Raw genomic sequence first — 72,089 nt, forward strand, 5'->3', positions numbered from 1 at the left:
CCTTTGAACTTGGGAATCTTTAAAGTAGCAAGTTGTGTTAGAAAGAATATAATTGTTAGGGTCTGGACTGAAGGACAAGAGGACACAATTGAAATAAAGTGAAGCAAAGCTTTATTCCATCACCAACAGTTCCAAACTGGCCAGTGTCACCTCCCAAATTGGCGACCCTGTCCGGGGTCACAAGCAAGTTTATATAAGATTTTTCACAAGAAAGTTCACATTGGGGGAAATGGAAACTTATCTTTAGATAATATGATCAGATGCCTTGGGCGACTTCTTGTGGTTTATAACTGGATCTTGTATTATACCATAGAGAAGTGGGACTTACTTTCAAGAACAGAGAACACATTCTGCATAAAGCAGAATTCACCAAAATGCCCTTTCTCTGGTTCAGAACCCAGGACAACCGACTCAGGATCCTTTACAATAATGTTAATTCAGGACCAATACAATGTCGTAGAAATATTTTCTTTTTTGTTTTTCCTTCATAGTTAAAAAATAGAAGCTTGGGAATTAAAGACAGACAACATAAACATTACCGTAAAAATTAAAAACAAAAATACAATCTATAATTTTATGGCCAGATACTTTAAAAATTCCTAACTCTAAATAACACTGTTAATTGTGAAATTTTAATTCCTCAGAAAACAAGAATAATTATAAAATTAATCTGCATATATTTACATGTCAACCTGTGTTCAATACCAGAAATCCCATATGGTCCCAAGTCCACCAGGAGTGCTTCTTTATATATATATATATATATATATATATATAAATTCTTTAATTGAATCATGGTGAGATACACAGTTACAAAGTTGTTCATGATTGAATTTCAGTCATAAAATGTACAACACTCTTCACCAGTACGCATTTCTTGCCACCAATGCCCCCAGTTTCCCTTACCACTTCCCCCTGCCATCTCCCCTGCCTGCCTGTATGTCGGACATTTTTCTTTTCTCTCTCTCTCTCTCTTTTCTTTTCACTCTCTCTTTTCTTTTCACTCTCTCTTTTCTTTTCTCTCTCTCTCTTTTCTTTTCTCTCTCTCTCTCTCTCTCTCTCTCTCTCTCTCTCTCTCTCTCTCTCTCTCTCTCTCTCTCTCTCTCTCTCTCTCTCTCTCTCCCTCCCTCTCCCTCCCTCCCTCCTGACTATATCAGTGTTTCCCAAAGCAGGCCCTGGGGAGTGCTGGAAAGATGGGTGGCGGTGGTGGTGGTAGTATTCTTGGGTGAAGATTTCTGTTTGTTCACTAAATGAAGTAATATTTCAGGGTTGTTCTGACTGATGACCTTTCTAAAAAGCAGGTATTTGGCCAAATAAGTTTGGAAACCTCTAGATTTAGAGCCTGTGTTAGATTAATAGTCAGAGAGAAAAATTGTCTATTATGACACCTAAAACAAGAAATGTTTCTCAACATATTTCCTCTCTGTGAGTCTTATTCCAATCTTTCAAATTCAGATCTAAGATTGGTATGAAGGAAAGCTTTCCCTCTGAAGTCACTTTCTTCATGAGTAAGTGCATCATCCATATTTTAATAGTTTGAGTACAGTGGGATTGGGTTTACTAAGTGCTTCTTGTGACATGCAGGGCTACTAATGTACTCTAAATGGGATCAAAACAAAATATTCCTTTTACTGAGATGTTGAGAGGACTGTCTAGTGACAGTATTTTATAGACTTTAATAAAGCAGAATAAAGCTTTGCATTGATTTTTTTTTTGGTGGTTATTTGCTTTGTTTTGGGCCACACCTGGTGATGCTCAGGGGTTACTCCTGGCTCTATGCTCAGAAATTACTCCTGACAGGCTCAGGGGACCAGATGGAATGACGAGGATTGAACCATGTGCAAGGCAAACACCCTACCTACTGTACTATTATTTTGGACCCATTTACTGATATTATAGGTGAATATTTGTTTGCACATAATAGTAAAGATTACTTTAGAGGGGAATTTTCTCATCTCTTATGAGGGTTTACAGGCTAAAGAAGGAGTATTTTAAGGTTAAGGAATGTTAAGGTATGATTAGGCATCAAACCAACGAAAACCAAGACTAACCAGACTAGGTTGGCTTACTATCAAAACTGAGATTTTCAACAAGGATACTACTGGAATTTTGAGTTGAGTGGTTCTTTCTTGTCTGGACTTTCCTCTGCATTGTAAATGCCTCACAGCATTCTTGGACTCTATTCACTGAATTATAGTAGTTTTTGCATAGTTGTGACAATAAAAAAATATCACCAAATGACCTCTCAAAAACAAAATAACCCCAAGCAGGGAGCAAAACTCATACGAAGTTGAAAATTTATTTAGCAAAATCATTAATTTAATTTATTGCACACAAATGCTATTCTGGTTCTGAAAATTTGTTCTTGCAATGAAATAATTAGCAACTTATAATTCTCATTAATTACACTAAACACAACTTTTAATGAACCTGCAATCTACAAAATACTTTTCTATAGAATATTATGGAAGTGAAGTGAAATAAGGAATTTGCTATTGTTACATACTCTCTGCTAAAGGATTTTAAATATATTCTTTCACTTAAATCTTGGAGTATTGCTATATGAGAGCCCCTACCTTCTTTTTTATCTTTGGTCCCCGATCAGCTATTCTCTGGGGTTAATCCTGGCTCTAAACTCAGGAATCACTCCTGGTAGGCTCAGGGAACCATATGAGATGCTGGGTATCAATCCAGTTTGTTCATATGAAAAGCAAGTATCCTAACCACTGTGTTATCATTTCAGTCCCAAGAGTTTTTTAGTTCTTTATTTTTTTTCAATTGAGAAAACAAACTTTAGAATGTTAAGTAGTTTTTCCAAGAAGGAACTAATTTTCTAACTTTAAGCTTTACTACTCTTTGTCCTGCATTATAGCAGCCAGTGAAACACTGATCTTTTAAACTTGAAGGTAAAATAGCAATTATAATTTATGTGTCAGAATTTTTACCTTCACTTGAAGGTAAAAAAATAGCAATTATAATTTATGTGTCAGGGTTATACCTTCACTTGAAGGTAGAAATAGCAATTATAATTTATGTGTCAGAATTAGCTATCTTGTGTAAGAGACCCAAGACATTTTTATGGGGATATCATATTTCTATTTTGCAATTAAGAGGCTGGCACCAAGTTACCATGATTTAGGCATCTTTCATCATTATAAAAGGACCATGAAGATAGCTCAAAGGACTGGAGCACAGGCTTTGCATATGAGGGGCCCTAGGTTTAATCTGTGAATGATCCCTTGAACACCAGTGGGGCACCAGTGGAATGATGGGTGGTGGTGGTGGTGGTGGTGGTAGTTGTAGTATTCTTGGGTGAAGATTTCTGTTTGTTCACCCCAATCACTAAACACTGCTGGTTGTGTTTCAAAACCAAAAAGAATTAAATCCAATGTTCTGTAACAGACATGATAAAATGACAAAATCAACCTTACCTCTCTGGTCAGTGAGTTACAGTATCCTTCCATATGGCTGGTATGTAATATAATAGAGCAAATGAGTAGCAGGGTAGCGGGGTAGCAAGTGTTACAGGGAATTTGGTTCAAGGAGGGGCTTTCATTGCAACCAATGCATTATCTGAAATTAAATATCTGAAAATTAAAATTAAATATCTGAAAACCCTTTTATTATTAAAAGCTTATTGGCCACTGAATTCATAGAACATATACCATTCTTTTTGAATGAACAAATACATAGCCTAGTAAACAAACAGGCTCTTTACTACTACCAGAGTTTTATTCATCATCTCTCTCAAACAAACTATACATCGCTTCAACTTTACCTCTTCCTTTAAACAGATTCTCTTTATTTACCAGACTGAGGAATTTGTTCTCTACCTTCTTCCTCAAGCTGGGTCGCATCTGCATAGTCAAAGATACAATTGCTTTGCTGAACACATCTCCTTAGGAGCTCACCCATACTCAGCCCTGAAGAACAGAAAGAATGTCTACACTGAGCTGTCTGTCCCTCTGTCCCCACCCACTCTCATTTCCCTCCTCCCACACTCTGTAATAGGAGGGCTAAACACTTTTCTTTGCCCTTTAATAATAATTATCTACCTACACTATTCTATACACATCTTAAATGCAACATCTTTATATATATATGTGTGTGTGTGTGTGTGTGTGTGTGTGTGTGTGTGTGTGTGTGTGTTTATAGACTATGCACAAGAAACAGGATATCATGTCCCTGTTCCAAACTAATAAGTGTAATGTCAATTAATTTGTATGTGCAACTTATAACCAAGAGCATTAGAGTAACTAAGTTGGTTTGTGAATAAATTCAATCAGAAGTTCATACAACAGATCTTTGCTTGTATTATTTCTATACTTGTTATTGAGAATGTAGTAATAATATTTTATTAATATAGTAGTTCAGGAAGGCAGAGAAGACTTATAGTTTCAATTGTGGTATTTCTCTGAGCCTGTAGTCTTCCCTCAGGATGTTCATGCCTAGTAATCCAAGAAACCTCAGTTTTCTTTGGAACTCCATGAGTATTAGCTATACTGAGAAAAAAATGATTTCTTGTATTATATTCACATTGATTACAAATAAAACTTTTTTTCTCCCAGGATCCATAATACTGCCAGTTCATATGATAATTGTTCACATTTAGGACACTAAGCCATAGCATTTTCTATTCCAGTGGTTCTTGTCTGTGACAGTGCGTTATAATTCTATGAAAAATTTATTGAAGCAAAATTTACAAAAAAGCAACAGGAAATAAAAATAAAACCATATGCCCACCCTACACTAATGAGTCACCCGCAATAACACTTTACTTTCAAAGTTCCAGATGTTTCTTTAGGATTGAAGAGTGTCAGTCTTTTATCTTTTACAAATCCCTTCCCTTTCAGTTATAGCAGTTACTCCTATTATGTTCTCAGAGGGATTGAAATATAGCCCAATCTTGATTCCCTAACAATCTTTGAAACAAATCATAGAGCATCTATTTTTTAAGCCAACGAACTATTCTTGAATTGTTAGAAACTGGCTAAGCAACTCTATGATCTTCCAATCTCCTTACATTGAACACGAATTGTCTAGTCAAAGGAATCCATTGTGAATTCATGTTTCTCTAACATTAAAGTGTCCCTTTATCTGTCCTGTTCTGTACAAGATCTACTGGAGCAGAGCTGGGAAGCAAGCCTCTCTCTGAAAGCAATTTTAGGAGCAATAGTCAGCAGCCCCATTCTGATAGCTTGTGAGCTACAATGGTAAAGTACAGGCAGATTGAGATTATTGTCTGCTCAAGGTGGCTTCAGGGGAAGGAAGTTTTCCTGAAGTTGAGTTGCGATTGAATTCAGAAACAGCCATCCTGGAAGAGTTTTCTGAAGTCTCCGTTTCCTTTCCATCATGTGTCTGCTTTCTTTGCCTCTCTTTCTGCCAGAAGGAAGTATTGTGTCCCAAGAGATCTTCCTGGAAATGTCCGCTTTCCTCCACCACTTGGAAGATGCAGCAAATACCAAATGGGCAAAGACTGGAAAGATAATTACCACGACAACTTGTCACTAGGCCTGGGGCTAGTAGCTCTGAAATGAGCCCTTGATTTCTATTATACCCATATATTCTAAAAAAAGATAATTAGAAAATAACCTTACTTTCTGCTTTTTTCTTTACAGACTGATTCTTTATATATATATATATATATATATATATATATATATATATATATATATATATATATATATATATATATATGAATAGTTTTACCTTCCATCACAGAGTGAATGGAGTTTGCAAACCTGCATGATGAGACATTTTATATTTCTTAAACTATGTTGATTTTCCATATCTCACCCTCTAAAAAATTTTGTGGATACTTTTCAGGTGCCTGGTACATTTAGATCAAATCTAGATACCAGTGTCTTCCTATTCTAACTGACCAAGCCTGTTCTTCAGTGCCTCACATAAAGACAGTCACTGTTTTCTACTCCAGATTCTATCTTAAGAAACAACTGCCTGAAGTTGTAAGAATTCCATCACATTTCACAAAGACCTCTTTGTGAAATGTGGTGAGTTTGTCTTTAGTTATTCCTAAATACATAATTTTATTTTAAGAATAAATTTATTTAAACATCATGGTTTATAAAGTTTAAACTGTATGAAGTGTTCAAAATACAGTTATCTCTAGCATTCAATGTTCCACCAACAATCCCATCAAATTGTTACAACTAAATGGTACTTGAATTATTAAATCTTTATTAAAAATAGTTTTGAAAATTGTCATATTTGGCAATGAGGTCATTATGTCATTGTCTGAAGCTTTTTTGAGTTGTCTGCTTACTAGTTGAGCATTCTGTTATTGGTTTTGTTTGCTGAGCTTAGATGGCTGTTATGATAATTTCATGTCAAATTTAGTGTGTTCCTGCTGGTATATCAGTATTAAAAATATGAAGGTGTCATGTGGTTATGTATGTGGTTGTATACTCCAAGACTTTGAGGATCTGTGGAACTGGGTCAATGAGCTAGCATGGTGGTGGACATGGATTGTGGGAAGACTTGCTGGGATTTCTGGAAGTACAGAGGCACTGGGCAAGGTCCACTGATCTGACTCTGAGATCTCAGCTACCAGCATACCTGGAGCTTTGGGTAGTTAGGAGTCCCTACAGAGATTAGATGAAAAGCGGTGAAGTTGGGCCTTGGTGTGGCAGGTGTGTGTGTGTGTGTGTGTGTGTGTGTGTGTGTGTGTGTGTGTGTGTGTGTGTGTGTGTGTGTGTGCAGCTGCTGAGGTTTCAGCAGGGTGAGGAACTTGCCTTTCCCCTTCCAGGGAGGTCCCATTGAATACATAATTTTAATTTGTGAAATTTGCCTTCCAAAACCGATGCCTTAATTGAGTTTGATTATGACAGTTGGTATTTGGACACTTTGAAAAGAAGTTATATGAGCATATTTTGGAGACTTCTTTGATGGTTCCATAAGGATTCTACAAGAAAAGAAAGGAACCCTGCATATGAGAGAGAGAGAGAGAGAGAGAGAGAGAGAGAGAGATAGAGAGAGAAAAGAGGGTTAATTATATCTCATGGAATTTAGACTATAGTGCCCTAACTGAACTACAGCTATATCTGACAAGGTTGAAGCTCTAAAACAGGTGTTCACAAACATTTTAAATGGGGCCAAATTCACTGTCTTAGACCATTGGAGGGCTAGTCTATAGTTTAAAAACAAATTATGAACAATAGTGGCCCAAGGGACCCTTAGTTTGAGGACCCCTGCACAAGGAAGGCTGTGAGGAGGAGTCAAGACAGAAAGGGGAACTCAGAAAATGTGGCACACATTCCATACACGCACAGTCCTAATCAGGATAGACAGCAGTGGTAAAAAACACCTGGCGGGCTGAATAAATGTCCTTGGCAGGCCAGATGTGGCTCATGGGCTGAAGTTTAAGGACCCTTATTCTAAAGCATAACATTAAATTAAATGTCATTTGCCAAAGGACTTATGTAGTTTGATAAAATTGCAAATTAAGAAGTTCTGAGGGATTAGTTCAGTGGCAAAATATTGCCAGCATGAGACCATAAACTCAATCCACAGTGCCATTTGTGTGCTGCTGAGCACAGTGCCAGCAGTTCTGTTACTTGGCGCTGCAGTGCTGTATCAAAGTATGTGATTTCCCACACCACAATCTTCAGACTGCACCATATTAAAACTGTGTACAAAACCCATTGATCACCATCCACCACCACCACCACACAAATCACTAAATTAAACTCTGTAAACCAGGCATAAGGATAATAAGAGATAAAATATAATGCCATGAAATTATCATAGCAGCCACCTAACCTCAACAAACAAAACCAGTAACATTATGCTCAACTAGTAAACAGACAGCTCTAAAACGCTTCAACCCATTGCCAAATATGACAATTTTCACAAACTTTTTAAAAATAAAGTTTTGTTTCATAAAAGGCGACTCTTTTAGGGGCCAAAGAGATAGTACAGTGGGTGTCCTGAGCACAACTGCATGTGGCTCAAAAAACAAAAGCAAGGGCCAGAGTGATAGCACAGCAGTAGGGCATTTGCCTTGCACGTGGATAACCCAGAACAGACCACAGTTCGATCCCCGGCATTCCCTATGGTCCCCCAAGCCAGGAGTGATTTCTGAGCACATATCCAGGAGCCAGGAGTAACCCCAGAGCGTCACCGGGTGTGGCCCTCCCCGCCCCCCAAAAAACAAAAAACAAAACAAACAAATAAAACAAAAAAGAGGAGAGTCTCCTGGCTTATGTAACAAGAAGATTTATGACTATCTGTCTGAGAGTTTTGATCAGTCCAGAACATCAAGTGGTGGTGTTGGGAACTCTCTGTCTCTAGATATTGGCTTACAGCTTTGTTCTTTCTAAGGGTTATTATTTATAATAGCTACAGGACTCCCTTGAGCTGCAGGCCTTTGTTCTAATATTGCACCATCTCTTGTAAAATGGACTTTTCTCTTCTGACAGTTTGAGTTAAAGCCCTAGAATTTCATTCCACTGACTCGTGTGCCTGTAAGTGATCAACTTCACGGGTGTGAAGTAGCTAGGATTGATTAGGAGCCATTACCTGGAAGTGGTGAGACAGGAAATCAACTTTTCGCAAATGACATTAAAGAAGTAATTTCTCAAGGAAATTAGAAAAATGCTAAAAAGAAAGAGAAATATATTTAGGATAACAAGGAACAACAGATATTCAGTAATAATGTCACTTCCATAAAAAAAAAATTGCCTGTGTGTTAGGATTTGTGCAAAAACCAAGATCTCTAATCCCAGAGGTCTGACTTTGACAACAGCGATAGAACAGAACTTCTGGAACCATAAGGAAAGACTCTATTCTAGGTTCTATCCTAGGATCTGCTTAAAAACCAAAATCACTAATTACAGAAGAATGACTACAACAATGACACAGCAGTAGTGTTTGTCTTGCACATAGCTGACCCAAGACGGACCTGGGTTTAATCCCTGGAGTCCTATATGGTCTCCCAAGCCAGAAGCAATTTCTGAGCGCATAGCCAGGAGTAACCCCTAAGCGTCATGGGTGTGACCCAACAACCAAAAATAAATAAATAAATAAATAAATAAATAAATAAATAAATAAATAAATAAATAAATAAATAAAGAAGATATAAGAATAGCATAAAGAGAAGTAGGGAGAATTGTCATAGCAATAAAAAAGAAGCTATCAAGTGTTCATATTGAGTCCAGTTTATCAACCAGGAAACTCTTATCCGAAGAATTAGGACATAGGCTTGCTTTGAAGCTGAAATAGTGGAAGTGACAGATACAGAGCCAGGCTGTTCTAAGAATTATTTCAGAACCAGAGGAAAAGGATACTGAGCCCTAAGGCAAGACCGACTGGCAGGAATAAAACAGGAAGCAGGATCTAGCTAGCTGGCTTAAACCTAAAATGTATAGACACCCAATACTAAAAATCAGAGTCCATGATGTTGGTATAAGAAAGTCAGAGAGGATCCCAGACCTGGCATGTTGTATATTTGCCAAGACCTCTTGCTATATGGAACTATGGAAGCACTTAGTATTAGCACCCTTAGGTGAGATCAGCAGAGCAACAAACTCAGGTGCTGCTGGAGAGGCTCATTGTTTGGTCAGAGGAGGGAGAGGGAAGCCAGCTTGTTTCTAAAATGTGGATTCATTTATTTGACAATGGAAGTGGTCTGAGAATAACGTAGAATATCCTTTCTGATTATAGCCATGTGTATCAAGGACTGTGAATAGTGCATTATAAACCACGTCACTAAGATGCCTATATATCAATGAAAGAAATTCTCTGAAATTTGAATTTTTAACACAATAGATTAATTTTGAAACTCAATGTATATAGCTCTTTGTGTATATTTGAGGGCCAGGAATTCCAAGATTCAAAAAGTGTTTAAAACACTTGTAGGAAGAGGAAAATAAAATACTCTATCCTTGCTAAGTCACTGAATAAAACCCTCAAGCCTATAAATTATGTATGGAGAAGCTGCTTATGAATTGTTATAGAAAAGTAACATATAGGCTGGGAATAAAGACCAGAATTTAAAATACCACCAAACCAACAGGATTTGCCTTATGCACCCCACACGCACTATGAAACATTCTGGCACCATCAGCCCAGTGCACTGAGGCAGGCAGTGGAGTACAATCAAAGCTTCAGAAGGATCAGCCCCTTGTAGTCATTTCAGGAATGCAAAATAGACTTTCTAAGCTCAGAGTGTAGAAGTCTAGATCCTCTTCTTTCCACTCCCTTTCCCCTCCTTCCTTTCCACTCCTCTCCTCTCAACCCTTCTGTTTCTTTTCTTTCCTTTGTCTTCCTGTGCCCCTGACTTCAAAAGAGTAGACAGTGGTAATAATAACCTAAGGCAGACAAAACTCCTTGGGAGAAAACCCTTCTCTGATTAATGGAGATGAGAAGTGGTTTCAAGATATAGAAGTCAATTATTTATTTTTAGTTTTCTATCCTTCTACCTAAAAAAAATTCTTTATTTAAATAACTGTGACAATGTTCTGGACCTGAATCTACACTGTTAAAAGCCTGCTCAGATTGGCCAGATTCAGAGAGGAAGTCTATTATAGTATAACCTTTGAACCTTTGCTTGTTGTGATTGGCTCACTGTGGCTCACTGTGGTACATACAGTTGCAGCACAGGAACGCTCTGTCTGATACAGCGAATATAGGCCTAAATCTATGTTTTAACTGCAAAATTAGGGGGTCGTCTTATACACCGGAAAATACAGTATGTCCTTTCACCTTTATATCATACAAATGGGCTAAGCTATAAACCAAAGCCCTGAGTTTTTAAATTTTTTAATTATTCACCAGGAAATTATAAAGTTATTCATAATTGGGTTTCAGACATATAATGCTTCAATATTAATTCCTTCACTACTGTTCACTTCTTTCCATCAATGTCTCCAGTTTCATATTTTCACCAGTGTCCACTTCCCTCCCTCCATCAATGCTCCTGTCCCATCCCTCAATTTGACTCCTGCTTATCAATCTGAAAAGTCCTGGTTTTCTGTCTGGAGGACAGAGAAGAACATATGTGAGAAATCAGTAAGTATTATGCAGATTACCAAGAGGGAGGACTTGGGAAAATGCTATACCACTGGACTAACACCCAAGCTCACATAATTAGATCTGATTTAGTTCAACATACTAAAAATTGAAAAATAAGTAAAACAAATACAACATAACCCATGCACCTCATTGATCACTGGGAGGTCTACACATTGGAAGGTTCAAACTACCCTGCAATTGCTCTGAAAATCAAAGTGACATTAGGGAGAAAAAAGGTTGGAACTACCTTTTTTTGCCTTGGAAACAAATCAGATTCTTTGCTAAAGAAAAAACTCAACAGTTGCCATTGGTTTTAAACAAAACTCTTCCATTACTGTAATTTTTAAGATGTACAGAGCATAATCCCAAATCACTCTTATAAGGAAATGGAAAATTCTAGAAAAATGTGGAAAATTTCAACCCAGAAAGACAATGAGATACAATGAATTATTATAGGGGTCAAATAAACATGCTCTGCATGTGTGGGAACCCCTGGGTTGGATTCCTAAGTTTCATGGATCTCAAACTGCTGAGTAACTATAAAGGTTCCTGAGTATGTTGGATACCATTATTGAATTATCACATTAATGTTCGCAGAGTATTATGAGTGTCCCCTGTCCCTCTTGAGTGCCTCTTGGAACTCCATCTCCACAATTAAAAATATGATGACTAAATTGTAATTTGCAGATGATGGATTTTCAAATTATTTTAAAAGGGCTTTAAAATAACTATTTATCTTGGGTTGAAGAACTTTATTTTATAGAGTTACCACAATTTGTGATATCGTTAATTATGGTTTCTCTAGTACATATTCCAACACATCCTTCACCAGTGAACCCAAAGATGTGCCTCCTTTTCACTTACGTACCTCCCAAACTTAGTCTTTAGACTTTTCTGTGTTGTCTTTGGCCTTTTGATATGACCTCGTAAAGCACCTATTAAAAAATGCTCCTGGGGGAAAGTTAGAGATTAAGGCTCTTTGAGTGTGTTTGACCCTACTTAAGGTCCTCAACTCTGTATACAATCCTGTCTCCTGTCAGCACTTAAGAGCTGATACAGATCTCGCACTTTTACTCCTCTTTATTTCAAATGCCAGTCATGATTTGTGGGAACCAACTTACTTACTCTTCTATTCTTCTATTTGACTTGTCTACAAGTTGAGAGTTCTCATGAGAGGCTGCCAGGGTGCCACTCCCCATCCCCACTGTCCCACTTAATTCAGGTATGGTATTTTGCAAAAAAATTGTTACAAAACTCAGAGAAATATCTTTTTGTTTTTGTTTTTGTTTTTTGTTTTTTGTTTTTTTTTGGTTTTTGAGCCACATCTGGTGGTGCTCAGGTGTTACTCCTGGCTATGCGCTCAGAAATCGTTCCTGGCTTGGGGGACCATATGGGACACAGGGGGATCAAACTTCAGTCCATCCTAGGTACCCTACCACTTGTGCCACCACTCTGGCCCCATACACTCACAGATTTATTATAAAAGATCCCTATGGTCAGATAACAAGAGATAAGGCAAAGTCTGGAAGGACTTTCCATTCATGGAGCTGGGGGAGGCATCACCCACATAGCATGTGGAAACCATCAGAATCCCATTTAGGGATTTTTAAAAGCAAATCTTTATCACAAGGTGTGATGTATTCTTTGCTCTTGGGAACTTCCCTCAAAGTTTCAAGCCCTTGATCATGTCTTGGCTTTCTAATAACTCTTTCTATTCTAGTGTGACCCTTACGCTTCAGTTGCCTCATTAGAATTGCCTTATCAGAAGAAAGGCACACTCCCATCACCAAATAATTCCAAAAGGTTTTACTTAGTTTTGAGTAAATTTTCCCACCACTCCCAAACTTGGAAAAATAGGACTTCTCTATTGGGAGCTGGGATGGCCAGGGGAAGATGACAAATAGCTTACTTTGTTACTCAAACTTAAAAATATTTTTAATAAGACACTGGAATTTAAAAAGTTATTCATAATTGAGTTGTTTCAGGTAGCACGTAATTTTTCCAATATATTTACCTGAGGATATGCATTAAAAAGATTAGTGACATCACTTAACAATGATGTAGCAAAGTCAAGCCTAGAAGTCACTTTACAGAATAACAGAATTTACAATGGTGTTGCAACTTGGTGATTTTGCTGTCAGATATATCTATATATTTTTATATAAGTATATATATTATATTTTAGATTCTCATACTATATTAATACATAAATAATTATATGATAAAACATACTTCCTTTGAACAGTTTTCCACTGAGATCTTTTTAGCTTATTGCTTGAGGGCTTAAGGTGTCTAAGTTATTAATTAGTGAACATGACTACTGTCTTATATTTATTCACTCAATATTTATTTCAAGAAAAACCTAGTGTCCCTCTATCCACAGTCACCCCACCCACTGATTAAATAAAAAGCACTTTGAAAGCAAAGTATCATCATCAACATAAAATATCAAATCAGTTCTAATTGGTAAAAAAAAATGACAACTTAGCATTTAAATAGAACATTTTCAATTAATCAGTGTTATTCACTGAAGTAAGTTTATCTTATTTTAAGACTTCGTTGTGATTGAGAGCTAACTAGAAAATAGCCATGAGGAAAATATGCTTTTCTAGGTCTAACTAAAGTCTATGTCTTTAAAAAAAATAAGGGCCAATCTTTGGGAGTTTGGGGGTACTTGCAGTGAAGCCCAACAGTGAAGGCTTGCTAAGTTCAGTATTTGGGCTTGGCTATATTTGGGGTTACTAGGCTACTTTCAGGGTGCTGGGTGTCAAATGATATTGATTGAACTCTGCCTTGTGCATGCTAGCCTTATACTCTTTAACCTCAGTTACTTTCTGGTCCTGAAATGTGTGTCTTTATGGAAGTATATCCATAGATCTAGGTTCAATTCCCATCTCCTAAATTATGATCTAGTGTATATCAGTTCAACTCTATGAGACTCCATTTGAATTCCTTAGTCAGAAGCATTAACTTTGTGGCTTCCTATGGGTTTGGATGAATAGCACCACAATGTACCTACCTGTTCTCAGATTGAATTACACTGCCCTAACACAAGCTGTTTGAGCCAAAGTCTGAAGACTAAACTGGCTATTTCAGGTCTTCATATTAATACTACTTATTACTAGAACTGCAAGGGGAAGAAGGGCACAGCAAATCATAGGATCTTAATCTTTCTCCCATAGCTCCCAAATTCCAGGGTCTTATCAAAACAACAATGTCATGAACTTGAATACAAACCAAAGGGCCTGTGCTTAGCAATTAAGGCAGTGAGAGAGGTGAAAAGGTGCTGGGAAATTTTCAGAAGTAAATGGAACAGAGGCAGGTGGGTTGTAGAATCATGCTGCTATGGTTCTTCTCACAAGTAGCACCTGAATTCCATTCACAAGAGGCTTCTTGTTAGACTTGGACATTAACAGCCATACACAAGCCATGAGTCACAAAACTCGTGCTGGTACTTGTCAGAGCATGTAAGTTCTCATGTTTGTTTTGTTTGTTTTTCTGGGTCACACTCAGTAGTTCTTAGTGTTTACTCCTGACTCTGAACTCAGAATCACTCCTGGCAGTGCTTGGGACCTTATGCGATGCTGGAGATATAATCCAGGTTTGTTTTTGTGCATGGAAAGCACCTTACTTGCTGTACAAACTCTTGGGCCCAGCATGTGAAATATTCTGAAAGCAATATTTCTATTCTTTTCATCACCTAATACTGAAACAACAAGATGTAGAAAAGTTCATCACTTCATTTGTTTACTTTTCTCACTTGTTGTACCTTTCTACAAACATTGATGTGGGTCCTTTTTAAAAATCACTGACTCAGGGTGCCTTCAAGTGGTTTCTTAATTTCTGTTTCTCTTTTAATCCTGTGCTTGCCCAAAGATCATCCCATACTTAAAGTCTTAAGAATGTAGCTTTGGGGTTAGAAAGAATATATGCTTGTATACTCAGGTCTTGGTGAATCCTCAGTATGGCATAGTCCAAGCCCCAAAGCCAAAACCAACACAAGATATTGCTTTTGATATTATCTATGTTCTAACATTTGGATATGAAAAAAGTAATGCTCTGATGAATAAGAAATTGTCTGAAGTCTAAGAAAGAATGATTCCTTTCTTCAGGGAATAGTTATTATGCTGAACCAAATACTGGTTAGGATTCCAAACTCTCTGAATTGAGTTTTGGTGTCCTGTTATATGTCATGAACTATTTTTGTGCCCATTGACCTACTCAAATCTTCCCATCATTTCCTGTGAGGTCACTGTGCTTTTATTCCTTCCCTTTCCATGATATTTCTTATACATCATCAGGTTAAACTAGCTTAAAGGTAATATTTTACATATCATCCTGATGCCTTCCTTTATACCTAATATGTTATTTGAAAACTTGACACCATTTCATTATAGTTCTCTAAATTACACCATCTGTTCAAATATTACTTTCTTCTTGAGGTTTTTTTTTCTAGTAGCCTCTCGTGTTAATGGCCAATCACTATTATCTGGTTTTGAAGTGTTTATTGTCTATTTCATTTACTGGACACAGAAAATTACTGTCTTGTCTCTCTACATACAGATGCTTACCTTCTTTCTAGCTGTGCTTGGTAAAAGTTGAGAGTTACTGAGAATTGTTTTGATAGATTTAGGAGACATACCAATTTATGAAAAAAAAAACAATAAATAGACCATATAGTTCTAAAATTCTGAAGTTAATTAAGCGTCCAACATTTTTTTTTTAGCAACTACTCTATGCTTACTATTGTATTGGATTTCAGAGGCAGACTGAGCAGGACATTAATGCTTTCAAGAAGAACATAATTTGGAATGGGGAACAAACAGCTAGATAAACAATTAAGATATTGTGGAATATACTATCAGAATATGCAAAAGGTACATGGAATGCTGACCTAGCAGGCCAGAGAAATCGTCCCAGGAAAAAGAGCCCAAAAGCTTAGACACAGAGGATAAGTGGGAATCATCTAAGTAAAAGTAAGCATTTGAGTAGAGTATTCATGCAGAAGAAAATATGTGCAATGTTCTGGAGGCAAGAAAAACATGTTTTAAAGATAACCTAACAGGCTAACGATCAGGACAGAACACCGGGTACAAGGCATAAGAGTGAGAAATGAGATAAGAGGGATAATCAGGCCTATAAGTTAAGAGTACTTCTCTGGATAGTGAACCATCTAAGGAAGTCAGAAGTCAGAAGGACTCAATTAGATTTGCATTTCAGGAATACCCACTTTGGATCTAGTGAAAGGATAATCTGAGGGGAGAGGGGAACAGAGGCAGGAAGGCCAAGTTGGGCAGCAGATGTGGTTGATAATCCAGAAAAATGATAATATTCTGACCAGATCTATGATGGTAGAGATGAAAAAAGTGGATACATTTCAGGGATGTGCAAATGGTATATAGTTCTCATTTCAGTGAGAAGTAAGTGTTTAGATGTGGGAATAAGCATTAAAGAGTCTAATGAATGGTAAAGTCATTTAGGAGAAAGAACCAAAGAGAAAAAGGAAATCCAGAGGAGAATATAATGAATTCAGTGTCACTCATATTTTACTTGGTGCTCTATCTGGGCACCCAGAAGTGTTGTTAGGGCAGTTGATGTGGTGGGTTTCAGAAGAGAAATCTTGGCCAGAGACGCCATTCTGGGACTCCTACAGTGGGATGAGGAAGCCATATTAATCCAAGAACACAAAACTGTATATATGCATACAGTAAGAACATAAAAACAGGCTGAAGGCCCAGTAATGGAAAGGAAAGATAAATCAAGGGTGTGTATGAAAAGATAGCACAGAGGTAAGGCATTTCCTTGCATGTGGCCAACTCAGGACTGACCCGGTTCAATTCCTGGCATCCATGTGGTCCTCCGAGCTTGCCAGGATCGATTTCTGAGCACAGAGCCAGGAGTATCCCCTAAGCATCCCCGGGTGTGGTCCAAAAACCAATGAATTAATAAGTAAATTAAAAAAAGATAAATAGGGGACTAGTTATAAACCTGGGTGAAGAAGTGGAAAGAAATCTAATTTTAAAATATTTTATCTTGATATGAAAAAAATGTCTAAAATTTAAATACTTTTTAGTTGTACAAATTATCATATATTCATGCTTAAAAATCATAAAATTTTAGGGATTTTTTTTTTTTGGCCACACACCTGGGTGCTCTGGAGATGCCTGGAGGATTCCATGTTGTGCTGGTATAGATCCAGGGAGTCCTGCGTGCAAGGCAGATGCTCAGCCTATTTGATTTGTCTCTGACAAAATAATTTATGTATTTTATTATATATTTATTTAATTAATTATTGGGTCATGCTTGGGGGATATTCCTGGTTTTGCACTCAAGAATTGCTTCTGGCAGTACTAGGGGACACTATGAGATACTGGATACCGAATCTGGGTCAGCCACATGAAAGGCAAATACCCAACCTACTCTAGCCCCTGAAATAACTATTTTTTATAATACCTAAAAAATTTTAATTTTAGGAAAAAGTATAAGGGAAGAAAAGTAACAGCCATTTTGCAAAGTTTTCTTAATTTTATTTTATTGAGACAATTGTGATCAACAGAATCCTTCATAGTTGAATTTGAAATATACAATGAGAAGAAATGACTATTTTTTAAAACAAAAATTAGACAGGACAGTGGCTTTAATTTTCATTTTTATGCATTAGTGTCAGGCTTAATACAAAGCAGCTGAATTATCATAACTGATTCTTTCATAAGTCTGCCTTGTTTGTGTAGCCTCTAAAACAGGGGTCTTCAAACTACGGCCTGCGGGCCACATATTGTATTTATTCCCATTTTGTTTCTTCACTTTTAAATAAGATATATGCAGTGTGCATAGAAATTTGTTCATAATTTTTGTTTTTACTATAATCTGGCCTTCCAACAGTCTGAAGGACAGTGAACTGGCCCCCTGTTTAAAAAGTTTGAGGACCCCTGCTCTAAAACCCCAGTGTGGTTTCAGAGAAGAGCATGAATGAACAAAAATAATTAACAACTTAAATAATTATAATCACAGTTTTATCTTACAGACCTCTGAAATAGACTCGAAGATTACACTCCTCTAAGACTCATCACTCCTGAGTCTGAGAATTTGTCAGTACTATGAATCTCACAACTATGCTCTTGATGCATGCAATAAATCAAAAGTTGCTGAAATAGATTTGTCTGAAGGATTTTATGAGAGGTTGAGATGATTTGGTTTGATATCACCTTCCCAAATAAGCAATGGTGTTCAATACCTTCAACAAACAGCACATGTTATGATGCTAGGAACTATTTTAGACAAAGATAAGCTGAAGGAGACAAAGCAAAACAAACTTTTGACTTCATAAAAATTCTAATTTGGGGGTTGGAGTTGATAGTACAGTGAATAGGGCATTTACTTTGTATGCAGCCAACCTACATTCGATCCTGGCATCCTGTATGGTTCCCCAAGCTCTCCACAAGTGATCCAAGTGCTGATCCCTGAGCACTGAAGTATATGGACCAAAAACAAAACCCAAACCAACAGACAAAATTGGGTGTGGGCAAAAATTCTAATTTTTTGGAAGGAGCATTACAATTTTATAAATATATATCTTATACATAATATATTGTATAAACTTATATATTTGTATAATCTAGATAGATAGATAGATAATACAAACACATATACTTCTTTTTTGTGTAGATAGATAGATAGATAGATAGATAGATAGATAGATAGATAGATAGATAGATAATACAAACACATATACTTCTTTTTTGGGGATGGTGATGTTTGGGCCACACCCAGTGACGCTCAAGGGTTACTCTTGCTTTGGGCTCAGAAATCGCTCCAGGCTTGGGGAACCATATGGGACACCAGGGATGATCCATCCTAGGTCAGCCAAGTGTAAGGCAAGCGCCCTACCCCTGTGCCACCACTCCAGCCCCATACAAACACATATAAATTATACAAACATATAAATTATATACACTTTAGGTATAATTATTATAAATTAGCACCGTTTAGCCTATATTATGTTCACCATATCTTTTCCTAACCATAAAATTGAGCTTTTATTGTGTGGGGTAAGGTGCAAACAATTTCTAACAACCATCAAAATGAACTGAACTATTTTGCTTGATTTGTTTACCTTTACCTGCATATCCCCTTCTTCTGGTAACCACTAATTTGGTTAAAGTTTATTTTTGCTTTATTGCTTAATTTGTCTTCTCTATGAAGCACAAGTATGTAACACATATGGATCTTTGGCAACTACACGGTGAATGAATCAATCAATTATAAAGTATGTTCTATAAGATATATAATTATATATATATGCATTATAATTATTCTATGAAAATTAATTTTGAGTGTCTGTTAGTAACAAGCACCATGCTAGGTAAAGTGAGGAGAGAGAGAGAGAGAGAGAGAGAGAGAGAGAGAGAGAGAGAGAGAGAGAGAGAGAGAGAGAGAGAGATCTGGTACTTTCTGAAAGAGGCAAAGCATAGGCAAACAATTCCTGCAGTTGTGTAACAGCTCTGATGAGCAGGTATAGTTGGTTTGAACTTGCACCATCAGAGTTCTGACTCAGCTAATTGGAACTTCACTTTTAAGAGAAACTTACTTCTAAAGAGTTCTCTTAGTGTAAAAAAGAATATGCTAGGAATAAAACCAGGGTCATGTCTTTCATTGAGCATTTGAGTAAGCACGGTGCATGTCATAACTTACTTTTATTGGGTGGTGCTTGGGGAACCATATGGGATCCTGTGTGTGAGACAGACACCCTTCCCACTGTCCTTACTGCTGAGGCCCAGAAGAGCATAACACTTTTAAGTATGTGGTATTATTATAAGCAATATTATGGCCTCTGTGAGATAAAATAGGCTCAGAAGGTAACAGAAGGCAGTTAGACATCTGTAATGCAATGTGGTGGAGTAAGGACCACAAACATTACCTTCAACTCTATCTTCAAATCCTCTGCTTTCCCTCTACGACACAGCTGCTAAAGTACAGAACGGTACAAAAACCTGATTCATTTCTGTCCCAAGCATGAGCCCAAAAATTGTTAGGATAGAATTGGGAAGAAGAGCCAGAGGCTGGGGGCGGGGGAACCAAATAAAACTCTGAGCTCTCCCATCTGCGCTTGCGCACGGGAGGACACGACTTCCGGAAAGACGTGCGCGTCTCAGTTGTGCGCAGGCGCAGAGCTTCCTCCGGGCGGAAGTGGGGCGGTACGGCTTCCCGCAGCCCAAACAAGTCGGGAGTCGGGAGAAGGTGGCAGCGGCGGCTGCGACGCGCTGCGCATGCGCGGGTCGCCGAGTCTGGGGTTAAGGGTCGAGGCAAGCCACAGCGGGGCGGCCAGCTGGGCGGCGGCGAGCGGAGCGGAGCGGAGCGGGGTCAGGATGGACGAGGACGTGTTGACCACCCTCAAGATCCTCATCATCGGCGAGAGTGGCGTGGGGAAGTCGAGGTGAGGCGGGCCCGCGGGCCCTGATGACCGAGGCCGGGCTCCTGGCCTCGGTGGACGCTGACAGTCGGGTCGGGCAACGGCGGAGGCCTGACAGGGCCCAGGCCTGGGTGGGCCCCGCGTCCGTCCGCCCCTGGCTCCAAGCGACGGAAACAAACAAACAAACAAGCAAACAGGCGAATAGACAAAAGCCAATAGAAGCCCAGAGTCCCTGCCACGGCCCCCCGGCCGCCCCCGATCTTAGGGCGTGGCGGGCGCGTTGGGGCCTGTGTCCCCAGGACGCCTGTCATCCTGCAAGTCAGGAGTGGCAGCTTCTTCGTGGCTCTGCGATTTCGCTTTTCTTAAATGAGTCAGCTGTGAAAAAGCTTCTTGGATCTTTGTGCTTTGATTCATGAGCGAAGAATAATAGCGCTTCTGTCCTGGATGGTCTTTGCAAATACTGTGATTGTTGCATCCTGCCTTTGATGTAGATGCATGACTGATGAAAAGTTGTGTGTGTGTGTGTGTGTGTGTGCGTGTGTGAGCATTCTTGTGAGAAAAGAGTGCATTGGAGTTTTGAGTTATAAGGGCAAGAGTTGGGATTGGGCGTATGTATATACATGACAGGTGAAAAGTTGTGTGTGTGTGTGTGTGCGTGCGCATTTCTTGTGAGAAAATAATACAGTGGAGTTGAGTGATAAGGGCAAGAGTTGAGACTGGGGGGTGTCAAAAGGTTTTGCTTTCACCTAGGCCTTGGGACAAAGTTCTCCAGCTGAAGTTATCTGTGCCCTCTTTCTCATGATGTGTTTGGTTATTGGCTCCTATGCAAGTTCCAGCATAAGTTAACAGTTTCCTGTTTGTTATTCCGCTTGGTATGTTGCCCTAAAAGGAAGAATTTTTTTGATGTTTACAAATCAATTGGTTGTACTCAGAAATACTTTGGAAACTTTTATTTTATTTTATTTGGTTTTTGGGTCACACCCAGCAACGCTCAGGGGTTCCTACTGGCTCTAAGCCCAGAAATCGCTCCTGGCAGGCTCAGGGGACCATATGGGATGCCTGGATTCGAACCACCGTCCTTCTGCATGCAAGGCAAACACCTTACCTCCATGCTATCTCTCCAGCCCCAGAAACTTTTATTTTTAAAGTATGACCATCAGTCTTCAGAGTGTGGCACATTTAATATACTCTGTATATTGAAGTGAAGTATACTTAACAAAGAATAGATGAGTGAAGCATTGTGGTTTGGGTAAAGATGGTGTTATGTGTGTGTCAAAGAGCTAAGTAAAATATATGCTTTTTGGTTTGGGGGCCACACCTGGCAATGCTTAGGGGGTTACTTCTGGCTCTGCACTCAGGACTCCTGGTGAGCTTGGGAACCATATGTGATGTCAGGGAAGGAGTCTGGGTCAGCTGTGTACAAGGGAAATGCCATCCATACTTATTGTGCTTTCTCTTAGGCCCCTAAGAAAAATCTTTGTATTGATTATAATCATACTTATATACTGACAGTTGTAATACTAGAGTTCCATAGCCTTATGACTGTTTCCCTTGAGATATGACTCAAGTAGGTTAAAACTCAAGTAGGTTAGAATCACTTGTTTTGATGTGAAAACTATTGCTGTCATTATTTCATTTAGTGTAACTCTCTTCAGATTTGGTTACTCCCTTCACACCTTTAAGAACTTCTGTACAAGAGGATTTTGTATTTGGTGAAAATTATTTTTCTAACAAGTTATACATTATTGATAGAGATAGTTTTCTATGGAAAATAGCCTCAAACACATTCTGAACAGATGAGAACTTTAAATGGTTCTAAAATAATCTATGTGTTTAAAGGTGAGTTAGTATAAAAACATGTCATGGATATAGTCTGAAAGGGTAATTCTAACTGCTTATTTATTTCTATTTCTTTTTTGATTCAGAGTTAAATGTAAGTTAGACTTGTGTTTGTTGAGAAGTTGCATAACAGATGACATCTTCACTAATTCAAATTGTGGTGTTTTTTTTTTAATGTGTTTCAAACTATTGGGAAAATAAACAGTATTGGATTTTGAAACCAGTGCTGCCATTTAGTATGATATTTGAATACCTGAGGCTTTCAGTGCTTCATTTGGAAAATGAAGTTTGAATAGGAATCTTTGAAATTCATTTAATATTAAGTATATGAAGTTCTTTGTGTCAGTGACTAGCCATGGTAAAGTAGGAAATAGCAAAGCATTTCAGAAACTGGAAGGCATTACATAGACTTGCTACTAAGTTGCCATCTCTTTTTTGGCCAACTTCATGATAAGAAATTAAGAAATGTAGGCTAATTACAATTGTAGTTCTTTTATTTGTAGCTTATGTGACAAGTTTTGGCTACAAAATTAAGATTAGATTAGTTATAGTCATAGAAATTTTCTTTGTAGCTCTGTGTGGCAAGCCTTAACTTTGAAAATACTAAGACTTAAGTTTATATATTTTTTAGGGCAGTATTTCTCTCACAGGCTTCCTTCTGTGATTTGTTTTCTTCCTGTGGCCCCTTAGTTTTGTGCTCTGTTCTCACATTTGTATGATTTCTTCCCCCCATGTTCTTTTTGGAATACAACCTGTGACCCACAGGAATGTATACTGGCCCTCAGTTGAGAAGCACAGCTGTAGGCCATAGTTTTTAATCATTTATTGGTATGCATTCCTTTCAAAATCTGAGAAATGAAATCAGCCTTGAAAAATGCATGCAAAAAGATGTTCAGTACTCTTTCTAGCTCCCAGGAACCACTGTCCAAGACTTACCCACAGAACCTGCATTGAAGCGTTTGCTCTATACCATCCCAATTCCCTGCCTTTCCTGGCAATGGCTTGGCAAGGGTTGTAAGAATGAAACTCGGTCTCAGTGGCTGGGTCCAGTGCCTGTCACATTGTGATGTTTGTTAAATAAAAGCCAATAAGATTAGTATTATCTATATTAGTATAGCATTGTCTTTTATTTTTTTAAGGGGTGATAGTGATTAACTACCTAGTGCCTCTCAGGAGCTATTCCCAACTCTGTGCCTGGGTTTGCTTCTGAAGGTGGTTTGGAGACCATATGCTAGGGATTGAACAAGTCTCCTTTATGCAGAGCACGTCCTCAACCCACTGAACTGTCTTCACAGCCCAGGCATCATTATCCTGATTTTTCTCTCTACAAGGTCATATAGCTTATGTTTTTATAAAGATAATTTCTGTGGTAATCAGGTGTCATATCTTGTTCACTTGAGATATCTTTTTTTTTAATATTTAAAAGATCAGTGGCTGAGATTTTATTGAAATATTTACTCTTTAAAGTTTAAATATGGAAGAGAATAACTTTTTTTTTATAAGATTCTTATTTTATTGTCATGTTTCTCATGTTGGAAGTAAGTAAAAAGTTTGGTAATGTCAAGAAGATTCAATATAAAATTTGCAGTTTGACTCTTTTGCTTTCCTTTGTGGCTCTGGTTTTGTGGTAGAGAGAAGAGACCAAAACAAAAAGGGAGAAAGTCATTTAAATATAATTTATAACACTGGCTTTGGAAACTGCCAAGAGGCCATTATGCTTTGCAATATATTCTTTAGACCAAAACGAAACAAAACAATCCCCAAGCCAAAAAATTGACAGCAATAATTATAGTCTAAAATTTGGTCTTTTCATCCCCTGGAATTCTGAATTATAAAAGCTGTTGCCTCGATTTTACTAATGCACACAGGCCGAAAGATTAGTCTTGCCCTTTAGGAGATAATGTAGGTAAGATTACATATTTTTAAAGAGCTTGTAATGATTGATATTTGAGATATAAAGCTTTAGAGCATTCTCCCAATTTTTCCCCTGTATTTCCATCTGTTTTATTTTCTCTCCCATTTCCTAGATTTATCTCTTTATAGTCTTATCATAACCACACAACCTACAGGTTTGTGTGTGTGTGTGTGTGTGTGTGTGTGTGTGTGTGTGTGTGTGTGTGTGTGTAGGTTGTGTCAGAGATGGAACCTAGGATGGAACATGTACTAGGCAAACACATTATTGCTGAGCCACAACCACTGCCCTAGATTGGAGTTGTCCCCTGACATTCTTTCACATTTTGTATTGCTTTCAAATACATATTTATTATTACCATATTTTTTGTACATTAGACACACTTCCCCACCCCCAGAAATGCGTTTTATGGAGCTAATGCTGCCTGGAGCTGAAGCCTGAGTGCAGGGGAGGAGAGCATCCAAAAAACTATATGTGTCTTATTATCAGGAGCATCTTATAGAGCAGAAAATACAGTATGTTTTGTTGTTATCCGTACTAGGAGTTCAGATATGGCTCTGGTTCTCTTATAGCTCAGAGTCCTTGCCAAGACACTGAGTTATGGTGCTCCCATGCCACAACTTAACACTTCCTGGTGTCTCTACAGTTATGGTACTCTTGAGGATTGCACCCCTTTATTGTGGGCAGCATAGACGCCTGGCTGTCATATGCAAGGAAACTGCTTGTTAGTTGCCTGCATCATGCTCAATGCATGTGGAGGCACCAGTGATTGAATTTATGGCTTTATACTTGCAAGGGGCCAGTATTCTAAGCCATTGAGTTACTCCTCCAGGCCTCTACTCCCATTTGTTAGGAAGCTGGGGGATATTTTTTGTCTTTTGGACTATACTCCAGTGGTGCTCAGGGTTTATTTTTATTTATTTATTTATTTATTTATTTATTTATTTATTTATTTATTGACTTTGTGCTCAGGAATTGCTGCTGGTAAAGTCTCAGGTTAAATGTTCCAAACAATAGACTTCCAGGCCCTTTTTTCTATTTATTTATTTTTATTTATTTATTTATTTTTTATTTAGGCACCACATCCATTGTTACTCATGTCTTCTGGTTTCTATGCTCAGAGATCACTCTTGGAGCTCAGGGGTCATACCGGGTACTGGTATTGAACCCAGGTTGTTTGTGTGTGAGGCAAGTGCCTTACCCTTTGTACTATTATTCCAGCTCCAGTCTTTTCATTTTTTACTTAAATTCAGAGTGGATCAGAGGGGATTTAAATTTAAGAATTTAAAAATATTTTTTGCTTGTGGTACATGAAACTTCCAAGGCTTGACATGTTGCTAATATCTTTTCCTCATACTGATACCTTTTTGTACTAAGGGAATTGTGTAGGGGAGCACAGGAAATATATTGCTCTTGGGAATCTCTTAACTACCTTTTCTGTAATTTAATTCTTTGTGTATTTGCACTGATGGAGCATTTCTGGGAGCAAATTTACATAAGTTGTTCTAATAGGCATTAAAATTTGTTACAAATATAAAATACATCATCATGAAAGCATCACATAATTAGAAAAGGCAAATTCCTAATCTTTCTTTTTAACTTCTCTTTTAGCTTGCTCTTGAGGTTCACAGATGATACTTTTGATCCAGAACTTGCCGCAACAATAGGTAAGTCTATATTTAAATATTTAATAGAAATACCAAGTATTTTCTAGGTGTTGTTAGTTAACTCCCTTACCTTACTCTTAAAATCTTGTTGCTTCTATAGCTGTTGAAGCTTTACATTTGTCTCTCAGGTCTTAATCTTTGTTGTTGTTGATTTTGGGCCACATCCAGCACTGCTCAGGTCTTACACCTGGCTCTGTGCTCAAGGATCACTACTGGAAGAGTTTTAAGGACCCATATGTGGTGCCACGATCAGAGCTGGGTCAGTGACTTGCAAGGCAAACGCCCAACTCACTGTACATTGCTTCACCCCTCAAGGCTTAATCTCAGTGTCCTTAAATGTTTGGAAATCTTTTCAGATTTCATGATGCAAAAATGATTTTTATCTGTTGTCTCATGACACTGTTTATACCACAGATACTGTGACCAACATACATGTTTCTTTCCAGTATAGTGAGTTAACTTTTATTTAATAGTGTAAAATTATTTTAATATTTATTGTATGCTGGGCAAACAGTAAGAAGTGGGAGTATATGATGTGTAAAGTAGACTTGATATGTCTGGTCTTGATCACCATGAACCTGACAGTGAAATGTATTACCTTTATATATTTAGCATTCACTACGATATTGGGTAGGTTTTATAAAATTATTATCAACTTTCTATATAAAAATTTATTAATATGTATAGATTGTAGCTATTAAAATTTTGAGTAACTCAGTATTTTTTTATTTTTTTATTTTTTTTAAATGATATTTACTGGGGCTGGCAAGGTGGCGCTAGAGGTAAGGCATTTGCCTTGCAAGCGCTAGCCAAGGAAGGGTCGTGGTTCGATCTCCCGGCATCCCATATGGTCCCCCCAAGCCAGGGGCAATTTCTGAGCGCTTAGCCAGGAGTAACCCCTGAGCATCAAATGGGTGTAGCCCGAAAAACAAACAAAAAAAAATGATATTTACTTTGCCAAACTCGCTTATTGGAATATATAAGAAGTTAGGGCTAATATTACATGTTTTTAGGAGGTAAGAGGACAGCAGAAAGAGACATAAGACAGCTTGTAATATTTGAAAGAACTGAATCAGAGCAAAATTGTAACCTTAGCTCTGCTCCAATTATGACCCTGAAAAAGTAATTTAATTTCATTGACTCCATCAAATAAGTTTTGGTGAAAAACTATGCCACATACTCTCCTAGCTGTAAGATTACAGGACTTGACAAGTGAAATGTAGTCAAAAGAATCTTAACATATTAGAGAAAATAAAATATCTTTTAACTGATTTTGTTTTACTTTGTTTTCCCCCTCTTTTTATTGTTAAATAGTTTTATAATTAGAGAAAAGTTGTAAAAAAAAATAGATCAAATATCCTATTCCAGATTAATTGACCCATGTTACTATGTCCCATGTACTCTGTGTGTGTATGTTTTGAGTTGTTACTGCAACATAAAGTCTTTAGCCACTAGATTAGTGTTTCCCAAAAGTAAGTGGGCATTACTGGGGTGGTGGGACTGGAGTCGGGGGTGAGATTTGTGCTGGAAGGAATCTGAGTGGTAATAGTAGCTGCCTGTACAGTTTGGAAGAACTTTTTGTTCACTTTAAAAAGGCAGATTTTCTGGGAAACAAAGTGATTTGTTGTTGTTGTGAAAAGGGGGCATTAGGCCAAATAAATTTTGAAATCTCTGCTCTAGATAATTAAGATCTATTGCCAAAGTAGTCTTTCTGGTTTGTTGATATTTTAACTTTTTTAACGGCTTTTTTTTTTTTGGTCACACTATGAGGTGCTCTGGACATACTTTTGGCTCTATGCTTAGGGATTACTTCTGACAGAACCTTTGGGGTCCATATTGGGTTCTGGGGATTGAATTTGAGTCAAATGTAGGCAAGGAAAGTGCTCTGCTTGCTGTATTGTCTCTCTGATTCCCCCGCAAAACCAAACCACTAATCTATAGAAATTTTCTGTTGGTCTATGATATAGTTATTTTCACTTAACAAATGGTATGACTCAATTATGAAACCAATATTATAAGTATTAGTTATATAAATGTTGATACATACTTTTTTGACACATAAATACTTTTTTATTTTTGATTTTTCAGGCCACACCCGTTTAATGCTCAGGGGTTACTCTGGCTAAGTGCTCAGAAATTGCCCCTGGCTTGGGGAGACCATATGGGACGCCAGGGGATTGAACCGCGGTTCTTCCTTGGCTAGGGCTTGCAAGGCAGACACCTTACCTCAAGCGCCACCTCGCCGGCCCTGACACATAAATACTTTTATAAATTATTTTATTTCTATCTTTGGACACAGATGGTCACAATCCTAAATTTAATATATTTCATTTATTATCACACTAATGTCATATAGTAAAAGAAAAAGAATTGTTTCTGATTTAGGAGTACAGATTGAATTTGTTAGTTCTCTTTAATCATTTAATGTTGGAATAATACTGTAAATTTTGTCTTTTGTGGCCTTGACATTTTTAAAGAGTACTGGTTGGACTTTTGGTAGAATATCTTTCTGTTTCATTTGTCTAATTATGGCCTCATGACTCAATATCAGGATATGTGTTTTAGGAATTCCATAATAGTGTTTTTCAGAGCATTATGTTTGGCCCATTACTGGCGCTGGGACTTGGGTTCCTTACTTATAGTAAAGCTACTAATTAATGTAAATTTTGCTCAAAACATGACTAGTTTGTTTATACCAGCACCATACCACTGATATATACCATCTTTTCAGACCACAATCTCCCCAGTTATTTTTTAATTTTTTTTTTTTTTTTGGTTTTTGGACCACACCCGGTAACGCTCAGGGGTTACTCCTGGCTTGGGGGACCATATGGGACGCCGGGGGATCGAACTGTGGTCCGTCCAAGGCTAGTGCAGGCAAGGCAGGCACCTTACCTCTTGTGCCACCGCCCGGCCCCTTATTTTTTGTTTTGTTTTGTTTTGTTTTTGGGCCACACCCGTTTGACGCTCAGGGGTTACTCCTGGCTATGTGCTCAGAAATCGCCCCCTGGCTTGGGGGGACCATATGGGACGCCGGGGATCGAACCGCGGTCCGTTTCTTGGCTAGTGCTTGTAAGGCAGACACCTTACCTCTAGCGCCACCTTCCTGGCCCCCCCCTTATTTTTTAATTTTAATTTTTTACATTAACTATTAAAATAAAATGCATGACATAGCTGACAGTAATACATTTGTTTTCAGATAAGTGAGAGCAAAATTATTAAAAACAATATAGAAATTTAAAAAAATAAAAAGGAAGAGAAGAAAGTGTTTTTTAAAAAATGAAAAAAGTACAGTAGCAAGTACATCTGTGAAAATTATTGTATCTTCAATGTAGTCATTAATATAATGGCAAAAGCTTTAATAAGCTCTTGTTAGTTGTTTATTTTGTTAAACTGGTGTGTTCTTATAGGGATGACAGTATCAAACAAATAAAGTTGATCATCAGTTCCAAGCACTATTAGTGATACTGTAATGTTTGTGGGGTATGTTCTTAGCTGCAGGAGAGGGGGCCTGACCTTGCTCCAAAATGTTCTGGTTTTATCAGCCCAAATACTGGAGTACTCTAAATTAGGCCAGATTGGTGTTCCTGAAGAGAATCATAAAGGGGTGCTGAGGCAGGACCATCAGGAATATGGTGATTCTGGGTTTGGCAAGGTGGAGGTTTAGACCTCCCTCTCTTCCCAAGATATCCAGCTTTTTGCTGCATGGCCAGTTTATTCATAATTTTTTACAGCTTGGTTTACATTCTCATTTGAGAAAGAGTGAGTCTATGGAGCTGGCTTAGATCAAACCTGGCAACTGCATTTGTGGGCAAGGTTACAGCTCTCCCCCATTCTTTTAAGAGAATTTGTTGATGTTCGGTTTGAAGATAGTGCTATGAAGTTGATTACGATAGTTTCTTTGGTTGTTTTCTGGCAGTTAGGTAATAATAAAGGGCGGGGGGAGGGCGTAAGACTCAAATTCTACTAAGCTGGAACGCAGCTCATGTTCCAAGCAGGAGAGTAGTAGAGTGGTTGCCCCAAGCAGTGGAGTCAGAACACACTATGCTCTTGGAGGATGAGGCTAAGATGCCTGGACCCAGATTTCTGAGTTGTCAAGTAGGAGTTGCTTCATGAAATTGTAAGGCTCATCTGACACACTAAACCTGCATTCCTGCAAAATGGGTTTTGTGAGCTAATGGCTGAAGTTTCCTTGTAAGTGATTTGACCTAAAGTTGACAAGAGGAAGCCAAAAAAGGTGCAACTTAAGATTTATTTTTGCATTTATCTGAACCTATAGCAGTAGGGTCATTATCTTTGTCTTGTTTAAAATCTCAGAATTACCTATCAACATTGGCTGTTGAGAGGTAAAAATTAAGTTATTCTTATGTTAAAAACCCTTGACTAAAGAAAAATATTTTTTCTTTGTTTTTGGAACACAGTGGTGCTCAGGGAATCACTCCTGGTGGTGCTCAGGGGATGGACCATATGGGACACCAGGGATTGAACCCAGGTTAATCACTTTCAAGGCAAATTCCTTATCTGCTGTACTATTTAGCTTTAATTAAAAAAAAAATTTGAGGTCAATGATATACCTCAGTAGTAGAGCATATGCCTCCTATGTGTGAGGCCCTCTGTTTTATTTCCTGACATCACACCAAAGTAAGAATACTGAAAAAATCTTTGCTGGCCCACAATTGATGCACTGTGATCTTTTGCACGACTTTTATACAAATTGCTTCTTCAGGAAAACCTAACCTCTTTCAAAGGTCAATAAAGAAAAAGATTCCAGTGCAAGGCAACTACCCCAATCCAGGAACCAGAAAGGAAGAAAGGAACAGAAAATATTGCTATAAAGGAGATAAAAATTATGATTAAATATTTTGCTGTGAAGTTTAAAAGCTGAACAGAAGGATGTACTGCTAAGAGCACCAAACAGAGACATTAGCAGGTCAGGGAAGCAGAGAATGACTACATGAGAAAACATGATATACGATAAGAGAACTGAAGGAAAGGAAAATATGTAACTAAGAAAATAAAATCATTTTTATAAATAAAAGTGAGATCGAAAGCATATTGGACAGTGGAAACTATGGAAAACATAGTAAAATGACATCTAGGCTAGACATGGAAAAGATGGACTGACTTTGCCAAAATAAATAAGTCATTAAGAACTTTAGAGAAAATGATGGATGCATAAATCAGAACAGAAGATCTATTATAAATATATTTGAATCTCTAAAGAAGAAAACAATGAAACAGCAAAATTTAAAAACATTGCTGACATAAAAGGGAACCAAATTATAATATTTCAACTATATTTTTGTTTATTACATGGGAATGTTGAAAAATAAAATTACTCTTTTTATTTTTTCCCCCCATGGAAAGACCTTATGGTGACAAACAGACACTAAGTCCTTACTTAAAGTCACCAGTTGGTTTCTTAGGAATTGAGACATGAATCAAAAGGATGGATTCCCATCAACTCTATAAAAGATGACTTTTACAAATACATGCTATTTTTACTTGTACTTAACAGCTACATTGATAGAATCGAGTAAAATTTAAGCATGCAGATTATATCCTTGTATAAATTAGTTATGGCAAAATTTGCTTCACAGTAATATTTTTATTTACTTTATATAATCCCAAATATAAAAATAGATCTTTCATTTTAAGGTTCTTTAGAACATTTGAGAACTGTTTTCAAGATATACAGAGGCTATTAATACATACTTATTAAAATATTTTAGAGTATTTCTGTCAACTGAGGTTAGACAGAATTTATTATTTGTTGACTTAGATCAGTGATTCTTAACACTCCCTCATAATCTTTTTAAAAATACTCAGAAATGTGCCTTATATGTCATAAGAGAAAAATAAGCTAGCAAAATATATTAGTGAACTATTAATATGTCGAGTTCTAGTCCAGATGTCAGATGAAGATGGGAAGTACTTAAATAAGAAAAGTTTGAGGGGCCAGAGCTATAGTAGGGTATTTGCCCTGCAAGGGACCAACCCGGGTTCCATCCCTTGCACCCTATATTATGGCCACCTGAGCCTTCCAGGAGTGATTCCTGAGTCCAGGAATAAATCCTGAGCACTACCGGATGTGGCCCAAAAGCCAGAAGCCCCTCACACCCCCAAAAAAGCTAGAAAATAAAGTATGCAAATAGTATAAAAGTAGAGAGGAAGGAGGTAGTTATCCATTGTAAGTTAAAGTATAAAAGTCACTAGAAAGAATGAAATGAATATTATAGAATGATGAAAAAGTTTATTTCATTAACAAAACATAAAAAGTAGGCACTGAACATAGATGCTAATATAAAAGGCAAATTTTGCTCAAAGCACAAGAAAAAATTTGGTAGAAATAGTTATATTATGGGGCCGGGAAGGTGGCGCTAGAGGTAAGGTGTCTGCCTTACAAGCGCTAGCCAAGGAACGGACCGCGGTTCGATCCCCCGGCGTCCCATATGGTCCCCCCAAGCCAGGGGCGATTTCTGAGCACATAGCCAGGAGTAACCCCTGAGCGTCAAACGGGTGTGGCCCAAAAACCAAAAAAAAAAAAAAAAAAAAAAGAAATAGTTATATTAATTATGTTACATCCTTAATTAAGTTCAAAGACAAGATCACTAGAAATAGAATAACACAATGAACAATTTTTACTTATTTGTTTAAATATTTTTATTATTATACCATAATTTATCAATTTGTTCATAAACAATTGTTTTAGGCATGATATATCCCAGCATCGGTTCCACTACCAGTGTCACCTTCCTGTCATCAGCATCCCCGGTTTCTCACTTACCACCCCAGCTAGCCCCCAGTCAGGCACAAATTTACTTCATATTGTTTCCTAGCACAAGGGCAAATGGAATTACCAAAATCTAGACTAATAAGGGTCAATTTGAAATAATTGTTATATCTCTCCACGGTGTCTAAGGATTTACTGGGTTGTGACTGGTATGAGTTGAATCTTCTGTGTTACAGTTTAAGCTCACCATTTAAGTATCAGTGTTACTGCTTAAGCTCTCCTGTGCAACTTTACCATCCGATTGCTTTGGTTCTAATGGGCTAACATAACACTACCTTGAAATGTTGAGATATTACATAATGTAGATCTGGAAGAGTTTGGTGACTTGGCAGTTTAATAAGGTTAAGTTAGGGTATCAGGTGTGTCTGTGAACTACTGTGCCTTCAGGCAGAAAGAATAATCAGCCTGACCCCCAATTCTAAAACAGCTTTTCTTTTAAATAAAGAATTTAATTGCTTTAAAGGCCCCAGGAACAGTTTCACAAAATTTTGAATGTTAACAGTCATAAGTTGGAAAGCAGAAATTTTCCTTCCAAAAGTGTTTTTGAGGGTGGAGGAGAGATAGCACAGTAGTAGGTCATTTGCCTTGCATGCAGCTGATACAGGATGGACAATGATTTGAATCCTGGCCTCCTATTTGGTCCCCGTGCCTGCCAGGAGTATCACTGGGTGTGATCCAATAAAAAACAAAAATCAAAAACCAAAAAAAAAAAAAAAGTGTTTTTGATCTATTACGTTTTGAGCATGTGAATTGGAAACAGTACTTATTCTGTTTTGATAGCAGTGACTTACTGAGCAATAAATATTCTGGGCACCCTGATGCTGTTCAGGCCTTGTGGTTCACTGCTTCAACCTCTGAAACTGTGCTGCTGGGTCCAGTGGTGCTTCAGGCCATACATCTGACTTTAACTGACATTAGGGCCATATCTATGGGGAAGGCCCCTATAAAAACTACCCTATGAGATCAACCTTTTTAATGATGCCAGTTTGAATTTTAACATGTGTTCTAAAATCTTAAACATACAGTCCTATAATCATCATCACAATCGAGATTCCAGATTCTGTCACCTCCCACATTAGTGCTGCCCTTTTTATTGCCACTAATTCCTGATACCCACTAATTGGTCTCTATTTCTGTTGTGTCTTTTTGAGAATGCCATACATCTGACTTAAACTGACATTTTTTTGAGGTTAACTCCTTTTATTTAGAATAATATATCTTTGAACTATATCCATATTGTTGCATGTTCTTATGTTCTTATGATTTGTGGGTATCTCTGAGTTGGTTTATCTTTTCACCTGTTATAGGATGTTTGGGTTATTCTAGTTTTTGGTGATTTATGAATATGCTTGTTATAGATGAACATTTTAGTTTATAAGATTATTGATTTTATTTCTTTATTTTAGTACCCATTAACAGAATTGTGGGTTTTTTTTTCTATTTTTTGTGGGGGTGCCATACCCGGTGACACTCAAGGATTACTCCTAGCTCTGCACTCAGAAATTACTCCTGGCAGGCTCGGGTAATTTTATGGGATGCCAGTGATCGAACCTGGGTGGACCATGTGCAAGGCAGTCGTGCTACCCACTGTGCTATTTGCTCTGGCCCCATTAATGGGATTGTCAAGTCATAAATGATAAACACATGTTAAACTTTGAAAAATAGGTTGGCTATTTTTAATTTGTTTTTACTTTAAAATTATTATAGTTTAGGTAACATGGCTATAGTAGTAGTATTAATGTTTATAGCTTTGATGTACATGGTTACTGCACCTACACCACAATCAGAGCTCAATTGTCCTTACATCACCTCTAGGCCTCCTTACCCTCCTCACCTATCACCTCCTTACCCATGGCCCCCACTACTTGATAATCTGCTGTCATCTTCCAGCATTTTCTATTTCCTTGTTTTGTTCCTCTTTCTACTACAGAAAAGTTACTTCACCTGCTATTTATCCTCCTTCCTCTGACTGACTTTGTTTAATATGGTGTCCTCTAGTTCCATTCAAGATGCAGTAAATGGGAAGGTTTCATCTTATGCTAAATTGTATTTCATCCTGTATATATACCACAGCTACTTTATTCATTCCTTTGTTTTTGGCCGCTTAGGTTGTTTTCATATCATGATTTTTGTACTTAACATTACAATGAATTTAGGCGTGCATGGGCCTTTTCTAGTTAATGTGTTTGTGTTCTCAACATAGATGCCAAGAAGTGGAATGTTTGCTTTAAATGAGGGAGACCTGAGTTCAGGTCCTGATATTACATGATCTCCGGGTGAGAAGGACTGAACCAAAAATAAGCCTTATGCACTGCAGAGTGAGGCCCCAAAAACAAATTTTTACTTCTAATATAAACATATAGAGATACAAATAACATAATTTTGAAGCCACAAGAATTTTTTTGGTTGTAGGCTACACTCAACAATGCTCAGGGCTTTTTATTTTGCCTCTGAGCTCAGAAATCATTCCTGGTGAATTTGAGGAACCATATGTAATACCTGGGATTGAACCTGGGTCTACTATGTGCAACACAAATGCCCTACCTGCTGTATTATTACTCTAGCCCCTGAAAACACAAGGAAGTCTAAGGAATTACACTATCATTTGGCTCTAGTTTTAAAGAGTTCAGTATTGATACGCCCATTAGTATTAAAAATTTTTTGTATTATAAAACTAAGTAATCAAGATAATATGGTGTCTATGACAGTTCATTTTCCATGTCAGTTTGACTGGATTCAAGGAATGTCCAAATAGTTGTTAAAATATTATCTATCTCTGGGTATGTCTGCACATGTTTACAGAAGATAGTAACATTTGAATTGGTAGAATGAGCCACTCCTTAACAGTGTGGGTTGGCATCACCCATTTACTCCAGGACACCCACCCTTACAAAAGAAGTAGAATGTTTGAGTGCTGTGGGAGTTGGATACCTATTGTTTTGAGAAATCTTCAGGCTTCTTTCCATAGAAACAGAAACCAGATGATATTCCCCTAATGTTGGATGAAACGTCCTTTGTCACCATTTTCTTGCTAACTCTGTTTGTTCTAGTCTTTTTTTATGTGTGGGTGATGCTCAGGTCTTACTTCTGCTTCTGTGCTCACAGATCACACCTGATGGTGATGGGGAAACAGTGCTGATATTTGAATCTGCCATTGGCTGGATGTAGACAAGTTCCTTAACCCCTCTGATGCCCTCTAGTCTGATATATGACATTCCCACTGGTGTGGTCGCTCCTGGACAGGGGACCATATGAGACGCCGGGGATCAAGCTAGCTCCATTCTGGATCTACCGCATGCAAGGCAAACACAGTACTGCTGCACTATTGCTCCGGCACCAAAATGGACTTCCTTGTTGTTGTTTTTTTTTTTGACCATACCAGGTGATGCTCCTGGCTATGTTCTCAGAAATTGCTCCTGGCTCTGGGACCATATGGGACGCCAAGGATTGAACTCAGGTCTATCCTGGGCAGCTGCGTGCAAGACAAATGCCCTACCACTGTGCTATCGCTCTGGCAATCTACATTTTCCTGTTAGGACTTGATAACTCCTTTTATATGCTTACTGGCAAGTTTGGGCAAGTTCTGTTCTATATTTCTTTGGGCAAGTTTCTATTCATCTTATTATTTTTGGAAATTTTTGATAGTATCTTAGTCATTTATTTATTCATTTATTCATTCATTCATTTATTTATTTATTTATTTTTGGGTTTGAGGGCCACACCTGGCTGCACTCAGGGGTTACTCCTCGGTCTATGCTCAGAAATCGCTCCTGGTTCGGGGGACCATATGGGATGCCAGGAATCAAACCAAAGTTGGTCCCAGGTCAGCTGCATGCAAGGCAAATGCCTTACCTCTGTGCTATCACTCCAGCCCCATATCTTAGTCTTTTAGTTGATATATCATGTAAATATTTTCTTCCATGAGGAGAGTTTCTATATTTTAGTAAATATTCTACATTCACACTTGCAATATATGAAAGTTCCTGTTCTTCCACATTTCACCTAAGTTACCTAGTTTAATGAGGCTCTACCTTTTTCAATTTTAATTGGTGTGTCTTGGTATCTTGAGATTTTAATTACTTTCTCTAAAAGTTAGCATCATTGAAAGTGAATATTATTCATATGTATGTAGTGTGTGTAATATGTACATGTGGATGAGGGAAGCCCAAGTACTTCTTTGATTTTTAAATTATTGGTAGTTATGATCTAATGAATTTGAGCATTCTTTTTATATTTTGTCTATAATCTTTTGTTAAATAATTTCTGCAGTGATTATTTGCAAATACCTTCTTCCAGTGTTGTCACTCCTCATCTTATTACTACATTTTTAATAGATTTTTTTTTTATTTTGCTTTTTTAGCCATACATGGTGATGCTCAGGGGCCTGCTCTGGCTCTGCATTTAGGAATTACTCCTAGTAATGTGCGGGAACTATATGGCGTTAATGGGAACCCTGATCAGCAGCATGTAGGGCAAATGCCATACCCGCTGTTCTATTTCTTCAGTCCCAAACAAAAGTTTTGTATTTTAATAGATCATCTTTTTTGAGTGTTTTTGCCTTTTGCTGTTTCAGTAAGTGAGAGTTGTCTATGACTTCAAGGTGATGTACGCACAAATCTAGCTGCAGTGCAGCAGCGATCACACACCCCATTGCATATGGAGAGTGTCATGTAGCAGCAGGGCAATGGCAAATCAAATTTGCAAGGAGGTACTTTGGCCATAAAGTCTTCTTCCAGGCTCCTAGCTTAGTTTTCTGCTTGTTTGCTTTTCAGTGCCAAGAATCTTACCCAGGGTCTCACATATGTAGCACATGTGCTTGAACATGAAGTCACATCTTGGACACATTTCAGTTTTGTTTTTTTTTTAAAGTTGGGCCAGAGCGATAGCACAGCAGTAGGGTGTTTGCCTTGCACATGTCTTACCTAAGTCAGAACTGGGTTCGATCCCCAGTATCCCACATGGTCCCCTGAGCCAGGAGCAATTTCTGAGCACATAGCCAGGAGTAACCTGAGTGTCACTGGGTGTGACCCAAAAAGAAAAACAAAAAGTTGATGATTTTAATGTTGTGTCTTCTGCCAAACACAGAGTTGCCTCAACAGTATTATGTTTTAGTTCTGTGACTTAATTTGAATTTTCTGCTAGATTGTAAAGTATGGTTGGGAGTAATTTTATCTAACCTTTTCATATTTGGCTATTCTCTTGTTCCAAACACTATTTGTTGAAAAAATGTCCTGTTTTAGCGCTTTGCAGTTGTTTATATATGTGTATTACTTCCGGACATGTTCTGGCTCATTGATTTGTCAGGATTTCATGATTGTACAAATTTCTGTAGTTGAAAACCTTGAGAATTCATCTGCTATCTCTATGTAATGCCTATAGTGGCCTTTATTTAGTACTCAGCATATCAGAACTGTTTCTATCATCTGAATTTTCTTGAGTTTTGCTTTAGTTAAAGGCCATATAAATATCAACAATTTGTTAGATAGTATGGTATTCTGTTACTTTATATGGATCCAACAAATGAAAACTTTTTTTAATACATGGGCTTAGCTTTTTGTTTGGTGTAAATAAATTTATTACTATATTTTCTTTGGTGTGTATTATCAGCAAAATCCTTTTCACTAATAGTGCTGTCACTATGTGGTTTTGTTGACTTCTCTGTCTTTCTGATCTAAAATAGCTAATTTTAAAAAAATCTCTAGGATACAGAAAGATCTGTCATATTATACAGTTTGAAATGTCTTTTTTATTACATAATTTGTGTTTAGTGGGTCACTATAAATCATTCAAGAATTACTAATGTATGTCTGTATTGGTGTCGGGTGTTCTGTTAAGCATTTAGTATATGAGGGTCCTGCAGTTCATCTTAGTCGGGACTGCTCTGAATTAATTATGACAAGCTAATACGATCTTTTGGAAGTTTCTTTCCAAGCTCTTTGAGCTAATGTTTTCCCTCTAGTCACGAGGCTGGACTGCATATTATTTTTGATATTCTTTAAAGACATGTGGGCAGTTACTGTTCATTTAAGCCAGATGGCCTATGTCGACTCCTTTCCCTAGCAAGCAAGCAGTTTATTTGGGGGTGGTTGCTGTAGTGAAACCTTATGTGACTTTGTATGAAGTTCTTCTTTTTACATAAATTAGTACTTACACAATACATTTACAGAACTTTGAACATCCTCTTTTACTTAGGAAAATTTCTAGAAAAAGTTTTTGACAATTGGTCTATACATTTTCTTCTTGAAATGATGCAGTAGGAAGTAATTGCTGGTAAGCTTACTTAAAATGTAGTGCTTGTTTTAGGACAGAAGCAAACACAACAAAGACAAGAAGTGGGTGGACCTTTATTTATTTATTTATGTATTTATTTATTTTCCTGGGTGTTTGGACCACACTTGGTAATCAGGGCTTTACTCGTGGCTCTGTTCTCAGGGATCAGTCCTAGCAGGATTCTGGAAACCATTTATAGTGATGGGGATTGAGTTTGGGTCCAGGGATTGAGTTTGGGTCTGTTGTGTGCAAGGCAATTATGTTACCAGTTAGCTCTTTATTATTGCTCTGGCCCCAGGCTTTTTATATTTTTACCAGTCCTACAGGCATCTTGGAGCCAAGACCTCAGAGGGATATTAAATACTCATCTTTTTGTTTGTTTGTTTTTTTGCTTTTGTTTTTGGGCTACACCCAGTGACATTCAGGAGTTACTCCTGGCTCTGCGCTTAGAAATCACTTTCTGACTGGCTCGGGGACCATATGGGATGCCAGGGATCCAACACTGATTGGCCACATGTAAGATAAACAAACACCCTAACTGCTGTACTATGGCTTTGGCCCAGAGTAATGAATAGTCTTAATAACAGACATTTAGAGAGCCCTCTGAAACTGCCCCAGAGCTATCATCTGCTAGACCAAGACCAGTAAATCCAAGAGTTTTTGCGGTTTGTGTTGCTTCTCTTTTGAGAGCTATCTGGGTCTATATATGGAGTTGGCAGATAGGTAGACATGGCAGTGGGTCAGGGTCATGTCTGAATTTTTTAAGTTAATATTTTAAAAGAAATATAGGTAGGTAAGAGAATTTTACAAGTATATGAATTTTATTTAACCTGAGGAGGTACATCAGCTACTGAATTTTAGTGGAACTTTTATCTTTCATCTTGTATTCACAATAATAAGTATTGGTGGTATGATAACAGGCATTTGAATTCATAGAAGGTAGATTTTCTCTTTTTTTTTTTTTTGGTTTATTTGTAAATGATATCAAAATATATTAAACAGATTCTTATGAAAAATTTGATTTCTTCCAGGTGTTGACTTTAAAGTGAAAACAATCTCAGTGGATGGAAATAAGGCAAAACTTGCAATATGGGTAAGAATTTTAACATATATTTTTAAATAAATATTAAACTTTTTAGAGAGGAATAAATCAATATAGTGTTCAGAGATGAATTGAAATTTTCTATTAAATAGCCTTTTGGAGATTTTATATTTGTCAAAGGATAACAATAGATAAATCGTTTAATTAGGTAATTAGGCAGACTTATTTTAAATGTTTTACTTATATTAAAACAATAATCTAGGCTGGAGTGATAGGACAGTAGGGAGGGTGTTTGCTTGCATGCAAACACAATAAAAAACAATCGATCTATGGGGCCAGAGAGATAGCACAGCGATAAGGCGTTTGCCTTAGACGCAGAAGGACAGTGGTTCGAATCCCGGCATCCCATATGGTCCCCGAGCCCTGCCAGGAGCGATTTCTGAGTGTAGAGCCAGGAGTAACCCCTGAGTGCTGCCGGGTGTGACCCCCCCCCAAAAAAAAAAAAAACCACAAAAAAAAACAATCCATCTGGTTTCAATTCTCAGCATTGTACATGCTCCCCCATCTCTCCCCTCCCCCCCCCCAAGTCTACCTGGAGTGATTCCTGAGTGCAGAGCCAGGAGTAACTCCCTGAGCACCTCTGGGTCTAGCCCAAAAATAAAAAGCAAACAAATAAACCAAACAAAAACCTTTAGATATTAAACAAAATGAATATATATTAAACCCCATCTTCTGGTCAGAGAGAGATCATTATTCGTGAATATGTTTAAAATTTGGGACTTTTTGGGGAGATACACCCAACTGTGCTCAGGGGTTTCTCTCAGGAATCACTCCCAGTAGTACTGGGATTTGGGCGCGCCTGATAAATACCAGGGATTGACCCTGGGTTAGCCATATGCAAGGCAAATATACTCTACCTATTGTACTATTGTTCCAGCCCTGAATGTGTTTAAAGTTTTAGAAGGTTCTACCTAGACTAAACTAACTCTAAAAGGCAGTTTTTGTGGAGAAGGCAAATATTGAACTTTTTTTCCATGTTTATGTTAGCTTTGGTTTTTATTTTTTAAATAAAAAGTGCCCAGTCTTTTTATTAAATTTTTTGAAAAACAATTATGGTGCTGTGATTTATAAAGTTGTTGATAATGCAGTTGTTTTAGGCATTAATTAAACGTTCCAATATCAGTCCCTGTACCAGTGAGACCTTCCTTGCATCAATACCCTCATTTCCCACCACTACTCCAACCTGGCCCCTTGTAGACACAAACAAATTTACTTCATATTGCATGTTACAACACAGAGGCAAATGGAATTAACAAAACTCAGTGAGTTAATATGTGATAATTTATATCTTACAGTGGTGTTACTGAAGTTAGTGTCTGAGTTAGTGTCAACTTACTGTTGAGTGTGCAACTATTACTGTGCTGGTTAAGTGCTTGTTGAACCTTCTGTGATATTGTTTAGACTCATTGAACTTGGTGCTCATTAAGCTCTTCTATGCAACTTTCCCATTAACATTGCTGTGATCCTAATGGGCCGGCAATTCTGTGAAATTTGGAGGTTTAGCCCTGTTGCTGCATATGTGAGCACAGGGTCCAAGAGCAATATGGTACAGTTTGGTGCAGGGCAGTTTGATGAGGTTCATTTGTGGAGCTGGCTGAGTTGTTTTTATATTGGAGAGTGTTGGTGTGGCTGCAAGATGTGGTGCCTTCAGACAAAAAGGGAATGTGCCTGTCTTCATTGCAAGAAGGTCCCACTATTAGAGATTAGTTGTGAAACTGGGACATTTCTACTGACAAGTGGCTGGCTTCAGTCTTTACTTTTCAGTTTTATGTGAACCCAATCTTTCAATAACTACAAGTTACTGTAGTTCTGAAAAAGGTGACATTAATAAGATGCTCTATGTCTATATTTCTCTGCCCATCTCTATTTCTTGCCTATTCCTTTCCCCCTCTCATTTCTACCTTTCTAATCAAATATATTTTACATGTATGGTGTAAAAGATACTAATTTATAATTTACACTTATATTAGATTATCAAATAGAATAATATATTCTTATAACATGATGTAATAGAACTGGTCAACATTTCCAAAATTGAGACATTCCAGCAAGGTAGTTATATCCCAAATACTGTCTGGGCAGCAATTACAGATTTAATTAGTGACTTCTCATGCTGTGTATGATCTCATTCATCTTTTAAAGTTCTCTGAATGGTATTCTTACACACATCTTTTCATATAGAATAGGTAACTTTGTAAATGTGTCTATGGTTTTGTTAATTTTTTCTGTCCAATACAGTGTTACACGATTGTGTTCCCAAGTGGAAGAAGGTACTCCCCCACAGTAGGAAAAAGTGTTCCCTGAGGGGTTTATATGAGGTATCGGTTTTGGGTAGGGTCCACGCTTCCCTCTCTACTAGGGAAGTGAGTGGAAAAGTTTAGTTTGATGAAGTCTGCTAGGACCATCTGCACCGTATAGAACTTGTATTGCATCAACCCCATGAAGAGTAGTCAGACCATAACCTTGATTCTACTTGTACAGCCTTATGTGGGAAATGATTCTTGCCACCTGCTTTCTTAGGGAGTCATTGAACTGAGGCTGGAATGAGCATTTGCTCTTTGCAGGAAAGGAGAGTCAGTCCTAAATCTTACCCAGGCCTTTTCAGGTCTGCAGACTTACCTCAGAAAAGAATTTCAGGAGATGAATTGTGAGGTAAGACAAATGTATTTGGGAAACAGTGGACAGTAAGAGAGAGACACCTACATGAGAGAGAACATGGGCTTCTTTAGATTGGAGAGCAAGAACACATCCAAAGCAGGCATGCAGGCTATTTCTCTTGAATGGGGAAAAAATATCCTAAAGTTAGGGAATATTATTCTCCGACATAGATGCAGGCAAATGTACCAGAAGGCAAAAGAAAGGAAATGCACGTTTCAGGCAGTGATACAGGCAGATGTGTACCTTTTCCTCTGCCAAGATAGTTTATATAATTTTCCCAAATTGCTCCCCAAATTTTGTTGCTAAGATGGTTGTCAAGATGGAGGATTTAGGCTATTCATAGTCTTCTGACATTCTTAGTATGGCCTTTCCTCCAACAGTACAACATCTCTGCCCAGGGGGTCCAGCTCTGCTCTGGGCCTGGAATTAATTCTGCATTAGTTTTGCTGGATAATTGAACTAGACTTGCAGTCCTGATGTTTTATGTTTTGTTTCATTCATTCGTTGCATTGAAGCTGATCACAGTGAATACAACCAAAGGAAACAAACTCATATTCAAGTACTTTCTGATAGTTCTGGAATTTAATTACTGAACTATGAAATGTTTATTATGCAAGTAGAATTATTTCTTATTATAATAAAAACCTTGGATTGCAATATTTTGTTCTTGGTCTGCTATAATTTAAATCATATTACCTGCTTTAGATTTCATGTCTACTTTATAGCTCTTATTTTAATTTTTATTTATTTATTTGTTTGTTTATTTATTTATTTGGTCTTTGGGCCAAACCTAGTGACACCCAACGATCTCTCCTGGCTATGTGCTCAGAAATCGCTCCTGGCTTGGTGGACCATATGGGACGCCAGGGATTGAACCTAGGTTTGTCCTGGACCAGCCACGTGTAAGGCAAATGCCCTACTACTGTCTATCACTCTAGCCCAGCTTTTATTTTTAATAAGCAAAATAATACTTAAAAGTCCCAACTCAACACACTGAAAGTTGAAACAGCAGTGAATCAGATTGCTGCTCAAGTTTGCAGATGTACCTATGGTACTTGCTCCCTCATTATGAGGTATCATGTAGGCACATGACCGTGCATTTAGATACATATGTGACCAAGAAGAATGAGAGAGATGAAAACCAATGGAGAACATACAGTAAAAACTTCATCAGGCAGTTACAAAGCATTCTGTTCTTTTGCTTTTCTTAATCTCTATGTCATCTGTTGTTCTGGTTCCAGCAGAAATTTTAATAATTCCAAATTGCTCCTTTTTTTTTTCTAATTTCTCTTCATCTTCATACTTTCTGGAGATTGAAGAAACATTCAGACCAAATCTTTGCTTTCCTTTCTTTAGCTTATCCAGGTTAACCATAGGTTTGGAGTTAGATGACTGCCCTTTTAATGAAACTAAAAAAACCCAAATCTAGCTACTCAGGCAACTTTCTTATTCTTCAAACTCACAGGTAAATTGAAGTTCAGCTCTTTTCGACATTCTGTGGTATTTCAGGTATAATTTTTACCACTTTATTCTCTGCTGCCACATCAACTTTAGTTGATTGTAATATATTTGTTTCAGATTAGTGAGAGCAAAATCATTAAGAAAAAATACAGCAAATTTGTGAATTATTGTATCTCCAATGAGGTTGTTAAGTCATTGTCAGAAGATTTAGTAAACTCTTGGTTATAGTTGACAATTCTGTTACTTCATTTGTTTCTGAACAGTAAGTGACTTCAACTACACATTGATATCTAAATATGTGTTCCTATGGAGTCGAAAGTATTAAACAAAAATAAAGTTGTTACTGCTGCATGATCCAGTGATTCCAAGAACTATTGCTGTTACTGTGCTTTTGTGGGCGAGTTTAGCTGCCAGGTCTACTGAAGTATGAGAAGGAGGGGGGAAGATACTAAAACTCACTCCAAAAATGTCCTGGAGCAATAAGCCCAAATACTGGCATACCTGGAGTTTTGGTGAGATTGGTGTCTCTGCAGAGAGTTGCAAGGGAATGGTGAAGCAGGGCCATTGGCAAAGTGGTGATTGTGGGTGCTGCTGGGGTGACTTTAGCAAGGGAGTGATTTGGCCTGCCTCCCCAGATTGCCAGTTTTAAGCTGGGCACATCAACTTTTTTCAGAGGGTTGTTCTTCCTCTTTTACAAGTAGTTCTAAAGGCTTTGGTTCTTCACCCACTATTTCATCACCTTCCTTTGCCTCCTCTTCAGCATGCTCTTCAGGTTATGCCTGAAGCCTCTTGAGATCTTGTTTATATTATTTCCTTGTTCTCCAATTCAAAAGCAAGACATTCCTGCTTCAGCTCAGTAAGCTTCAGCTTACTGACAACTGCATTGTCTTTGTCCAGCTCTTATCACACACACACACACACACACACACACACACAAAAGCAAATAAGAGGCCAGTGAGTTGGCACTAGAGGTAAGGTGTCTGCCTTGTAAGCGCTAGCCAAGGATCAGGATCATGGTTCTATCCCCCATCGTCCCATATAGTTCCCCCAAGCCAGGGGCAATTTCTGAGTGCTTAGCCAGGAGTAACCCCTGAGCATCAAAGGCGTGTGGCCCGAAAAACCAAAAAATAAATAAATAAATAAATAAATAAACAAATAAATAAATAAATTGAATTAATTTTACACATCAAAGGCAGTTTTTGCAAGAAATTGAATGTAAATAAGTTATTTTTCAATTTTCTTAGAAATTTCATTTTCACTTCACCATGGATATGTTTGTTTCAGTGGTAAGAATATGAAAGTAAGGATATTCTGCATCTTTGTGCACTGATTTGGGAAAGAGTCTTGTGCTAAATGGCTTACTTTAATGGTTACTTTGCTCATAAGTTTCTCTTCTGGGACTGTTACAAAAACACTGTGCCTATTGTTTGTTACTGGTTTTAAGCTTTCCTTGGACATGCAAAGGAACTTACTAGGCGGTTGCAAGAGCCTGTCAGTGCTGGTTTAAAGTTTCTTTCTAATCTCATAAAAACCTAGGTTATTCACCCTATGGTGAGCCTCTGCTTACCCCATAGCTACATTTACATTTTTACAGCCATGACACTGGTAGCTAAGTTGACACTTGCCAAATGCTTTAGTTTTTGTTAGGCTATTTAAGTCTAGCTGACTGAAACTTTGACTTAAAAGGCTGGATAATAAATATTTAGTTCACCCTTAAGGCAGTGCAGCTGGCTGTATTAACTGAGTGGATCTGACTGTTCCCATATCATTGTTTTTAAGAGACCCTTAGATAAAACAGGTGGCAACGGATTGCAAACTTTGCAAACTGCTACTTTCTATAATTTTAGGCCTTGAAGCCACAGGCAAAAGTGATAAGAAAGAAGACTGTAGGAAAGGATACCAAAAGTAGAGAATTAACACTTTATTTCTTTTTATTTCTTTGTTTGTGTCTTTGGGGGCCACACCTGCTGACGCAGGAGTTACTCCTGGCTGTGCACTCAGAAATCGCTCCTGGCTTGGGGGACCATATGGGACACTGGGGATTGAACCCAGGTCTATCCTGGGTCAGCTGCATGCAAGGCAAATGCCCTACTGCTGTGCAATTGCTCATGCCCCTCCTTTTTTATTTCTCAACAGAAATTGAGCAGTTAGCCTATGACAAGAATCATTGGGGTTAATTAATAATTAGAAGGCTTAGGGGCTTAACTGGTGATTAGGCCCCTAGAAGTCCTTTCTCATGATTTGCATTTCCTAACTCTTGTACTTCTGTGTTCTCCATCACTGACATAAGTCAGAAACAAATAGTAAGGATGGTTTGGTTTTAGGCATCATCAAAAAGGAGATACGTAGTTAATACTTAAAACAGGTTTACCTAAAAATGACCTAATAGGATCCCTTATTCTTTTCAAGACAGTAGCGTTTTGGGGCTAGAGCCATGGGTTGCTTGCGTTGCATGTGGCCAACCTGGGTTCAATCCTTGGCATTTTATCCCAGATGGTGCCCCAAACACTTCCAGGAGTGATTCCTGAGTACAAATTTCTGATGCTTTGCTGTTCTGGGGCTACTTCCCTTGTTGTGCTTGAAGTGCATGTGGTACAGGGAAATCTTTTGGGGATTGGACCCAAGCATCAGCATTTGGGGATTTGGTTATATTGCTAGAACTGAGAACCACGACTCTCAGTGAAATAGGTTTCATGTGTGAGTAAAAAAAAAAAAAAAAATCCTAAATTCTCAATGGTACAAAATCTTTATGAATCTACTTTTTAAAGAGATGACTCAGTATTTGTTGTAATTACTACTTGTAACACAAGAATTTATTTAAATTTCAAGTGTTAAATGAACCTTGTATTGCTAATCATTTTAATAATGCTGCTTTTCTTTCCCTCTTAAATTGGTATATTAAAGTTTTATTTCTTTAATCCATTTTAATAATTGATTGCCACATGAAGGATACAGCTGGTCAAGAGAGATTCAGAACATTAACTCCCAGCTATTACAGAGGTGCACAGGGTGTAATATTAGGTAAGTTTTTACTTTCATATATTGTTTAAAATTATTTTTTATGAAATTTCTGATTTTCTTATTTGATGCTCAATAAGTTTATTTTCACTTAAAAATAGGGTGGTTGTTATTATGTAACTTAAAGTCATACAACGCTAATATATGTTTAATCATGTAAAGTGTTTTGTCAAAATAATCTAGCAGTTGGGAATTTCTCCCTGCATAAATTGCTTCTTGAATAAAGTTTCAGACTATCTTATTTGACTTCAAAACCCATTTTGGAGAGACTGAGAGTAAGAGATTGAATAAGATTAAGAGACTGAGGGGCTGGAGCGATGGCACAGCAATAGGGCATTTGCCTTGCACGTGGCTGACCCAGGACAGACTGTGATTCTATCCCTGGGCATCTCATATGGTTCACCAAGCCAGAAGCGGTTTCTGATCACAGAGCCAGGAGTAACCCCTGAGTATCACCGGGTGTGCCCCCCCCCAAAAAAAAATGATTTAAGAGATTGAGAGTAAGTCCACATGTATATGGGCTCTCTGACAGTATTACCATTGACTGATCTAATATTTGTTGTACTTTATAAAGGAAAGAGTATATTTGTTTCCTAATAGACTGTTTTACCTGTCCTGAAATAGAGTACTTTATACTATACTGTTCTATAACCACACATAGTTTTAGAACAAATGTATTTTTTCATTGCAATTTGTGGAGAAGTGCTTTTCTCATTATTTGTGGAAATAAGTTATAGATTAGTTAATCAGTCACAGGGAGATTTTCCAATATTGTGGTGTGACTTTATAATAAGTGCATACCCTGGCACCAAGGGAGGGATGGAGAGAACAGTTTTATACAGTAAAATTAGCCCCTACTTGTATATCAGATAGCTGTTACCAGATATCTAATGCTGCTTTTTAATGCTTATTTAATCCATGACTGTTTCAGTTTATGATGTCACAAGAAGAGATACTTTTGTTAAACTGGATAATTGGTTAAATGAATTGGAAACATACTGCACGAGAAATGACATAGTAAACATGCTAGTTGGAAATAAAATTGATAAGGTAAGAAGTCACATTCTTGGCATTTTGGTTCATTGGTTTAGGAAAATGTTAAATTTCATGTGTTATATCCTGTGGTAGATTTTCCTAAACTTTGCATTTATCTTTTAGGAAAATCGTGAAGTCGATAGAAATGAAGGCCTGAAATTTGCCCGAAAACATTCCATGTTGTTTATAGGTAGGTGTGTGAATATTTATACTTTGATTATTAATGAGGAATTTGGAGCTTTTTTTAAGCTTTAATTTGTGAGATAGGGGGCCATTAGCAAGTGGTTTTCAGACACCATGGGGTTGCCTCCAGTGATTATGGCCATTGGCTCAGTGGTTTAGTGTGAGATATGAGGATTTGCTGTTGCTTGGCCCTGTGTAATGCCAGGAATTGCCCAGTTCTTTCTGGTGGAGTCCTGGAGCCTCCAAGTTTGTATCCAGTAGGGCTGGAAGACAGAGATAAGGGCAAGTTTGGGTAGGGCTTGGGGAGCCAAGAATTCTGCTTAGAACAACTTTCAGATAATCAGTTGACATGTTTGCAGTTTGCATGTAAGGTCTTAGGAATGGACATGTCATTATGGATAAAATGGGTAGAAAAGCACTAACAGGATATTGCAACAATTAGATCAGCAGACTGAGGAAGTGTCAACTAATAAAAATGGTGAGGGCATGTTTGTTGGAGGAAGAATACTGGTGTGTTTAAGAAGTCAAGGTAACAGTGTCTTTGTTTTTATATATTTAGTTAGTTTTTTGTGGGGGCACCATATCCAGCAGTGCTCAGGGGTTATTCCTGGCTCTGTGCTCAAGAGCTACTCCCCTGGCAGTGCTTGAGGACCGTATGGAATGTTGGGGATCAAACCCAGTACAGCCTCATGCGAGGCAAGTGCCCTCCTTGTTGTACTGAGATCTGCAACTTTGGAAACAGTGTCCTCAAATGCTCATAGATTCTTTATAAGATGAGAACATTGGATTTCTCAACATAGAGAATTTTGGTGTTCTTTACAAGAATAGTCTTAATAGAGTGATGAGAACAGAAACCTAATTGAGTCACTTAATGAGAGAATGTGAGACACAAAAGAGGTAAAATCTTGTGTAGCTAACTCAAAAAGTTTTGCTTAGAAAGATAATAGAAAAACTGAATACTGGAGTAATATGTGGGCTGGAAGGTGGACAGGCTTATTTATGAATTGGTAGGCATTAATATGGAAAATGATTTTGGTGGACTTGGGCTGACTGGTAGGCTCTGTATAGAGGATACAGGATGTTTTAGTGCATGATAAGAAGGGGGTTGTAACCAGGCAATAGAAAAGGGTTAGTTCAGGGGTCCTCATATTTTTTTAAACGGGGGCCAGTTCACTGTCCCTTAGACCGTTGGACTATAGGTTTTTTTTTTAAAAAACAAAAACAAAAAAAAACAATAAAACAAATTCTCCTATGCACACTGTACATCTTATGTTGAAGTTGAAAACAAAAATACAACGTTTAAAATGAAAAACAAGTACTGTTAAATCTACTGATCTTAACAGTATTCCAATGGGAATTCTGGGCTTGTTTTTGGTGGGTCGTAGTTTGAGGACCCACACCCAAGACTGAGAAGACTCATGAGACAGAGAGGAGTGGAGTCGGAGATTGCGGCACGCATCCCCCACACACATGAGCACTGTGGACCCAGGATGAGTTAGCAGCTGAGAAGGACAGGCAGCAGTGGCTAAAACACTGCAGGCCAGATATATGTCCTCAGCAGGCTGCATATGGCTTGTGGGCCTTGGTTTGAGGATCTCTGCCTAGGTTAGTCCATTGCATCAAGAGTAAAGCTAGACTATAAGGATGCCTATGTGGGTAGGCTGGTAAATTTGTAGGTGGTCAGTAATTCATGTCAGATTGCTTCTCAACAACAACCAAAAAAACTAGATTGCCAGTACAGATAAAGGAGTTTCACACAAAGAAAAAAGTATCACCAGGGGAATGTAGGTCTGGGAAAATGCTAAGTGTTCATGTGCATTTCATGAACATAAATTAAAAATGGGATTAGCCTAAATTTCTTTATTCTAGAATGAGAATACCTGTATCAGAGGCTAGTTTTAATAATTGCTGAAAAATTATTTAGATATAAGAATGTCTTAGGAAAAGACCTTTTTTTGCAGAACATTTGACTTTGGGAGTTGCAAAGAAAAACTTTAAAATAAATTGGTCGTCACAAAAAATGCTTTATAGTTTACTATCACAAAATCTTGGGTATATATACTAGTATATTTGTGGTTAGAATTTTAATAACTGGGGACCAGAGCAGTGACACAGGGTATAAGTGCCTTGTGTGCACTAGCCAAGGAAAGACCACGGTTCGATCCCCCTGCGTCCCATATGGTCCCCCAAGCCAGGGGCAATACTGAGCATATAGCCAGGAGTAATCTCTGAGCATCACCGGGTGTGCCCCCCCCAAAAAAAAATTTTTTTTAATAGCTCTACTTAAACAGTCAGAAGATACTTTCTAGTAATAAATCTGGTGAGGAGAAATTGTTTTTTTATATATTGCCAACTGATACTTATTCTGTAAATAGTTTTCCAGACAAAAATGTAGGAATGTGGTCAGGAAAGAAAATACTACATGCTTTTTTTTTTATCTTTTACTTTCAGAGGCCAGTGCAAAAACTTGTGATGGTGTACAGTGTGCCTTTGAAGAACTTGTTGAAAAGATCATTCAGACACCTGGACTGTGGGAAAGTGAGAACCAGAATAAAGGAGTCAAGTTGTCACATAGGGAAGAAGCCCATGGAGGAGGAGCTTGTGGTGGTTATTGCTCTGTCTTATAAACTCTGGGAAACTCCATCTCTTGCATATTTGATCAGATAGTGACATCTTTCTGTATATAAACTCTTCAACTGCTATTTTAGGGACCTTGCAGTTTGCACATATTTGTTTTGTATCATGGCAGTAAATATTTGCAAGAAATCCCACTCACCTGCTTTCCCAGGTAAATGTTATGTTTATGGTAAGCATGCAATTTGTAGTCTTTTTTTTTTTTTTTTTTGGTAACATAAAATAGATGTACCTTTATCAGTACATTTGATTTTATGATTTACATTTATCATGTGATTGAAAAAATCCACCTATCTAGTGTATGTTGATACCAAGTTTTCTTTTGGTCTCCTTTTCACATAAATACACCTATTAATTACTGAATTAATTGGTATGTAGAATTCCTAGAACCACTGGAAGATATACAGGTGCCATCAAACCTGGCAGATTCCATTTCAGGTTCAACCAAGAGCATGATTCCACAGCTTTCTAGGATGTTTGCTGAGAGATTCTTTTTTTAGTACCTAAGCAAAAATCTTTTCTCCGAATGTAGTCCAGGCCAACTTATAATTTAATCTTATTTGTTTTGATGATGCTTTTAAAAATAGTGTTGATATATTAAAGAGGTTTGATCTTTTTAACTTCAATGAATATCTCTGTTGCCTAATTGGAGTTTTATTTCTGTGATGTACATTGGATTCATGAGCCTCTGTGCAGCATTTTTAGTTATGTGGTGTTAGGCAGAATAGCAATAAGGTTTTCCCTCATTTTGGTTTTAGAAGGACACAGATAGTGTGTTATGTAACTCATGTACTTACACTTACAACACCAACACCTTATCTCATAAATGGTGTGTGTTCAAGTACCTCAACTGTAGCTTGTGTAATGTGTACAAATATCTGTCTTATGACTTCCATAACTGATTAGTTAATACTCGAAAACCTATATCTGTGTCTTGATAGTTGGGGAAAGAAGAACACTAAAATAACAATTTGAGAGAGGCATATTGCCTCCTGAGTTTGATGTGTGTGGGAAAATATTATTGCAATGAAAGTCTTGGTAATTTACTGTAGCAAGTAGCCAGTAGTTTATCAAAACCAAATTGTATATACTAATAAATCTTTTTCCACAATCCTCAGTTTTCTAAGCTCTTGCTATTGTACATTGTATATCTTTATAATTCATGTTCTATAATTTACTTTGACCTTTACTTTTTTAAGCTCCCAACTAACTAATTTATCCTTTTAGGCTGGTAACTATAATAACCCTCAGTAATATTTTGATAATGATTTCTGGGAAGTTTGTTCTTTGTATACAATTGCAAATGATAAATATTTTGTAGGTCACCCCTACAATAACATATGATAATGGATTTATTTTAACTTTCTTTCAAAATTGTACATCATCACATAAAAAACTTTCCATTCTAACTTGGTTTATTTTTGTTAGACTACTTCACATATGATTAAAGGTTTTATACACTCTATTTTGACTAAATTTGAAATCATTTACTGAATTAATGTTGGAGAAAGGTATCAAACACATGTACTTAGAGTTCGTATCATTAAAACTTTAGATTTGTATATCTATAGAATGTGTATCAACATTTTTACAGCTTTTTTGCTCCTTGGCTAGTTTTTTTTTTTTTCCGTTGTTGTTTGTTTTGTTTATTGGTCTTCTTTTTAGGTTTGGATTGTTGTCTTGATTTGGTCCAACTTTGGTTATGTGTGAATCACTAAACATTTAAAAGCTTATTTTGATAGATTTATATTGCAAACTTTTATAGTTGTTGAGTAAACACACCCTGCTTTCCCTAGATGCTTTGAATAGGAAGTATTCTACATTTTCCTGTAAAACCTCACCAGCTAAAGAAGATATGAATATAATAGTATTCAAATTTTATTATATGACTTTCATTTTACAATTTTGTTACAAATTTATGTTGTAATGGAAGTTTTAGAATACAAGTGAATTAGTCGTAATCAGGTAAATAAGTCACAAAAATGATAAGATTATGCTAATTCTTTTTTTGGGGGGTAGATAGTTTTTTCTTCCAGTCAGTGTTCAGGAGATGTGGGGATCCTCCTGGTGAATCTCGGTCAACCAAACTGTAGTGCAATCCTTAGAGCAAGGATCAGAAGACTGCTGCTCAGATGCTGTCATGTTGGGGAGATGGCAATTCTGGTGTTTCTCCAGGGGACTCCAACACTGTACCCAGATATGGCAAATCATTGGAAATCTACCACTCATACTTACAACATTTATTTTTTGCTCTTGTATTTTTCCCTGGTTGTTAAGAATCTTCAGATTTCAGAAGATGCATTACAAGTTCTGATCCTAGCAATGCCAAATGTTGTCATACACTTGTAAAATCACTTTACTTTTTTCTTTCATCTTTTCTGAATTAATTAGTACAGTATCCTTAATCATGGCAACCCTTGTCCTCAGGTAATTTATGATAAACTCTGGTTAATAAAAGTGGCAGGGAAGCAGCAGAAAAGAATTTTGGCTGTCTCACTAAGATCCAGGAAGCTGCGCAAGACCCATGGCCGAAAAATGCACTTTGGACTCATTCTGGTTTTTTGTGTGAAACTGCAAGCTGGGACCCCCACAGAATTACTCCCATAGAGTCAACCATAGATTTATATGAATTTCATCTAAGAATATTGACAGAAGAAAATGGGAAAAAGTCAGGACATGGAACTGAAGAAAACAGGAAATTCTCAAAAAGTTTTTTTTTCCTAAATGGGAACAAATATTAGATTGGAATGGAGAAAATGTAGCTAGATTTAATTTAAGTTAGAATTAAGTTTACTTCTTTTGTTTCCATTCTGGGAATCAGTGATGTTCCTAATCATGGTAGAATGTTTGCTGTTTAAAGTCTTGTGCACGTGTACACACACACACACACACACACACACACGCACACGCAAACACACGCACACGCACACGCACGCGCGCTCCCCCAATATTCTGAGCTCCTGTTCTCACCATCTCACACACAAAACTTTTTTAAACAGGTTAAGCAACAAAATATATGATTTTATTTGTGTTTTATTACTAATAAGATTGAGCACTTTTAACATAGTATTGGGTATTTGTATTTTCTTTAATTCTCTATTTACATGTAGACTGTGGTTGCCCATCCAACACCAACTCCCTTTCTCATAAAACCACCACTTTTCTTTGGGTTTGAAAGAAATGATGATGAGCCTGCATTATGCTTCTAGTTTGGATAAGGTTGTCACACCATTAGCTAGTCTAAAGTTGGCCCACTTTCTTTTACCAGTGCTATGCCTATCCCCATCCCCATTCCTTCACCTCTATGAATGGTTCAGGGTAAGCACCTGATACAGACCCAGGTGACTTAGATAAGTATTTGCTGAGGCGTTCTTGGGAACCCACCAAAAGAAGTCTTGGAGACCTTGTAATAAACTTTGGTGTTCTCACCTTGCTGCTGCTGATACTGCTGCTGAGTTTTTGGATAAAGGAACCAGCCAGAGGCGCTGCTATCTGATCAGGGGAAGCCTGGAACCGCTGAATCAAACTGGGCTTGAAGTGAAATTCACTTCTGAACTTTCCACTTAAGTGAACCAATAAATTTATTTGATGTTTAAGTCATTTGTGTTGGATTTCCTTTATTTTTGCGACCAATGCTGCGTGAATATTCCATGCTCTTATAGGGCTCTATACCAAGCCTACGCTTGATATATTGGTAGTTATTTGCATTAGAAAGGAAACACAAATCTCCTGAAACATTGGTCTTTTTAAGTATTAATATTTAAATATGAAGTTAATGCATACTATTTGAGTTTTATTTCATACATGTGTCTTCATTGATTTAATTTCTTTCTCCTTGCTGTTCCTTCCCTCCCCTCCTTCCCTCCCCTCCTTCCCTCCCTCCCTCCCTCCCTCCCTCCCTCCCTCCCTCCTTCCTTCCTTCCTTCCTTCCTCCCTCCCTCCCTCCCTCCCTCCCTCCCTCCCTCCCATTCTTTCTTCTAACTCCCTCTACTAACCTTCCCTTTTCTAATCCCATCCCCTCCTCTTATCCCCTCCTTTTCTCCTTCCCTTTTCTTACTTTTCCTCTCTTCCCCCCTTTCCTTTCTTCCTTTTTTCTTCCATCTGTGTCCAGGATTCACTTCTGGTGGGCTCCAAGGATCATAGGTGGTGCTGGGATGGAACACGGGTCAGCTGTGAACAAGGCAAACCCCTTACCCAATGTACTCACTCTAGCCCTACTGGCTTAATTTCTGTTGTCACTTGAATATACTCATCATTTTCCCTTCCTTCACAATATGGCATGTGGACCTCTCCTGTGTTTTCTCCACACCTCTGTAATCATAAGGCACTATATAAGTATACATCCTCTTTCTCTTGTTTTTTTTTTACAAAACTTGAATATTCTGTATATGATTTTCTTGTGTGTGTATGTGTGTGTGGGTGTGGGTGTGTTTTGTGGTTTTTTTTTGGGGGGGGTCACACCTGGCAGTGCTCAGGGGCTATTCCTGCCTCCAGGCTCAGAAATTGCTCCTGGCAGGCACGGGAGACCATATGGGACGCCAGGATTCGAACCGATTACCTCCTGCATGAAAGGCAAACTCCTTACCTCCATGCTATCTCTCCGGCCCCCATGATGATTTTCTTATCTAATAACATTGTGAAACTCTCCAAGCCAACATATATAAATCTAATATCTTTTTTTAGTGGTATGATGTGCCAAGGTTTTATTTAACTATTCCTGTGATCATGGGTGCTTGAATTTCTTGTCTCGGCACATGGTGCTAAATAAATATCCCAATAAATACATGTATTCTTGTTTCTGAAAATACCAAACAAAATATCTTTTTCTTTTTGATAATTTGTGGGTGGCTTTTGACAATTCGTAACTTTTCCTCTAATAATCTGTGGATGAACTCTTTTCCTGTATTCTCTGTAACTGCAGGTGTTCTCAAATTTTAATTTTTGTCACTGATTCATGTAAGTTATTTCTTTTAGTCTAATTGCTTTTTGTGCTTTAATGATTGTCTTCCAACCCTTCACTTTGAGTCTGTGTTTGACTATTCAGATGTGTTTCTTGCCAGCAACAAAATGTTTGATTCCAAAAAAATATCATTTTTGGTAGTTAGGTCACAAATGGTGGTGCTCAGATGTTACTTCTGTCTCTGTGCTCAGAAATTACTCCTGGCATGGTAAACGGACCATCATATGGGATGCCAGACATCAAACCTGGGTTGGCTACATGCAAGGCAAACACTCTCTTCACTGCTATCACTTCAGCCCTGGATTCAATTTTTTGATTCATTTTGCCAAACTGTGTCTCTTAAGTGGTGCATTAATGTCCATTGACATTAAGAGAGATGATTGTCATCTTTTTGTAGGAATTTGGTATGTTTGTTGATTCTACCTTACCTTCTTTTAAGGTTAGTTTTGAGTTTGTAAAGTTTCTGAGCTGTTGTTTTCTAAGAACCTGTGTATTCTTCCTTCAAACCTGAATGAAAGTCTGGCTGGGTGAAGTATTCTTGGTAAAGCATTCACTTCATTGAGTTTTATCACTATATCCACCATTGCCTTAGGGCCTTGTGATAGATCTGCTGTGTATCATAAGGATGCTTTTTTTTTTGTATGTAATTTTCCCTTACATTCTGTTCTTATCTGTTTGTTTGTTTGTTTGTTTTTAATCATTGTGACTTGCAATGTGCCTTGAGGTGCTTTTCTTTGGATCTCTTTTTGCTGGTACTCTTTGGGCATTCAGGATATGATTGCATGTACTCTTTAGTTCTGGGACTTTTTCAGCACTGATATCCTTGATATTCTTCATTGGAGTTTTCTTCCTTGGTCTCTGAGACTCCAATGATTCTTAAATAGTTTCTATTGCGATTATCCCAGAGTTCTATTGTCATCTAGGATTTATTTTTCCATCTTTTGATCATTTTTTAAAGGCTGTTGTCCAGCCTCTTCCGTGTATGGAGGTATTATGCAGCTCATCTTCCATTTTACTAATTCTGTCCTTAGCAGCTGTTATTCTGCTGGTGAGGCTTTCCAGTAAATTTTTCATGTCCTCTAACTCCTCCTTTTCTTTTCAGCTGATACTTGTTTTAAATTTTCTCTTGTTTACTTTTGTATCCTTTTGAGTCATGGGCTATTTGTTCCATGGTTTCTTTTGAGTTCTTTGAACAACGTAACATTTCTGTTTCTAAAGTCCTGATAAGACAAGTTATGTAGGTGACATGTTGGTTGGATTTTCAGAACTAGCATCTTCAGTCACAACGTGTTGGGCTCTGCATTGTTTTCCCATTGTGACCTTTGTAGTGTGATACTGGTTTTTAATGTATTGTGGGACTCTTTGACTAGAAGAAATGCACAGCTATGGAGCAAATGCTCTTGTCTGGGCTCACACATCTCAGTTCAATTCAAAATGTTGCCTTTTTTTTTTTTTAAGTCCAAATTCTGGCCACATTCCACAGCCACTCCTGCTGGGTGCACACACCTAATTGCTTTTAGTGAAGTGGTTATTCATGGCACAGCTAAGTGGAACCTTACAGTGTTGGAGATTGAAACCATGCAGTCTCAATATGCAGAAATGGGGGTGGGGTATGTTGTGTTAAATATTAATTATAAAGCCCTGGATGTTCATGGATAGAGGTGAATGTTGCCTGCAGTTTCTTTGCCAAGAGTGTCTGAGGGTTCAGTATAACGTCGAGGAAATGACTCACAGCCAGTCAGTAGAAGTCAGACCTGAAGCTTTATTATAAGGCCCTAACTGCCATGTGTATATCTCACATGGCTTCTAAGCTAAGCAGCCTCTTTCCTACTCACGCATCTATCCTGTCTCTACACTCTCCATGCTGCTTCTTCATGCTGAGTCCCTGTCTCACCCCTGAGGCAATCCCTCTGAACCAACCACAGACTCCTACCATCCAGGTAAGATAGACAGGACTTTGGGGGAGGAGTTACAGGGGTTAGGGAGACTTTACAGGCAGTCATCAGGGTTTACACCTGACTCTGAGCTAAAGGATCACTCCTGGCAGGAATTTGATCATATGTAGTATCAGATCAAACTGGAGTGAGCCATGTGGAAGACCAAATTTTATGGTGCCAACATCCAACCAGCCAACAGAACACCTAACACCTTTTTTTTAATATGAGTTTATACTATGTGAGCTGCACATACTAAGTTAAACCTGTACCCACTAGGCTAAAATGCCAGCTTGATGTCCTATAAAATTTCATAAGTATTAGAATCTTTCTCCTTTAATTTTTTGAGTTCTTGATTTCTTGAAAGAGAATTTATTTCAGTGTAGTGGACTTTCTTCAATCCTAGTTATTTTATGTTCAGCTTTAAACAGTCTTAGAAGAGTGCAGTTTTCATCATACAACACAGAGGTTTAGTGCTAAGTTTTGATGATAATGGATATGTAGTAATATTTATTGCTGATACTTCAAGCCTAGCTGAGGAATTTTTGTTGTTATTTTGTTTTTTGAACTATACTCCTAGTAATCACTTAGGGATTACTCCTGGCTTTGGACTCAGGAATTACTTCTGGTGGACACTGGGAACCAATGGAATGCCAGAAATTGAGCATGTAAGGCAAATGCCCTACCTGCTGTACAGTTACTCCTCTGCCCCCTTCCCCAAGGAATATTTTAATAGTATGAATAGAATTCTCTTTCTCATTTCAGAATTTATTTGTTGCTAATAAAGGAAGGTTTTCTAAATTTAACCAACTACCTAATCAATCTAGTACTTTGATCTATACTAGGATTATTTTTAGTTTTTTAGTAGAATAAGTATAATTTATAATTTCAAATATATATACATATATATATTTAGAAGGAAGCATCGGGTATTTTTTGTTTTTTAAGATTTGAACCAATTTTCTATTTGAAAGAAATAGCCTATTTCATAATTGCTGTGCTCATGGAGACAGCACATCCATAATGCCCATTTTTTGCAGCAGCTCTGCCATACCAGCAACTCCCTACCAGGGCACGGCTCTTAAGTTGCCAAAGCCCAAACTTTCCCTGGAATCTAACCCTTTCTCCCGTTAATTTTTAAAGCTATAAAGAGGCTGGGCTATTGCTTCTGTTGTCATGATATTCAGAATAGATACTTAAATTTTAGGGTGGGGGCATACCTTGTAGTGCTCAGAGTTTATTTCTAGTTCTATGCTTAGAGATCACTTTCTGGTTGGTCTATATGGGGTGCTAGGGATCAAACCTGGGTTGGCCGTGTGCAAAGCAATTGACCTACATACTGTATTTTCTCTCCAACCCCTGATTCACTGAATTTTAAAAAATGGATACAGTCTGTTGCAAGATTTGTTATATAATGAATGGTGAAGAGCATGGCCTTTTGGAGCTCAGAACTCCTATGTCGGTTTTTTTAATTGTTTTTTTGTGGTTGTTTTTGTTGTTTTGGCACCACACCGTTAGCACTCAGTAGTTATTCCTGGCTCTGCACTCAGAAATCTGCTCCTGGCAGGCTCGGGGGACCTGCCAGCAGGTCTGAGGGTTCAGAATGAACTGGGGATTGAACCCAGGTTCATCCAGATCGTCTGCTTGCAAAGCAAATGCCCTACCATTGTGCTATTGTTCCGGCCCCTCAGTTTGTTATTAAATTGTATGATCTTGTGCTGGAGACCAGCCTTGGGAGAACAAGTCTGAAACAGGGACACTGCAAAGAAAAGAGACTAATAAGAGAAAAAGCATGAGGTTATGTGCTAACAGTCTCAGACTGAGAGCCTCAACTGTCCTCCACTTATAGTATTTATTGCTTAGAATAAGTAGTCATCAGGAGAACAACATTCTTTAGTCAAGAACTATATTAATCTTTCCAGGCTAGACTTTTTCACATGCAAGGGCCTTAATATATTGGAACAAACATCTTTGTAAGAAGGACTTTCGTTAAAGAAGATTCTTCCAGAAAAGGTGCAAAGATAAAGCAGTTATATGACCCCAGCTGGGGCAGCATGCCACCTCATTTTGGGCTGACAGGTCCCATAAAATTGCCCATCTGTTGTTTCCTTTGTAACATTCCCAACAATCTTGGACAATTTGCTTAATTCTGTGGAGTCTAAAGCTTTTTCATATTGAAAATTGGACCTAATAACTTTTTTGTTATTAGAGTTTAGTCTGTTTGAGTCTATTAGAGTCTAATTAGAGTTTAGTCTATTAGAGTTTAGTCTAGTCTCAACAACTTTAGAGTTTGTTAGTCCAGTTGGGGAGTTTTAAGCCTAATGCTACTTCAGTAAAGTGCTAACATGTTACTATCTTAGGTTTTGCTCTTCAGTTCTCTATTCTTTAACTCACAAAGAAAAATCTGTATTTAGAGCTTTTCTAGAATATACTTAAAATTTATTTTCCTGGGGCACAGAAAGCGCAGCAAGCATGAGGACTCAATGTGGTCCTGACAGCTTCATAGTCTGTTACCTGGTGAGAAGGGGGAAATCACTATTTTCATACACAATTCTCATCTCATCACAATTTCATACACATATTCTCATCTCGTGTTTCTTTCCGTTTTCTTTATGCAAGTAGTCTGGTTTTTTGTTTGTTTTTAGTAGAACAAGAGATACTGTAGAACTGGAAAGGAATCATATAGTGCTTTCTGAGTAAATGAGGGAAGTATTTGGAGAAAACTGTCAGGTTCCCTTCATTGCAAAGACCATGATACTGTCACAGGCTTCCTTCAAGCAACACCCCATGCCCCAACCCTGCCCCGTGCATCTGAGCAGTCAAGTCAGTATTGCAACAGGAAGCAAAGCATCCAGCTTGTCAAGACAGCTTATTGGCCACATGGCATTCACTATCTTAAGAGTTGCATTCCTTTAGCCTTTATTATGATTGGGACATTTAAGCAAAATACTCTTTCTAGATGGAGAAGGGATGACTACACACAATGAGCCTGTGAACTGCAGAATTTTTAGATCTCCACTTTTACAATGTCTAGGTAAGAAACTGGCCACAGGCTTAGAAGACTCCTACCAATGCTTTCAGGAGAGGTTTCTGGTTCATAGGTGGTGTCAGACAAAGCTAGTACCCACCTCCAGACCTCATCTGGACAAGTATCCTTTCATAGGACTGAAGTTAACAGAGTAGCTGGGCCCTTATATGAGGATCCAGTTCTGAGGCACAAATTTGTGCTATAGAGGCTTGTTCAACAGCAACTAGACATAACATAAGCACAGCAGCATAGGATTTTCATGGAATTAGCTAGCACAAACCTTATATTGCTGCCCAGTCCTATATAAAAAGACTCTCACCCATCTCCCTTGTGCAGGAGACATAAGCCTGGGGACCATTAAATGGGTGAAGATATTAATCTGGAAGTGTCTCCAATATCCACCAACTCTAAATCAGATGATGAATTTAGAGATGATAGTAAAGCTATTTAATAGCTGAAAGAAATGATAGTACAGACCTTTCAGTGAATGAAGAGAAAATATGAATGAGGAGATAAAATTGAAATTAGAAGTCACAGAACTGAAGAACATGGGATGAAATTTATAAAAGAATTAGTGGGAGGCCTCAGTAGCACAGTGACAAGCTGAGGAATTGGTGGGTTTAAAGACAATATAGGAGGAATCATTGATAAGAAAAGATGGGATTAAATAAATAATGTTAATATATCAGGGAACTATGAAATAAGATCAAGAAAAGCAATATGGAAAATAAGGGAGTTTCCAAGGAACAAAAGATCAATGAACTATTGTCAATGTAGTTATAGTTAAGGAAATAATTTTGCTATGGTAATACAAAAGGAACTACTAACCATGAACCCAAGAATATGAAACACATCATTGGCATTCCTTTTACTTTTAGGTATTATCTTACAGTAAAGAGAGTCAGGTTTTTAAATTACTTGAATAGATATTTTTTCTTATTTTATGTAAACTCTTTTTTTTGCTTGCATTAAACTAGAATTATTTTGTTTTCCCAATTTAACCTTTTGAAAAATAAAAACATGACCCAAGTCAATGCACACAAAAGCTCTCTCTACATATATCATTACTGTATTTTGATTTATTCCTGCAATTTTGTAAATGCTATTAAATATTTTGTTTTATTTAATATAAAGTACTGTATTTAAGGACCTTGTAACACATAGTTAACCATAATAAATTTGTTTCCAGGCAAGTGTCAGTGAAGTTAAAAAAACAAAACAAGAAACAAAAAGTACAGCAACAAGAAAATTATTCTATCATGCAATGAAGTCATAAGTCATTGTCAGAAGATTTAGTAAGCTCTTGGTGCTAGCTGTTCATTCTATTCTTTTGTTTCTGAACATTAGGTAGCCTCAGATAGACATTAGCATCTAAATTAATGTGTTTGGGGGGGATGACAATATTAAAAATATTGGAGTTTTCTAGAAATTCCAAGCACTATTGCCAATATTGTGGCTTTTGTGGGACATGTATTTGGCAGGCAGGCCTTCTAGAAGTACAAGAAGATGAAGAAGGCATCCACACTAACTCCAAAAATTTCTGGTGATGTCAGCCCAAATACCATCATACCTGGAATTTTGTTTAGTTTTGCATCTCTGCAGAGATGTGGCTGAGTGATGAAGCTGGGCAATTGGTGAAGTAGCAGTTGTGGGTGGTGGGTGCAACAGGTGTGGCTTTCACAGGGCAGGGACTTAGCTTGCCCTCTCTTCCCCAGATTGCCATTTTTAACTGTGTGACTTGTGTACTCTTGATTACTCATAGCTTGGTATGTAGAATAGATTGATTCTGAGCTCACTTTACCCAACTAGACTGACATTCAGGTTTGAAGAAAGAAAACATTGTTTCATTGAATAAACAACAGCTTATAAATTTTACAAGTTCAAAACCAGTCTTAAAAGAAAAGCTGAAAGGTCTACTTAAGATAGACCATGAGACACACCAAACCCTTACAGAAAAATGATACTAAATCCTATGATAGTTATCTCTCTCAACATCAGTTGACTAAATGGGCCAGTTAAGAGACAGGGAGTGGCAAAATGGATTTAAAAAATGCTGAATACAACTTTTTACTGCCTACAAGAAGTATATCTGAGTAGTCAGAACAAACATAGACTCAAAATCAAACATTGGAGGACATTCATCCAAGCAAACAACTCCCCTACAAAGGACAGAGTGGCCATATTAATATCAGATAACAGAAACTTTAGATTTAAAAAAAGTTATAAGGGACAAGATGGACATTTTTTAATATCAAGGAATCTGTATAACAGGAAAAAAATCACTCTTAAATATATATGCACCCATTGAGGGACCAGCAAAATATTTAAAACAATTATTGACAGATTTGAGGAAGACATCAAAAGCAACACAATAGTGGGAGACCTTAACTCTACTTTTTAATAGGTCAACCAGGCTGAAACCTAATAAGAATATACAAGCTCTGAAAGGAGACATGAAAGAGAGTGGTCTAGTGTGTGTGTGTGTGTGTGTGTGTGTGTGTGTGTGTGTGTGTGTGTGTGTATAGTTTTCCATCCTTAGGAAATTGGATACACATTCTTCTCAATTGCACAAGGGTCACTCTTCAAGTTAGACCACATGCTGGCCCATAAAATATACCTTCATAAAACCAAGAGGATATAAATTTTATGAACTACATTCTCAGAACATAATGCACTGAAATTAGAGGTGAATTACAAACACAGAGGAAAAAATTTTAACAGTTCTAAATTAAACAGCTCACTATTGAACAATCAGTGGGTCAGAGATGAAATCAAGAGGAAATCAAATTTCTTAAAAATAAATGAGAACAAAGACACAATTTATCAGAATTTTTGGGACACAGCTAAAGCAAACTACGAGGAAAATTTATAGCTTTTCAAGCATATATTAGGAAGGAAGAAGGAGCATACATAAGTTACTTATTGACACAGATTATAAAATTATAAAGTGGACTGGAGCAGTGGCACAAACGATAGGGCATTTGCCTTGCACGTGCTAACCTAGGACAGGCTGTGGTTCCATCCCCTGGCGTCCCATATGGTCCCCCAAGCCAGGAGTGTTTTCAGAATGCATAGCCAGGAGTAACCCCTGAGCATCACTGAGTGTGGCCCAGAAAAAAAAAAAAGTAAAATAAAATTAGAAAGTGATCAACAAAATGAACCAAAAACAGGTAGACACTAGGAAATAACAAAGCTTAGTGCAGAAATTAATGAATTGGAAATTTAATAAACAATCTGACAGAGCAATGAAAGCAAAAGTTGGTTCTTTGATAAAATAAGATCGATAAACACTAGCAAAACTCACATAGAAGGGAAACTTAATAAACCACATTACAAATGAAAAGGGGGAGATAACTAAAGATACTACAGAAATTCCAAGGGTAATCAGAGACTACTTTGAGAAACTCTATGCCACAAACAATAGAACCTGGAAGAAATGGATAAATTTTTGGACTTTTATAACCTCCCAAGATTGAACCAAGATGATCTACCACATCTGAACAGACACATCACTATTGAGGAAATTGAAATTGTAATTTGAAGTCTTCCCCAAAACAAAAACCAGGACCCAGATAGATTCACTAAGAAATTCTTTCAAGCCTTTCAAGAGGACCTACTGCCAATTATTTTTCAGGCTCTCCCAGGAAACTGAAGAAACAGAAAAACTCCCAAATAGTTTTTACAAAGCTAAAATACCTGATACCAAAAGCAGACAAAGGTGCCGCAAGAGAGAGTGAGAGAGAGAGAGAGAGAGAGAGAGAGAGAGAGAAACTACAGACCAATATCCCTAATGAACACAGATTCAAAGCTCCTCAACAAAATCATAATAAATGGAATCCAATGCTGCATCAAGAAGGTAATATACCATAACCAAGTAGGTTTCATTCCAAAGATGCAAGGATGTTTAAACAAATTCAAAGCAATAAACATATCATATCAACAAAAGGAAAAAATCAACATGATCTTATAGATGCAGAGAAAACATTTGATAAAGTCTAAAATACGTTCATGATAAAACTCTAAATAAGACGTGAATGGAAGGAACTGTCTTCAGTGTAGTCAAGGCCATTTACCATAAGCCCATAACAAATATTATACTCAATGAAGATAAACTGAAAGCTTTTCCTCTAAAGTCTAGCACAAGATAAGGCTGCCCCCTCTCACCACTTCTATTTACATAGCACTGGAAGTACTTGCCATAGGAAGTAGACACAAATTAAGATGTCAAGGGCATTCAGATGGAAAGGAAGAAGTCAGGCTCTCACTGTTTTCAGAGGACATGATACTATATTTAGAAAACCCTAAGGACTCTACTAAAAAGCTTCTAGAAATAATATATGCATATAGCAAAGTGGCAGGCTATAAAATTAACATGCAAAAACAATGGCTTTCTTATGTACAATGATGGTAGAGAAGATTTGGACATTAAGAAAACAATTCCTGGGGCCAGAGAGATAGCACAGCGGCATTTGCCTTGCAAGCAGCCCCAGGACCTAAGGTGGTTGGATCAAATCCCGGCATCCCATATGGTCCCCCATGCCTGCCAGGAGCTATTTCTGAGCAGATAGCCAGGAGTATCCCCTGAGTGTCGCCGGGTGTGACCCAAAACCCAAAAAAATTTTTTCATTCACAATAATTTCATGGAAACTCAAATACCTTGGAGACAACTAAAAAGGTGAAAGACCTATACAAAGAAAACTACAAAACACTGCTTTAAGAAATAAAAGAGGACACTGGAAATGTAAACACATAACAATATTGAAATGACAATGCTCTCCAAGGCATTGTATAGATTCTGTGTAGTTCCTCTAAGGATATCCATGGTACTTTTCAAAGAAGTGGATCAAAAAATCCTGAAATTTATTTGAAACAATAAATGCCCCAAAATAGTTAAAGTAACAGTTAGGAATAAGAAGATGGGTGGCATCACTTTCCCAACTGTAAATTATATTACAAAGCAATAGTCAGTCAAACAGCATGGTATTGGAATAAACAAGACCCTCATATCAGTCACATAGACTTGAGTATTCAAAAATTGTTACCAGACATACAATTAACTAATCTTTGTAAAGAGGCAAAAACCCACAAGATGGAGCAAGGAAAACCTCTTAAACAGGTAGTGTTGGGACATCTGGTCAGCCACATGCAAAAAAAGCAAACTCATATCTCTAACACCATGCACAAAGGTCAAATTAAAATGGATTAATGACCTTGATATCAGACCTGAAACTATAAGGTATTTAGAAGACAATGTAAGCAAAACAAGACAACATTAAGTATAAGGTGAATCTAAAACAAAGGTGTTCCCTTAATTTCCTTTTTCTCTAACCTCCTCTTTTGGTATGTAAAAGTCCACTGGATAGTTGCTTTTCTATCTAACTTGACTTTCCCCTTCCACGGATTTGGCAGTTGGTTTGAAGAAATGGGTTTGACTTTGGGCTGGAGAGAGAGCACATGGCAGAGAGTGGCCATGAAGCAAAATGACTCCAATGAATATCTTTTGCTGACTGGCTTGGATTTGTTTCTTACCACTACCCTGTTTCATCATATCTGTCCACCTAAGTGGATAGAAACACAGTGTGTGGGGTGGTCTCACCAACTCAGGGATTTTTGTTTTCATTTTACAACAAAATTTTGCTATCTGCTTTATTTTTAGAGACATCCATCCTTCTCTTAGTAGCTCTCTTACCCTTGGGGTGTATTACCTTATATTATCTCTTATTTCTGCATGTTTTCCAATAAAGTCAAATAGGGGGAGATGTGGAATTAATGGAATTGATCTGATTCTACCTCACTCAATATATGCCTTGTGATTCATGGTTGGAAACATCTTTGAATGTAGCACCTTGAATTGGTGTTTAGACAACCTGGTTCCACCTCCAGGTGAGGCCATTTTTCTCAGATGAAATATTTGGTTTGGGAGAAAGACACCCTCTTGTGTTTCAAGACCTCTATGGAACTTGCTGCTTCTTAGAAGCAAAGAGCAAAAGTGTGGGAACTCCTGAAAATCCATTTCTCACTCCATGTGTGTATATGTGAATTATTTTCCAGAACACTATTTGCTTCCAGACCCACATCTCTCCAGTGTTCCGATCTTAGAACTCAAGGATTTAATTCTATACGTAAGCAAAACATAGTCTCCATGACATTGAGACTAAAGACATCTTCAAGGAGGTAACCACTGTCCATGTGGAAGCAGAGGTAAATAAATACCATTACATTAAACTGAGAAGCTTCTGCACCTCAAAAATAAAAAATTAAAAAACGTACAAAGCCACAAAGGCCACCTATAGAATGGGAGAAACTATCTACCCAATATTCATTATGTAAGGGGCTAATATCTAAGATATATAAGTTACTAATAGAATCTAACCATAACAAAACATCTAACCCCATTTAAAAGGGGAAGAAGAAATGAACAGACATTTCCGCAAAGAAAAAATACACATGGCCAAAAGGTACATGAAAAAATGCTTTCAATCACTAATCATCAGGGAGATGTAAATCAAAACAATGATGAGATATCATCTCACACCACAGAGATTGGGATACATTACAAAGAACAAAAACTGTCAGTGCTGGTGTAGGAAAAGGGGAAAAAGGAATTCTCATTCACTGCTGGTGGGAATGTCGTCTAGTGCAGCCTTTCTGGAAAACACTATGAATATTTTTCAAAAAACTGGAAATTGAGCATCCATATGATCTAGTAATACCACTCCTAGGGATATACCTTCAGAACAGAAAAACACAATACAAAAATGCCTTCTGCACACCTATATTCATTGTAGCACTATTTACAATAGCCAGACTCTGGAAACAAGTCAGATGCCCGACAACAGATGAGTGGCTAAAGAAACCGTGGTACTTTACTCAATGGAATACTAAGCAGCTCCTAAAAAAAATAAAGTCATAAAATTTGTCTATACATGGATGAACATGGAGACTATTATGCTGAGTGAAATAATTCAGAGGGAGAGATAGACACAGAATAATCTCACTTAAGGGTGGGATATAAGAAAAGTAAAAGGCAACATGGTAATAATACTCAGAGACAAGAGAGATGAGAGCTGAAAGGACCAGCCCATGATTTGTAGCTTACCCCAGAATGGTGACCTACCGCAGTTAGAGAAATAACTACACTAAGGACTGCCATTACAATGATAAAGAGAAAAAGACAATGCCTGTCTGGAATACAGGCAGGACTGGGGGAGGAGGGAAATGAGGACATTGGTGGCAGGAAAGTGAAGGGGGGTATACTGAAACCCAACTACAAGCATGTTTGTAACCATAGTGCATAAATAAGGATATTATTAAAAATAGATTTGTTAATTTCCATAATACATTTTTAACATGTATTAGGGAAGTCACAGGAACAAACTTAAGCATGGGTGTGTCCTTCAATGCACCCCTCATGGATTTTTAATTCAGAGGTCAGTAGAAAATCATTAATAGCAAAAGTGGAGGGGGGACTAAAGAATGGTTGTTCCTAATGAGAAAAAATATTCTAAAACACATATGGCCCTAGTATGGAAACTGGAAAGAGAGGTAAGTTTGGAGAAATACTTGATGTTGCAGTTTCAGAGTAGAACATGTCTACAACCGTGTCTAGTAGGTAGGTATTTTAGGTTTGGTGAAAAGAAAGGTCATTGGAAATGATGATGCATCGTAACTTTTTATTCAGTCATTAGACACACAGTTGGGTCTATATCTAGATTCTATTCTGTTCACCAGTGTATGGATCATAACTTTTTTATTTACAGCATATCTATAAACAAGTTCTCTAGCTATGTGTGTTGATGGTACAACTTATTTGGGAAAACTGTCAAGTTTCAAAATGAAATTCTTAGGAATTTTAGCAAAAGGCATATTAGATTTATGTTAATTTATAAATTAAAAATGCCTAAACAACATGCATTTATTTATATAGTTTTTGTTTTATGCTCCTCAATTAAAGTTTTGTCTCTTTCATGCAAAGTCTCTACACTCTAGCTATATTTGTTAAAATTTTCTTGGACATTTTGTTACTGTAGATTTTCAGGTTGTTGTTTAGTTTCAATTTCCCATTTAATTTTCTTTGTAATAAAGAAAAATTAGTGTAGATTCTTTTTTTCTAAATAGCGCCTTACCAAATTTGCCTTTTCTTTGTTTCCATAGTCAGCAGTGCTCCTGCCTTGCTCTTGGCTCTATGCTCAGGGATCATTTCTGGCACTGCTTAGAAGGTTATGTATATTACAAGAGATCTAGCCAGGTTAGGCTACATGCAAGGCAAAGAACTTAATCCCTCTGCTGTCTCTCCATCCCACATTAATCTTTAGTGTTTCTTTTTTTTTTTTTGGTTTTTCGGGCCACACTCGTTTGATGCTCAGGAGTTACGCCTGGCTAAGCGCTCAGAAATTGCCCCTGACTTGGGGCAATATGGGACGCCGGAGGATCGAACAGTGGTCCTTCCTTGGCTAGCACTTGCAAGGCAGACACCTTACCTCTAGCGCCACCTCGCCGGCCCCAGTGTTTCTTATTTTCTAGCTTCATAATTGTATATGTGAGGAAAGACGGTTTGGTCTGACTGGATTTTATGATATTTTTCCACTTTTTTTTTTTTTTAATTTTCCTTGTTCTATTGTAGGAAATAGTATTTACTATTTCAGAATTGGATTGAACTTTATGCTTTTATCATTTTACTTTTTCATTAATTTTGGTGAAATACATTTTTAAAAGAAAATAGAGAACAGAGAGAGAGAGAAAATTGTGAGAATTACATTGCTAAAGATAAGATATGAAATTCGAGAAACTCTACCCCAAAACTGAAGAAAGACAGGCATGGTACACCAGTAACAAAACTTGAATGTTGGTATATTTACAGGGAAGTAATAATAACTTAAAGTAAGATTTTTATCCCCTCTGTATCTGTGAAAAATAGTATAGTCATAAAATATTGAAAAGAATTTTCAATATTTTAAAATATTGAATTAGTTACTTATAAAGACCAGTCAAATATATTAAGAAATGTTTGCATAGGGAGAAGCAGCTCAGGTGGTTAGTTCAACAGGTCAGATTCTTGCCTTACCTGGGTTCAATCTCTTGCACACTAGCTGACCCCTTGAGCTCTCCAGGAGTGATTCCTGAGTGCAGATCTTGAAGAGGTAACTGGTTTAAAAAGAAAATAAAAAGATTTAATGTTGGGGCCAGAGAGAGCACAGCGGTGGGTGTTTGCTTTGCACGCAGCTGACCCTGGATAGACCTAAGTTCGATTCCTGCCATCCTATATGATCTCCCAAGCCTGCCAGGAGTTATTTCTGAGCACAGAGCCAGGAGTAACCCTTCAGTGTCACAGGAAGTGACCCAAAAACCAACACTGGTGGTGGGAATGGCCCTAATTCTTCGTCACTATGTACCTTAAATACCATTGTAAAGGACTTGTAATTCACATTGATCACAATGAAAATTATTAAATAAAAAAATAAATAAAAGATTTAAAGTTCTAGGTGTTGCCACACCACTCACTGTGTGTAACTCCACCCTGGATTTAGGTGTATCTACCTGAAACCCGCCCATTTTGGGGAGGAGTTTCGGGAACCGGGTATTTCGAGTAACCTTACCTGCAAGACCCCGCCTTTTCCTGGGAGGAGTTAACAACTGTGAAGAGCTACTATCATTCTACTACTGTTCTAGGATCCTTCTATTCTTTCCTCACTGTCCCTCAATGCCCTCATTTCTGTGAACAGAGTTGAAAGGCTGCTTTTTACCAGAAATGATCTATCCTTTGTTTTGTTTTGTTTTGTTTTTTCCTCTGTGGAGCATGAGTGAGATTGTCAGTACTTGTCTTTGTTCGACTTCTTTTTTTAAACGCATTTGATATCCATGTGTAACAAAATGTAAGATTTTAGATGGTATTTTCACTCAGAGTCTTGTAAAAATAAAAGTTATTCTGAGATCTTCCTCTTTCCATGAGGTGGCAGTAATTCTTCACTTATTGTAGAAATGTGTCAGGGAGAATCACAATTAAAGCGATGAAAACTGCTGGGAATTTTACAGGCTATGTATGTTCTTTTTTTTCTTTAATTTCTCCTTCCTTTTATTTTTCATGCATCCTTTCTTTCCTGGGAGAGGGGAGTAAAATATAACTACTTAGTGGCTATACTTTTTATTGATAAATCATATTTCTTCTGTTCTGAAACAGTTTTTTGCTGGAATCAACAAATTTAGCAACATTTGGGGCCAACATACGCTTCCATATCCATAGATATTGACCTAACTGGAGGTGACAACAATGTGCGAAATTAGTCTTACATTTAGAAGAAAGGATTGCTCCCTTCCTATGGAATCCCTTTATCTGTTTAAGGAAAAGTTAAGGGGCTTAGAGGAGTTACAGATCAAATGAAAACAGCTTTAATATTTTACAAAACCGAACAATTGTAAGACTTTAAAATGATTTATTTTCTTGCTTTCATAGCATTTTAAAGCTTAAACATGAAATTATGGACTTTTTTTTTTTTGATGGAGAGAACTGTTTTCTGGAAACACTCAGTTAAAATAAAGAATTTTAAATTGCACTTCATTTTTCACCAAACGTTTAAAAACTAAATTGTTCAATGATCCTAACTCCAGTATCTTGAATACATTTAATTCTAATAGGCTTCCTTCTCCAAATGTTTTAAATTATAAGACAATTCTGTCATTGTATTCTTCATCAGACTCTGGCATTACCTTCATCTGCTTTCTTTACTGAAATGACACGATTTTTGGACCATGTAGCAGACAGGCTTGATATAAATATATGCTTATAACGTTAGAGTCATTTTTAGAAGGTTCAGAAGTCTTTCTTCAACTGATGTTTTTAATCATGTACCTCTTAAAAATCTTTGCTTTTAGAAAAGTTTGAAAGAGATCGAAGGAATCCAATAGATGGTCATTGAAGGATATGGATCTCTGAGTGATAGACAAATGATGGGTTTGCTGATAAAATCCTGCCCCTCAAACACATAGTCTGATAAATTAACATGAGGAGTCTCAATTTTAAAAATTAAAATATAATATCTTGCTTTTTCCAATACTTATTATCTTTTCATTGGTAATGTTTTCATTTCTTAAATGTTCGCTTCTGTATTTCTTTTTTTTTTTTTTTTTTTGGTTTTTGGGCCACACCCGGCAGTGCTCA

General features: G+C 37.5%; 1 protein-coding gene and 1 pseudogene across 2 annotated transcripts; one reads left to right on the forward strand and one right to left on the reverse strand.

Annotated features, from left to right (window-relative positions):
* Positions 1-20,267: 20,267 nt before the first annotated feature.
* RAB18 (RAB18, member RAS oncogene family) lies at positions 20,268-52,123 on the forward strand. Of its 2 annotated transcripts, XM_049777825.1 has the most exons (7): positions 20,268-20,464; positions 25,803-25,858; positions 39,953-40,014; positions 47,091-47,163; positions 48,092-48,210; positions 48,319-48,385; positions 50,830-52,123. In XM_049777825.1, exons 1-7 carry the CDS (start codon positions 20,298-20,300, stop codon positions 51,003-51,005), a joined length of 720 nt encoding a protein of 239 aa, XP_049633782.1. In that variant the 5' UTR covers positions 20,268-20,297; the 3' UTR covers positions 51,006-52,123. The 2 variants fall into 2 exon arrangements, with proteins under 2 accessions (XP_049633782.1, XP_049633783.1); XM_049777826.1 differs by lacking the exon at positions 48,319-48,385.
* LOC126013594 (SAP domain-containing ribonucleoprotein-like) lies at positions 43,852-46,731 on the reverse strand (annotated as a pseudogene).
* Positions 52,124-72,089: the final 19,966 nt, after the last annotated feature.

Source organism: Suncus etruscus, chromosome 7, assembly GCF_024139225.1.
Source record: "Suncus etruscus isolate mSunEtr1 chromosome 7, mSunEtr1.pri.cur, whole genome shotgun sequence".
Taxonomy (NCBI): Eukaryota; Metazoa; Chordata; class Mammalia; order Eulipotyphla; family Soricidae; genus Suncus; species Suncus etruscus.

Coding starts and splice junctions, on each gene's coding strand:
- RAB18 (XM_049777825.1), top strand. CDS start 20,298: ATGCGCGGGTCGCCGAGTCTGGGGTTAAGGGTCGAGGCAAGCCACAGC. Junction 40,015..47,090: donor AGGCAAAACTTGCAATATGG/GTAAGAATTTTA, acceptor TGCCACATGAAG/GATACAGCTGGTCAAGAGAG. Junction 47,164..48,091: donor TGCACAGGGTGTAATATTAG/GTAAGTTTTTAC, acceptor TGACTGTTTCAG/TTTATGATGTCACAAGAAGA.